Raw genomic sequence first — 72,089 nt, forward strand, 5'->3', positions numbered from 1 at the left:
CCAGCCTCCTCCTTCTCCGCCTCGTCAGCAAGGGCGGAAGAGACCCGCCGCTGCTCCGGCGCGTCGTAGTCCTTCTCCTCCGCCTCGTAAGCAAGGAAAGAAGACAGCCGCAGCCGCTCCGTCTGCTCTGCCGGCGTCTAGCAATACAGCTGCCAGAGGCGGGAGGCAATACAGATTCGGTCCTTCTCTGAAGACTCCAGAGAAGTTACCATACAAGAGGACCGAGGAGGAAACCACGAAGATCATGTGAGCCGAAGTGACGAACTTCTTTGAAGGGGTGAAAGCAAAGAAACATCCACCTCCGGAGGAGAAGGTAGATCCGGTGAAAGCGAAGCGCACTCTGGCTGCCCTGACAAAACCACCAAAGTCTCCGCCGAGAGGCAACTATGAGCGCATTCTTGCAAAGACATTTGCCGAAGCGGAGCGGTCGGGAAGTACTATCAGTGATCAAAGGTTAAAAGAACGACGAGCTGGGAAAAAATTGCCCAGCTCGGCGAACAAGCGAACCAATCGGGCCCCCCGCTCAAGGTGTCTAGCGACATCGTCGCTAATGATCCGAGGATGATGCCCGGTTATAGCAATCTTGGAGATTACCTGCCCGACGATGTACATTATGAAATCATGGAGGTGGACGAACACAAATACCATTACGGGAAGCCTCTCGTCAAAGATGAAAGATCTCTAACAACGATGATGCGAAGATTACATGATTGGTACATGAAAACCTGCAGAGAGTCTCGGGGGAGGAATACTTTGACACTGAGAGTTAAACCGGAGCATGACCTCGTTGGAATTGAACTGTTGAATGTTCCATTTGAGGAGTTCTTCCAGTTTTTCAATCAAAAGGTCCTCGATAAATCAACGATCACTTGCTACTGTCTGTAAGTAGTACTACTTCTGTCATTAAGTCTCTCTATATAGGTCAGCCCTTTCATTGCATGTATTTATAATTATCCTCACTATATTATGCAGATTGAAGATCGCCAAATTGAAGAAAAGACAAATCGGTGATATTGGGTTCATTAACACAAATCTCATAGATGCAACTCAGGTTAAATATCATGCCGAAGATACCGAGGCCAACTTGCTACGATCGTTGGTAATAAATGAAAACAAAGATATAATACTCTTTCCTTACAACTTCAAGTGAGTGTTACTGTCTTGTGCATATTCGGTTTCCCTTATTAGTCCAGGTTATGAAAATGTAATTGATGACTTATGCATGCGTGCGCAGCTTCCACTATATTCTCCTAGAGATTAAGCTTGAGCAGGGAGTAGTAACCATCTTAGACTCGAGAGGAAAAGGTCCCCAGGACTATGCGGACATGACTCAAATGCTCGAGAAGTAAGTTAAATCGATCATTATCCACCATATCAGCAACTTTGTTCATTTCCTGATATCAAGTAATTGTTTTCTTTGTCTGTCAGGGTTTGGATAAAATTCACCAAAAAAGCTCCGGGACTGCCGAAGAAGCTACAATTTAGACACCCGAAAGTAAGTACTATAGTTTCATCAATACCATTTAGCATGCTTGCTTATCAGTTTGATTGACCTCTATTTCTTGTAAAGTGGTTGTGGCAGGAACAAGGGAATGATTTATGTGGATACTACGTATGCGAGTCCATCCGCCACACGACCTGTGAGCGGGGCTACTCTGACGAACAATATGAAGTGCGTAAGCAATAATATTCATAATTTTATTTTATTACCATCATTTGTGTCGAGTTTCATTTATTCATATATATATGTATTGACCCCCTTCTTCAAATTAGATCTTTCGGATGCGGGATGAACTCCTAGCACCAGATCGTATGCGAGCAATTCAAGAGGAATTGGCGGCATTCTTCCTTGACCATGTGATCGCTGAAAACGGAGAATACTATGTGGACCCTGTGTTCCTACAATTTAATTAGGAGATTGTATTGTAAAAGATAATTATTGTATATATGTAGCCGGTAGTGTCGGATAGATATACGAGAACTTGTTGTTCGACCAATCTCTCGAAGAAGGAGAGGTGGTCGATATCACTTCTCTCTGTATGCATATGTTCATGACGATCTTCTGTTTCCTTCATTTGCTTACTAGCTAGCGTGTCTAGTCCTCTCCATACGTATATAGTACGTAGCGTCGACCAAGCACGGAGATAAGAGAGGACACTTATCTCTATTAATTAGCAAGCTAACACAATATATGAAACACCTAAATTAACCCCCCAAAACCCCCCAACCCCCCCCCCTTCAAAAAAAACAAAAACCCCAGCCCCTGAAATGCTGACGCGTGGATGCCTATTGGTCCCGGTTAGTGCCACCAACCGGGACCAAAGGCCCTCCTGCCTGGGCTCGCCGCACCGGCCACGTGGAGGCTATTGGTCCCGGTTGGTGCCACCAACCGGGACCAAAGGCCATCCTGCCTGGGCTCGCCGCGCCGGCCACGTGGAGGCCCATCTGTCCCGGTTCGTGTAAGAACCGGGACTAAAGGGTTAGGGCATTAGTAACGACCCTTTAGTCCCGGTTCGAAAACCGGGACAAAAGGCCCTTACCAACTGGGACAATAGGCCCTTTTTCTACTAGTGGGGGTATCTTGGGACCCGAGGTCCACTGACGATCTAGTGGCCATTCTAGAGTAGGTCCAGGGGAGCGGAAAACGCGTGTTGTGGAGCTGTGTTGGGGCACTGTTATGGATGCTTTGGTTGACTAGGAACAAACTAGCTAATGAGGGGATCTTCCCGACCCACCCGGCTAATGTTATCTACAAATGCAATATGTTTTTGCAGCAGTGGAGTCCGTTGGCGAGGCGCAAGGATGCTGAGAGGATGCAGCACGCTCAAGACCGTCTCCGCCAGGTGTACATGATGGCTAGGGAGCCAGCTTCCACTCCTTAAAGGAGGGGCCCTTTTGTTCGTTTGCGAGCCTGCGTGCCCAGTGTTTGGCCCTCGAGCCATGTAACTCTTGCTCGCGGTCTTTTGCCCTTGAACCCTATGACTGTCCTCGTGCGTGGCCCGAGGACGTTGATGTGTGTGTAAGGTTTGGATCTGTCAATACGCTGCCTATGTTGTGGGCTTCATTAATTTAAAGCCGGACGCACCTAGCGTCTTTGTTCTGAATTTTTTTAACTTGCACAAGTACACACACAATAATTCCTAAAAATAGTAATCAATGCAAGAAATTCTAATCATACAATATTCCCTGAAAAGCAAATAGTACCATGTAGCAGAGCAACTGACACCACTTCCTCTGTGATGTCTTAAGGGTTCAGGCATCACCACGACATTTCAATGAAGCCATCATGCACTTGCGTTTAACAGAAGATTCACTGAATAGACGAAGGAAAAACATGTCACATATGGGCGTCAGATAGTGTTATACGAAATTGATAATTGTGATTAATACCTCTTGCATTGGTAGTGAAATGTCAGTTCCCTGACAGCTAGCTCTCTTCATCGTCAATGCAGCTTTCTTCCAACTCGGTCCCGGATAGATAACTTGGGACGATTGGGATGGCAATTTGCCTCGTTCCTTATAGCAGTAGCTGCAGCAGAGTAGCTTACGGAAGATGTGCCTACATAATTGCAGAGAGTAAATATGGCATCTCTCAGACATGGGAGGTGGCCAAGACCCAAGTAGAACCCATACGCTTCTGCCGCTGAAACAAAAAACGGCACCACAAGCTTCTCCAGCTTTAGCAGTGCTCCTTCTTCAAACGTCAAGTAAATTGCACTTTCCCAGCAGATAAGGTATAATTCCTTCAAACACGGAAATGCAATGCCTTGTACGGTAAGCCTTTCTTTTTGGAAGGTATTGAATGTTATATTCAGACAAAGTAAGGCCGGCATCTCTCCCAGCAACCGCAGATCCTCCTCTGTTGCTTCAATCAAATTAATGTTCAGGTATGAGAGACTGGTGAGTGCTGGTACAATCCACTTTGGCATCTTTGGTAAATAGTAGCTACTGGTCATCCAAAATGTTTGGAGGCTATATGGAAGAGGGGACCAAGAATCTAAGAACTGGATGGGTGTTGAATCCGGAGAGTATATCCATAAAGACTGGAGTTTGCAAGTGACAAGCTTGCACAGTGAAGAGAATAACATCTCTTCATGTCTCTTGTATTCCTGAGATCCTCCACCGTCCAACAGTAGATGGAGTTCTTTCAAACGATTCAGTTTCCCCAATTCCTCGACTGCACGTAATGGACTCTTGATAATATTAAATCCCGAGATCGCCTGTAAATTCCTCATATTTTCAATCCCATTTGGTAACTTCATTTCACCGTGAGGACCGGGATATCTTGCAGTGAGTAGATGTTGGAGAGCGGTTTTTCCTAGCGCGGGCTACACGGTACCTCCTATCATTGTCGTCCAATCTGGGCTCTACTGCATGTGGATATGTGCCAGGTACAGCAGCTTCCACAAGGATTGCAGGCCTACTTAAACAGTAACCACCACAGTCGATTAGAAAATGAATGGGCGGAGTAGCTCGGGTTGGTTCTGACACATTGGCAGCAGTTGCATGGCTACAGTACATCCAGATTAAAATATCCAATACATATCTCTTGCACAACGTTTTTTCTTTTTGTCTTTATGCTGTTGTCCTTGATTGAATGCAAAGTATGTCCAGAATAAATCGACATGAGCATCCTATTACATATATACTGCAGGATACTGTTCCGCTGCGTAAAAAACAAGGTTAAAAATAACAATAATATATATCATGTGTTAGCTTAGTTGCATCTATTTCGTCAAAAAAGCTTACTTGCATCTTTGCTGCCATTTGTTTTCATGGATTTAGAAAACGTTGGGCTACTACTGTTTATGACATGAGGTTGCAATGCATCCGATTCTCTCTCTCCAAGACTATTCCCGTGCATGCATCTCTCTCTTAATCTTCTGAAAAAACTTTGCACAACGGCGCTCTCTCTCTGCTTCGCTTCCTGGCAAACTCAGGTGACTACAGTACCTGCATGTAGACAGTAGAGATATGACAGGTTAGTACCTGCATGTGGACAGCAGAGATGCATGCAAGCAGCACCTGCTAATGACGCTGCAGCGAACAGCTGCGCTCCTTTTCTGCACAAATCTCGAAGCAAACCAATGGGCCAGATAAGAGGTACCATAGAGCTCGAGCTAGGAAGAAACTTTGCGTAGATGTTGTAGCTTAACAAGCTGAATAATTCCAGTGGGCAATTCTTCTATCTATGTATCTCTAATATCTAGCGTTTCTAGACCATATAGCTTCACAATTCCTGATGGTAGCTTTGACATGTCAGTGGCCCTGAAGCTCAGATAATTCAGCTGGAACAGTTTATCTATACCATTCATATCATACTTGTTCAGACTCTCACAATTTTGAAATTCTAGTACACGCAAAGCTTCAAACCGAACAAGCATAGGCAAGTGTTTGATGCAAGTTGATGCGGTCACTGTTAGAGATCGCACATGACTCAGATCTTCATTCGCCAATATAGATGCAAGCTCTTGGTCAATGTGTTGGACTGATAGTCGCCGAATAAGACCATGATGATTTACCAAATCAGTTTGACTATGGCCTGCCAAAGAGATGAAATTATCTTCGACTGATTTTGAAATAATGAGCTCAAGCATCATGTCATGGACTTGACAAGCACAAGCTTTTCCATCATAGCCAATTTCTACAGGTTGGACCATGCTTTTGTTAATTAGCTCATAGAAGTGGTTCTCGGCAACCTCCTGTTTGCTTTGTCCACGCTCTTCTGAGATAAAGGCTTCTGCTATCCATCGCCTCACTAGAATATCTCTCACAATGACATAATCCTCAGGGTATATACTTAAATATAACAAACATGACTTAAGATTAGGTGAAAGATCATTGTAGCTAAGTGATAGTATGCTATTCATTCCATCTAAGCTTCGGCCTTTGTCCAATGCAGAACAAATAGACCTTCTGACCCTCTCCCACTCATCTTTGACCACTGGCTTCGTTGCCAATAAACTTGATATAGTGATAATTGCCAATGGGAGGCCTCCACATTTTTTCAGTATTTTGTTTGAAATTTGTTTTAGCACATCAGGGCAACGGTCCTCCAAACCAAATATTCTTTTGAAAAACAATATTTTAGAGTGCAGATCACTTAGGGCTTCTATTTCATACATGCGACCATTACCATCTAGGCAACATGATCTTGCTACATCAACAATGCGTGTAGTAGCTACAATTCTGCTAGAAAAATCATTCTCTGGGAAAGCATACTTGATAGCGTTCCATGCTGATATTGACCATATATCATCAATAACGATGAGATACCTAATAGATATAAGTAGTTAATGTTAATCAACTACGAAAAATATTTCAAGTGCAGAACAAGAAGATACCAATGTCATGTCAAAAGAATTCAACCATATACAAAAAAAAACTATGAACTCCAAGAGGATGGTAATAAAAATACTCAAAAATAAATAGCAAGTAAACCATGATAATCTAAGCATCATATAAGGCGCAAGTACTCAACAAGTTAAGCTCTACCATCTGCCTATTGCTTATGTTGCCATCTGTAGTTTGCTTACTTAACTAAGACTTTAGCCATAGTTGGAACTCAAAACTAACCAACTTAAGTTCAAAAAAGATTTCACTCTAAGAAATGTTTGCCCATGATCATACAAGCATCATTTTACAATACTTGTGTGAGTAAAAACAAAATCGTCTAGAACACTTGTTTGAATATCCAGTGTGTGGTGTAGCATATTTCGAGTCCTTTGAGTACAACACTGATCTTTAACCTCTATACACATTTTTTTACAGTTTGATTCTTTTTCATTGCAGTATATCAGGCTAGTATTAAGAAATCCTAAATATATTTGTTAGAAAAGGGGACTGAAAATTACCTCTTATCTTGTAGGAGTTCTTTTATCTTCACAATACATTTCGCTTCATCCCAAGTGTCGATTCCTTTCGCAAAATCTTCCTTGCAAGGCAATTGGGAGATTAAATCCTTCATAATTTTCTTTACATTAGGTTTTTGCGAGACAGAGACAAAAGCTTGACAATGAAAATGCCCTTGGATCTTGCGGTAGACCTCCCTTGCCAGTGTTGTTTTTCCCAACCCACCAAAGCCAACAATGGACAGCACCTTGCGATGCTTGGCCAAGCTACTTTCATCTTCCAGCATCCAACTAGCAAGATCATCTCTTGGACCATCAATGCCCACAAGATGCGCTTCGTCAGCAAGAAGAGCAGACAAGCGGGGATCCACGGCTGAATGTTCAAAGGGGCAGCAGGGAATTTCATCCAGCTTGTAACTAATTTTCAACTCTGCCACAGTCTAATTAGAATGTTCAAAGGAGCTATTCTCCGCCGCCACCGGAGGAGGCCGGCGAGCGAAGCTCGCCCGGTGGACGGCGGACGGCGGACCTTCCTCCTCTCCTCGCGAGGGGATCCTCTGGCCGAAACGTGATGGCGAACCTGCTCGACTGGCGTGGAGGCGGAGTGGGCGTGATGCGGCGGCGGCCCGATCGGATTCCAGCGGCGGTTGTGCCTCCACGGCTGCGGGGGCAGCGTGGGGCCAGCCATGGCGGCTGGCGGCGGCAGATCTGGGGCCCCCACCCCAGATCGATTCCCCTCCAGATGGTGTGGGCTCGGGCACCGGCCTGGCGGCCATGAGCGGTGGTGGGTGCGCGCCAAGGTTGCCCCCACTCACCGGCATGGTTGGGGGTGGCCAGAGGTGTGTGCGTGAGGCCGGCATCGTTCGGAGTCGGCTCTGACGTGCGCGGCGGTGGGAATCTGGCAGGCGGCGGACGGCTGTGAATCCCGGTAGTGTCATCTCCGACTCGATCAGCTCCGGTTCGTGCTAGTTCCAATACCTACCCGGTGCAGGCTTGACGGATCTGGTGGGTGGGCATGGATCCGTGGGAAACTCCAGGCCGGTGTGGCGGCTGCGCCAAAGTCGATGCCCTCGGCGCCGATTCCCTTCCTGGAGGCTTCGGTGTGGATCCTACGCCCCCACCTCTGCCATGAGCGCAGGCGAAAGCCTCTGTTCCTCTGTTTGGGCGATGATGGCACTTTGGTGTCGTGTTCCTTCCTGAAGGCGTCGGCCGAGGACTGCTCAGGGTGGTGGAGTTGCTGGTAGTTCAGAGTCTACGCGAGATGGCATGTAGGTGGAGCGTGTGGCATCAACAGTATCATCGATGGTGGGTATCGGCGGCATGGCGCAGTGGAGACTCGACGTCTGATCCGCGAAGATGGACTCGCGCAGGAGGAGGAAGTTGTCTGGCGTCGTGGTGGCGTCGACGACAGCTAGACCGTGCAAGGTAGATGCAGCAGTATAGCTCTGAAGATGGATTGGTGGCAGGTGGCTGCGGCGGCCTCATACCCGGCAGGCGTCCTGGTTGAGGAGTGCGCCGGACCGGTGGGTGCCCCATACCCGGCAGGCGTCCTGGATGGGACCTCTGGTCTTAGATGTTAGGTTTGGCTGCGAGGTCTGTTTGGTATTAGGCCCAGACTATCAGCATCCCTTCATCATTTGGATAGGATTAGCGACAGATGTTGCCTAGACGGTGGCTTTAGTCTTGCTGTTGTATTACTTTGTAATGTCTTGTGTGAACAATTAATAAGGTGGTTGCATGCATCGTCCAGATGCAGAGGCCGGGGGTCCTCCTCCATTTCTAAAAAAAATGCAAGTAACACTCAAAAAATGAACGGTATGTCTCCAAAACAAATATGCTCCACTCACACATTATCCCACCTTTTGTCATATAATAACTTTATTAGAAGCAGAGAAATGCAAGTGGAGTAATTAAGCGAGTTGTGCTACTGCTTGATGATTTATCACTCGAGGCGAAGAAAAGAATTGACTACTTGAGGCAATAATCCGGCCACGTTCATGGGTACCTGTATTTGGATCCACCGGACATCAAACCTCTGTCTGCACTGGCACTGCACCCCCATGTATTTGGATCCACCGTTCATGGGGGAACTGATCTCAGCCATTTATTCTAGATCCAACGCATGAAATGTGGCTAAGTTAGGCTCCTAACTTCACAGTAGCTAAGTTAGAGGAGCCGGTTCCGTTCATGGGTTCCTGTCACAATTCACCCACGTTCACTTCTTTCAACAAACAAGACATTCAAAGTCGACTATAAGGCTCCAGCAGCGACACGCTCTCACCGAATCATATCAACCCTGAATTAACCATGTGCTGCAACCGCCAACAGGACCCGCCGTGTTGCTTCAGGTACGAGGTTCACGAGGTCAGATCTGTTCATTCTCACATGCTTGAACCCCTGTTTCTGGCTTCCATGCGAGCAGAGCAACTCTGTTTCCTTCTTCATAACAAATAGAAACAGAGGCCACTTGGCTATAGTTTCTTCTCTTTATTTTTTCGAGGAAAGGGCTAGCCCGGCAATTTCGGCTTCTACTGTACAGCCCATAATGTGTAGAAACTCAACAACAATCACTGGTGTGAGCCAGTGGGATGAATGGTGTGGGCACCGTCAGGCTGCTGCAGAGTCTTGGACTGTTCCTGCTGGAGAAGGTGAGCAACCTTGCCGAGTAACACAGTTTCGGTTCAAATAGCATAGCAACAGACTTATTACAGTACGAGTACTAGGTGATGAACGGCATTGCTGGTCTGAACTTCTGTGGTTGCCGAAGCATCAAGTAACAACTATCCTCCGATCTATGCAATTAATTAGTACGAAATATGCTTAGTGGAGTGGATTACTGGAGTTCCCTGTCCTCTGCTGCTGCTGGCAAAAGTTCGTGTAGCTTCACTTGAATCTGGGGATCTGTTTCGGTGTGAAATTAACGACATATTTTCGTGTGAATTTCGTGGCTCACGAAAATTTTCTATTCACGAATTTTTGTTCCCTGGTTCAGAGTATAGCAGTTGACGCCACAGTAGTGTTCAGAGTATAGCAGTCCACAAAACAACGTTACAACTCTGTCTGAATAGGATGCAAAAAAAGAAAGTTACAACTCTGAAACCTAACATCATATCTCTCAATTTAACTTTTTTTTTGCGGGGATCTCTCAATTTAAATTAACTTAACTGTCTCAACTTAACTGAATGCATGGTCCATCAAAATATAAGTTACACACAAGTGCTTGAGCACGTACACAACAGAGAAACTTCACCTAGAGTGGTGAACTTAGTTCTTAACAATAGTACAAGATCCCCTCAAAACCAAATATTACCATGTAGCAGAGCAACAAACTAACACAGCTTCTTCTGGGACACCTTTCTTTGAGCTTTAGGGTTCAGGCATCACCACAACATTCCAATCAAGGCAGCAGCACAACATCACACGCTTTCATTCAATAGAAGATCCCCTGAACAGATGAAGGGAGAACATGTCAACATCTAAGCGTGAGAAAGATTGCCTCGGAAACTGCTGTACGGAATCAAAATGTTAATTATGATTAATACCTCTTGCATTACTAGTGGAATGTCATGATATAACAATTCCCTGACAACTACATCTCCTCCTCTTTGCTCCAGCTCTCTCCCATTTCGTCCCGGATAGATAACCTGGGATGATTGGGATGATTATTTGCCTCGTTCCTTATAGCGGCGGCTGCAACAAAGTATTTTTCTCTAATACGAGCTGCATTAGAGTTGCCTCCGTAATATGTGTCATAACTGTTGCAGAGAGTAACTTCGGCATCTCTGAGACATGGGAGGTGGCCAAGACCCAAGCAGAACCCATAGGCTTCTGCCACTGAAACATAGAACGGCAGCTTAAGCTTCTCCAGCTTTGGCAGTGTCCCTTCTTCAAACGTCAAGTAAATTGCACATTCCCAATGGTACGCAAAAATAATGTAGAATTCCTTCAAACACGAGAATGCAAAGTCTTTTATGGTAAGCCTTTCTTTCTGGACAGTCTTGAATGCTATACTCAGATAAAGTAAGGCTGGCATCTCTCCGAGTATCCGCAGACCCTCTTCTGTTACTTCAATCAAATTAAGGTCCAGGTATGCAAGACCGGTGAGTGCTGGTACAATCCACTTTGGCATCGGGAAATAGTAGTCAGTGGTCATCTGAAACATTTGGAGGTTATATGGCAGAGGGGACCAGGAATCTAAGAACTGGAGTGATGTTGAATCATTAGAGTACATCCATACAGACTGAAGTTTGCAGGTGCCAAGTTTGCATAGTGACGACAGTAACATCTCTTCATGCCTCTTGTATTCCAGAGATCCTCCACTGTCCAACTGTAGAATGAGGTCTTTCAAAACGGTCAGATTCCCCAGTTCCTCGACTGCACACAATGAACTCTTGATAATATTAAAGCCCGAGATCGCCTGTAAATTCTTCATAGTTCCAATCCCATTTGGTATCTTTGTTTTACCGTGAGCAGTACCGGAATATGGATATCTTCCAGTGAGTAGATGTTGTAGCTTAACAAGCTGAATAATTCCAGTGGGCAATCCTTCTATATGTGTATTTCTAAGATCCAACGTCTCTAGATCATAAAGCCTCAAAACTCCTGATGGTAGCTTCAACATGTCAGTGCCCCTAAAGCTCAGGTACTTCAACAGGAATAGTTTATCTATGCCATTCATATCATACTCATGCAGATTTTGACAATCTTGAAATTCTAGGACACGCAAAGCTTCAAAACGAACAAGCCCAGGCAAGTGTTTGATGCAAGTTGAAGCCATCACTGTTAGAGATCGTACATGGCTTAGTTCTTCATTTGCCAATATAGATGCAAGCTCTAGGTCAATATGTTGTACTGATAGTCGTCGAATAAAACCATCACACTTTGCCAAATCAGTTTGACTATGGCTTGCCAAAGAGATGAAATTATTTTCAACGGATTTTGAAATAAGGAGCTCAAGCATCATATCATGGACTTTACAAGCACGAGCCTTTCCATCATAGCCAACTTCCACCGGTTGGACCATACTTTTGTTTATTAGCTCATAGAAATGGTTCTCAGCAACCTCTTGTTTGCTTTGTCCACGCTCTTCGGAGATAAAGCCTTCTCCTATCCATCGCCTCACTAAAATATCTCGCTCAATCACATAATCCTCAGGATATATACATAGATATAGCAAGCAGGTCTTCAGATTAGGTGGAAGGTCATTGTAGCTAAGGGATAGTATACTATTCATTCCTTCTAAGGGATAGTAAACTTGATATGCTGATAATTGCCAATGGGAGGCCTCCACATTTCTCAGTATTTTATTTGAAATTTGTTTTAGCACATTAGGGCAACAGTCCTCGGAACCAAATATTCTTTTGAAAAACAATCTTTTGGAGTGGAGATCACTCAGGGCTTCCATTTCATACATGCGACCATTACCACCTTGACAACATGATCTTGCTACATCAACATTGTGTGTAGTTGCAATAATTCTGCTACAAAAATCATTCTCTGGGAAAGCATACTTAATAGCATCCCATGCTGATATGGACCATATATCATCAATAACGATGAGATACCTAATGGATATAAGTACATGTTGTTAACCACTATGAAAAGGAGCTCAGATGTAGAACATAAAGATACCAATATCATGTATAAGGAATTCAAGCATAATACACACAGAAAAAACACTACAGACTCCAAGGGGATGGTAATAACAAAAAACAAAAATCAAAATAAAGCAAGATACTCTAAGCATCATGTAAATTGCAAGTACTCAACGAGTTATTTAAGGTCCACCATGTACTTATTACATATGTTGCCATGCGTACTTTGCTTACTTAACCAAGACTTCGGACATAGATGCAACACCAAACTAACCAACTTAAGTTGAAAAAAAATCTCACTTTAACAATGTTTGCCCATGTTCATACACACGTCATTTCAAATACTTGTTTGAGTATTTCTGTCCATAACACTTGTTTGAATATCTAATGTATGTGGTGCCATACTTAGAAGTCAATTTTGATATCGTATACTCATGTGTCAACAACCTATATGTATGTTATTCATGCTTTAAAGGTTGAGGATAAATATTTTGAATCGTTTGAGTACATCACTAATCTTTAACCCCTATACATGTTTGTTTACAATTTGATTCTATTTCACTACAGTATAGTCAATCTTGTATTAAGAAACTAAAAATATGTGGGGGGAGGGGGGGTGAAATTACGTACCTCTTATCTTTTAAGAGCTCTCTTAGCTTCGCAATACATATCGTTTCATCCCAGGTGTCGATACCTTCTATAAAATCTTTCTTGCAAGGCATCTGGGAGATCAAATCCTTCATAATTTTCTTCACATTAGGCTTTTGTGAGATAGAGACAACAGCCCAACAATGGAAATGCCCTTGGACCTTGCGGTAGACCTCTCTCGCCAGTGTCGTTTTTCCCAAACCACCAAAGCCAACAATGGACAAAACCTTGCGATGCTTTGTGAAGCTATTTTCATCTTTCAGCATCCAACTGGCAAGGTCATCTCTTGGACCATCAATGCCCACGAGGTGTGCTTCCTCAACAAAAAGAGCAGACAAGCGGGGATCCACAACCAAATGTTCAAAGTGAATATCATCCAGCTTGTAACTACTCTTCAACTCTTTTACCTCCTTGAGACGAATTTTCAGATCGTCGATCTGGTTGGCGATTCCATGACGAGAACCTAACGTCTTGAGCCGGCGAGCAGTCTTGCGGAAGAACTCCTTGAAGCCACCCTGGTGCTGGCCATCATTACCGAGCTGGTGGATGAACTTGTCAATGACATCCTCGATGTCATAGGCCAGCTCCCTCACGAGTGATATCCAATCCTTCACCTGGACATCGGGATCTTGTAGCATCATGTACTTGCGGACAACGCCATGCATGCCAGTCAGCTCAGCTTTGAGCGAGCGGATCTCGCGGCGGACGCCTTTGAGGCGGGCACACTCACCTTCAAGCAAACCAGCGAGCTTCCCCAGCAGGGGACCTAGCACACCCTGCGAAGCACTCACCACCTCCATTGATTTCTCTATTCCTCTCGGTTTGTGCTTGGTGTGTGCTCAGAGTGGATAGAAGTGTAGGAACAGGACCGACTAATGGGGTTCGCACTAGCTGCAAGATTCTTATAGAGTTTTTGCTTTAGTTCGGCCTGACCATGACGATAGCTGAGGGTAAACAGTTGACAGCGTCCTGTCTGGGACACAGCTCCGTAGGCCTTGTTGGGTAAACAGGAAAAAGATTAAGCATAATGGCCTTTATCACAAAAATAAATATATGCTTCTCTCACACATTCTCACCTGCTGTCATATCATAACTTTTCGAGAAAGCAGGCAAAGGGAATTGGAGTAATTAAGCAAGCTCTCCTATTGATCATATTTGTTCATACTTAAAACGTGCACTGGTGATTTTCCTTTTCAAAAAGGAGGGTTTAACTCTGGTTTCTGCATCCGCAGATTTGAGAACTAGATACCTTCACTTACATGGTAAGAGCAACTTTAGCCAATCTCCTAAAAATTTAGAGGAGTAAACGATCGAGTATCCTTTAGAGGACTATCCCCAATACTTAGAGGAGTAAACTTTTTTTTATCAAATTCATTAAATTTTCGGCCACCGAAATAAACTTCACTACTTCATTACTTTATTAAACGACATATCGGTTACATACTTCATGAATTCTTCGCTAAGAGAACCAATCCAATGAAACCACAAGAAAAACACACTTTAATAGAAATCCAACTTCCATAATTGCTTTCACTAGTTGAATTAATAATTTCTCTACGTCTTCATTGCCTACATTGTTGTTTTTCTCTATTGGCTTCTCAAGCTTGCACACTTCTTTTTTCTCCGTCTTCACACAAGAGTGAAGGCATTTTTTTTACTTGGGCAAGTGAGCAGCCGGGTAAATATAGGAGTTCGCGGTGCAGACGAGTATAATTTTTTTCTCCTCTGCATGGTGGAGCTAAGAATCTCGATGAGGACTATCCGAGCTGATAAAGACACAAGCAGCACGAAGCATCAAGAAAAGTCAGAAATATTAGAGCAATGGAAAGTGATACGTCGCCTACCCCTTTGCTAAAGTTATTCCGATCGAGAGCATTATGCATGTATGCGTTGGCAAGTGGGAAAATGATGTATTGATGGGTGGAACTCGTGATTTTTATTGAAGACATGCACGGTCATGGCAATTATTGGCAAGCTGCTCTTTGGTCTATAGGAAACAATATACTTTCTCCAATGCTTTTTACTTCGCATATAAAATTTGTTTGAAGTCAAACTTTGTAAAGTTTGACTAACTTTATTCAAAAATATATCAACATACAAAATATGTAATCAATATCATTAGATGCATCATGAATTTAATTTTCATATTCTATAATATTAGTATTATAGATGTTGATATTTTTTAATTTAAATATGCTAAAACTTCACAAAGTTTAACTTCAGACAAATCTTATATGTGAAGTAAAAAAGGCCGGCAGAAGTACAAGATGTGCCAGATGTCTCATTCGCCCCCTTACATGCCCCGCGTAGAGGGTACCATCAAGGTTGTGCCCTACCTGAAGAATGAGCACGCGTCGGGGGCACGCTGATTAGGAAGGGCATCTTGCAGTCATGGAAATGCCCGATGCAAGGTTCATTGCACCCGACCGTGTTGCGTCACCCGACAAAGAGTAGTCGACGGAGGATATTGTGGTAGGATAAATCTTGCCAAAGAGTATTCTTTTAGGGTTCTTCTAAAGAGAAAGAGTACAATACCCCTTATGGTATCTTGTAGACCAAGGGGGCAAATATGTAATCTGACACCTGCATCCACTTTTCTTTATGGCCTACCCTTGTGAGGGCAACATCTTTATTGGGAGAATATCATACGGAAATCAGCGAAACTCATGCGGTTGTTCCCAAATGCATGTGGGTTCATTATCCAGGAAGAGCCCATCAAAACACCACATTATAAAAAATAAAATATACACCATCATCTCCCTCACACACCAAATCAAATATATTTTTTATGAAATCCCAACAACACAAACAGCGCAACAAAGCGCCCACAACGCTTCTAGTTTCTAACAACCGTGAAGGATAAACTCTAATGCACAGAATAATTATTTGTTTACATGCATGAATTGATGATGTGGCAACATTACATGCATAGAGTAATGCAAAAAATGTAATTTATGGCTTGCATGCATGACTTGCTTATGTGACATGGTTGCATGGCTACAAAAATAGATAGTGTGTTGTAGCTATTTAGGAATAGAGGATGTCAATCATGTACTTGAAATAGTTCAATGTGTATTAAAAAATATCATCGTGTATTTGAAAAATGTTCACCTTGAATTTTAAAAATGTTCCATGTGTTTACAAAATGATCGTTGTTTATTTAAAAAATGTTCACCATGTATTAAAAAAATCAACGTATTTAGAAAAATTCTTCACCATGTATTTAAAAAAAATGTATGGCATGTATTTCAAAAAGATTCAACATGTATTTGAAAAATATTCAACATGTATTTTTAAATCATTCATTGTGTATTTCAAAAAAATTAACGTTCATTAAAAAATATTCAACATATATTTGAAAAATATTCAAGAGGTATCTGCAAAATGTTTATCTTGTATTCAAAAAGTTCAGCATGCAGTTGTAAAAATATTCCTTTTTCTTTCATCTTCCCGGAGGTCTGTATCCTGAAAGCGAGAGTTCAAGGAAGCAAATAGAAGATTCAAGCTTAACATAGTAAGCCAGGTCCTAGGTCGTCTTGCAACCGTCCGGTTCCCACACGCATGAATCACATCTAAACATTTCTAGAATTTAAACATGTCTGAGAGACAGAATTTGGTTCACCGAAGGTTACCAAAAAACTTAACTGTTTCCCCCAAAACAAAAGTTAACTTCGCTTTTCTCTGTTTGATGTCAGCTTGAGATTCGATCGACTGCACAGGGTCCACCACCAGACAACACACACACGCGTCCACCACCAGGACCCGCTATGTTCCTTCCCGCACGAGGTCGCTCTGTTCATTCTCACTTGCTCGATCCCCTGTCTCTGGCAGCCAGGGAGCAGAGCAACTCTGTTTCGCTCTTCGTAACGACACCAAACACAGGCCCACTTGGGCCATAGTTTTTTTAAGGAAAGGGAGAACCCAGGAATTTCTGCTTCTCTTGTAGTACAACCCATACTATGTAGAAACCCAACAGCACTAACTGGGGTGAGTCAGTCATATAGTTAACTGTTTTCCGCTCAAACAAAAAAGTTAACTGTTTCTCAAAAAACAAAAGTTAACCTTCATTTCTTTTGTTTGATATTGAAGGTTGGGATTCAATTGACCGGATGACTCATTTGTCGATATTTCTTTCTGTGCTCTTGGACGCCTGATGTTCGCAAGGTTTCATTCATGGAACCACCAACTAGAAGCTTTAAATATGACAAAGATATCCCTCGTGGTTTCTCTCTTGCAGCCGTCCAGGACTTTTTCAAGCATGAAGCGTGTATAAAATCCAAACATTGTGCGAGGTATACATATACATTTTTCATTATCATTCAAAATTTTCAAATAAATGATTAATTGGTTTAAAAATACACGTTTTTGAACCGATTTCAAAACATCTCAAACATTTGTCAAATAAATGTTTAAACATTTTTTTGAATAATACAAGACATTTTTTTAAATATGCAAACTTATTTTTACATCATTAAGAAATTTTCTAAAGTGTCAAAGACATATATTTGAAATGCTCGAACATTTTCTAAAAATGTAACGTACATCTGTTTTTAATGGTTCAGATATTTTTTTGAATATTGTTTTTATTTACATTGTATAAAGTTTTCAAAAAAATCAGCGTTTTTTTTTTGAAATGCATGAATATTTCTTAAATGCCCCGAATATTTGTTTGAATGCTATCAACATTCTTAAAATTATACCGTGTTAGTTTTCAAATTTCTGTTTTTTAATTAAATATAGTTTTAGAATATATGTGTTTCGAATTGTTTCAAAAATATGAGCAAAAGAAAAGAAACACAAAAGACATAGAAAATCGAACTGACCTGGAGGAAGGTAATTTGGCCGGCCCAACTTGACGCTCGCTGTAGGTCGCCCCTTCGCCCGTGTGGCTTGGTGCCGTCGGTCCCGGTTCAGGTGACTTCTCCTAGTCTCCGTTTCAAGAAAATCCTGCGGCGGCGGCGCGGCGGTGGCACAGCCTCGGACCTTCGATTCCGGTAACGGCACAAGACGGCTGGGACGAGCACAAAGTCGCCCGTCGGCGCGGCAGCTGGTGCCGGCGGCGACGCTGCTTGCCTGTTAGAGCCAGTGGGTTGAATGGTGCGGGCGCCGTCAGAGAAGAAGCGACAGCGGCTGCGGCTGGTGCGAAGTCTCGGCCTGCTCCTTGTGGAGAAGAGAAGGTGAGCAACCTTGCCGCCACTAGCACACAATCTATTCAAATACTAGCATAGTTACAGATTTACAGTACTACGTACTACGTACTACGTACAGTACTTAGTTGCTGGTAGCAAGCTGTTCATGAGGTGCAGACGATTGACATTGCTGGTCTGAACCTCTCTGTAGTAGCCGAAGCATCAAGGAGCAACTGTCATCTGCTTTATGTTCAGTAAATTACTTGAGTTCACTATCCTCTGCTGCCAGCAAAAAAAATTCGGTGAAATTGCAGTAATATTTCATTTAAATTTGTGGACCTGTTTCGGTGTGAGATTAATGAAATGTTTCCTGAGATGTCCAAAATTTCGTGGGTCACGAATAATTTCCCATCACGGATCCTTTTCCCCTGGTTCAGAGTATAGTTGTTCACGCTACAGTCGAAGGGTTTAGAGTACAGAAGTGGGGAAACGACGTTACAACTCTGAAACCTGACAGCATAACTCTGAACCCAGTTGTTTCAACTTAACTGAATGCATGATCAATCAAACTAAGTTACACACACAAGTACGTACTTGAGTACATGCACAACAGCTAAACTTCACCTAGAGGTGAACTTATTGTTCTTAAAAATAGCACTCGATGCAAGAGATTATGATAATGCATGATCCCCTGAAAACCAAATAGTAGCATGTAGCTCCCTCAACACCCTGCATCTTCCTCTTGTGCTCCCTGTGCACCCTCAACTTTGTACTAGCTATAATCAAACTGCAACGAACTTGATTATAAACATTCAGTTTTCTCGTTGATTGTGTCACACCTTGCGATGGTGGTTATTCAACATAATCAGCCCACTCGATCGATGGAGGTACTCGATTGATTCCACTAGGCACTCAGGCAGGCAGCAGAGGAAGGAAACAGAGCGACCGGCAGCAGCAGAGCACGAGAATAACTGGCTGTTGCCAAGTGCCAAGTTGATGCAGCTGGCCAGAAGTTCAGTGCTGGATACATTCTGCTGAATCATTACCCTACTGTGAATCCCAAATCTCACGCCCCGCTTACACCTCCGAGATTGAAACCAGATGAAGCAGTTTACAGTAGAGCAGTTCAAGCTACATAGAAGAGTTCCGAGTATTGGAGTGACAGAACAACGTTTCAACTCTGAAACCTGAGATCAAACTTGTAGCCAACCGTTTCAACTTAACTTTATGAATGGCCCATTAGACTAAGTTACACACAAGTACATACACAATAGGGAAAATTCACCTAGGTGAGCTTAATAATTCTTACAATAGCAATCAATGCAAGAAATTCTGATACAAGATTCCCTGAAAACTAAATAGTACTAACACCACTTCTTCTGGGACATCTTCAGGGTTCAGGCATCACCACGAGATTCCAATCAATCCAACAGCACACCATCACGCACTTACGTTTAACAGCAGATCCCCTGAATAGATGAAAGAACATGTCACATCTATGCATAAGAAAGGTTGCGTACAGAAAGTGTTGTACAAAATTATTGATTATGATTCATACCTCTTGTGTTGGTACTGAAATGTCATGATCTAAAAATTCTCTGACAGCTAGCTCTCTTCATTGTCGGTGTAGCTCTCTTCCTTGTAGTTGTAGCGCTCTTCCATTTCACCCCGGATGGATAGCCTGGGATGATTGGGATGGCTATTTGCCTCGTTCCTTATGGCAGCAGCTGCAGCAGAGTTGCTTTTGTAAGATGTGTCATCATCGTTGCGAAGAGTAATTTCGGCTTCTCTCAGGCATGGGAGGTGGCCAAGACCCAAGTAGAATCCATAGGCTTCTGCCACTGAAACAAAGAACGGCGGCACAAGCTTCTCCAGCTTTGACATTGCCCCTTCTTCAAATGTCAAGTAAACTGCAGTTGCACTAAATGAGGAATAAACAAGGTAGAATTCCTTCAAACATGGGAATGCAACGCCTTGTACGCTAAGCCTTTCTTTTTGGATAGTTTTGAATGCTAACTTCAGACAAAGTAAGGCAGGCATCTCTCCGAGTATCCGCAGATCCTCCTGTGTTGCTTCAATCAGATTAATGTTCAGGTATGCAAGACTGGTGAGTGCTGGTACAATCCACTTTGGCATCTTTGGTAAATAGTAGTCAGTGGTCATCCGAAACATTTGGAGGTTATATGGCAGAGGGGACCATGAATCTAAGAACCAGAGGGGTGTTGAATCAGGAGAGTATATCCATAAAGACTGAAGTTTGCAGGTGCCGAGCTTGCATAGTGAGGAGAGAAACATCTCTTCATGCCTCTTGTATTCCTGAGATCCTCGACCGTCCAACTGTATATGGAGTTCTTTCAAACCAGTCAGATTCCTTAGTTCCTCGACTGCACCTAATGAACTCATGATAATATTAAAGCCCGAGATCGCCTGTAAATTCCTCATATTTCCAATCCCATCAGGTATCTTTGTTTTACCGTAAGGACTGCCGGCAGGGGAATATCTTACAAAGAGTAGATGCTGCAACTTAACAAGCTGAATAATCCCAGTGGGAAATTCTTCTATATGTGTATTTCTAAGATCCAACGTCTCTAGACCATAAAGCCTCACAACTCCTGATGGTAGCTTCAACATGTCAGTGCCCCTAAAGCTCAGGTACTTCAACAGGAATAGTTTATCTATGCCATTCATATCATACTCATGCAGATTCTGACAATCTTGAAATTCTAGGACACGCAAAGCTTCAAAACGAACAAGCCCGGGCAAGTGTTTGATGCAAGTTGAAGCCATCACTGTTAGAGATCGTACATGGCTTAGTTCTTCATTTGCCAATATAGATGCAAGCTCTAGGTCAATATTCTGGACTGATAGTCGTCGAATAAAACCATCACACTTTTCCAAATCAGTTTCACTGTGGCCTGCCAAAGAGATGAAATTATTTTCAACAGATTTTGAAATAAGGAACTCAAGCATCATATCATGGACTTTACAAGCACGAGCCTTTCCATCATAGCCAACTTCCACCGGTTGGACCATACTTTTGTTTATTAGCTCATAGAGATGGTTCTCGGCAACCTCTTGTTTGCTTTGTCCACGCTCTTCGGAGATAAAGCCTTCTGCTATCCATCGCCTCACTAAAATATCTCTCTCAATCACATAATCCTCAGGATATATACATAGATATAACAAGCAGGTCTTCAGATTAGGTGGAAGGTTATTGTAGCTAAGGGATAGTATACTATTCATTCCTTCTAAGCTTCCGTTTTTGTCCAATGCAGAACCAATGGACCTTCCAACTCTCTCCCACTCATCTTTCACCACAGGTCTGTTTGCCAGTAAACTTGATATGCTGATAATTGCCAATGGGAGGCCTCCACATTTCTTCAGTATTTTATTTGAAAATTCTTTTAGCACATTAGGGCAACAGTCCTCGGAACCAAATATTCTTTTGAAAAACAATGTTTTGGACTGCAAATCACTTAGGGCTTCCATTTCATACATGCGACCATTACCATGTAGCGAACACGATCTTGCTACATCAACAATGCGTGTAGTAGCTATAATTCTGCTAGAAAATTCATTCTCCGGGAATGCATACTTGATAGCGTTCCATGCTGGTATCGACCGTATATCATCAATAACAATGAGATACCTAATAGATATAAGTAGATACTGTTAATCAACTACGAAAAAGAGTTCAAGTACAAAACATGAAGATACCAGTGTCATGTCAAAAGAATTTAACCATATACAAAAAAATACCACAGATTCTAAGAGGATGGCAATAAAAATACTCAAAAAGAAACAATAAGTTTACCTTTATAACCTATGCATCATATAAGGTGCAAGTACTCAACAAGTTAAGGTCTACCATGTGCCTATTGCTTATGTTGCCATCTATAGTTTGCTTACTTAACGAAGACTTTAGCCATAGTTGGAACTCAAACCTAACCAACTTAAGTTCAAAAAAGATCTCGGTTTAAAATGTTTGCCAAATGATCATACAAGCATCATTTTACTATAATTGTGTGAGTAAAAAAAAAGAATAGAACACTTGTTTGCACACTTAGAAGTCTTTTTTAATATAGTATACTCATGTTCGACAACATATGCGAATGTTATTCATGCGTTAAAGGATCACGAGAAATATTCCGAGTCCTTGAGTACAACACTGATCTTTAACCTCTACATATTTGTTTGCAGTTGATTCGTTTTCACTGCAGTATAGTCAGGCTTGTTAAGGAATTATCCTAAATATATTTGTTAAAAAGGGGGGTTTGAAATTACCTCCTATGTTGTAAGAGTTCTTTTAGTTTCCCAATGCATATCGTTTCGTCCCAAGTGTCGATGCCTTCTTTAAAATCTTGCTTGCAAGGCAGCTGGAAGATTAAATCCTTCATAATTTTTTTTTTTACATTTGGCTTTTGCGAGACTGAGACAAAAGCATGACAATGAAAATCTTCCCAGATCTTGCGGTAGACCTCCTTCGCCAGTGTTGTTTTTCCCAACCCACCGAAGCCAACAATGGACAACACCTTGCGATCCTTGGTCGAGCCATTTTTATCTTCCAGCATCCAATTGGCAAGATCATCCCTTGGACCATCAATGCCCACAAGGTGTGCTTCGTCAACAAAAAGAGCAGACAAGCGAGGATCCACAGCTGAATGTCCAAAGGTAATAATATCATCCAGCTTGTTACTACTTTTCAACTCTTTTACCTGCTCGAGACGAATCTTCAGATCATTGATTTGGTTGGCGATTCCACGGCGAGAGCCCAGAGTCTTGAGCCGGCGAGCAGTCTTGCGGAAGAACTCCTTAAAGCCACTCTGGTGCTGGTGGCCCTCATTACTGAGCTGGTGGATGAACTTGTCGATGACATCCTCAATGTCATAGGTCAGCTCCCTCACCAGCGGCATCCACTTCTTAACCTGAACATCGGGATCTTGCATCATTGTGTACTTCTCGCGCCATGCATGCAGGTCAGCTCGGATTTGAGCGAGTGGATCTCACGCCGGACGCCTTTGAGGCGGGCACACTCACCGGTGAGCTTCCCCCTTACTTCCGTTTTCTTTGTTGCGAACTTCTTCCCTCCTTACTCTGCTTTTTGCAGCTTGTGATGCGGCTGTCACACAAGGACCTCATGACTCGTCTGTCAAAGTTCCTACCTGCGGTCTTGGATGCCTTCGAAACCCAGAGTCCATATGTTCGCAAGGTTCATTAATTCCCCCTTACTTCTATCACTTCTGCTTTGGTAGACCCTCCTTAAACACATCGATGGCTTAGATTATTCCATACCTCTTCATAATAAAGGGCAGGATGGTCTTTTCTTCAAAATACGTCGAGAGGCGGTCCATGTGCGTTCTGTACTAGCCACTTTGACTACCAATCTGTTGTGTTAGATTTCCAGTGCTAATCTTAAATAAAAAGAACTTAAATGTCGCGGCACTGGGAGAAAAAAAGGATGGCAACGAGAATCGAACCTGCAATTTCCAGTTTACGGTGCGTGCTGTGCAGCCTGTGCTAGCGACTGTGACTACCAATCAACAACGTTATATTTCCAGCGCGAACCATTAAGAAACTAAAAAGGTCGCAGCAAATTTTAAAACATGAGTTTGCAAAATTAAGATGTACTCCCTCTGTAAATTAATATAAAAGCGTTTAGATTACTAAAATAGTGTTTTAAACACTCTTACATTAGTTTACGGAGGAAGTACCAAAGTGTCCAATAGGTATCGAACAAGGGACATAGCACCAGCCAACCACGTCACTAGCCACTATACTAACTAACATTAAGTGTCCAAAAAGATAGCCCGATCTATATGAACCATAAGCGGCGACATATTTTCTTTAATTTCGGACCTCATTTTTATTGGAAAACGTAAATATTTTTAGAAACGCAGTCATTAAGAAATGTGTGATATTTTTAAGAAAACTACAACAATTTGTGAAAATGTGAACGTTTTTTTGGGAATCATAAAAGAAACAAAATTGCAAATGATAACATTTTTTAAAATTGCTTACAATTTTTTGGAAAAGGCGAACATTTACAATTTTGAGATTTTAAAAACTAATTTTTTTTGTGAAAATGCGATTTTTGGGAATCTCAACCATTTGTTTTACAAAGGAAAAGCATTGAAAAGGAGAACATTTTCTGAAAAACAGGAAATAAACTGAAAACACGAACATTTTTCAAAATTACAAATAATTGTTTCAAGGTGTGAACTTTTTTTTGAAATTCCCCAAACATATATTGAATTTGCGAACAACTATTAAATCAAGAATATTTTCTGAATTTGGGAACAAATTTAGTAACCTCATCGTCCTGATTACACTGCTTGCCATCCGACTACACGGCCATGATATTTAAGAGCAAGAAATTTATAAGGGTCAACTACTGTATCGATGCAAGAAAACTTGTGTTCGTTTACAATGCCTACAGTATACACACACATGCATGTTATCAAGAAACATATTTTCTCAAACATGATAAAAATAAACATATTTTCTTAATCTTTTTCAACGAGAACTTTTACTGAATTTGTGAAACAATGAAAAAATTGTGAAAAAGAAAAGAGTAAAAAGGAACAAGAAAACAAAAAATAAATAAGATAAATAAGATAAATAAAAAACAGAAATAAAACACTAGAAGAAAAAATAGTAAGAAAACCGATTCAGGATCCTTTTGGAACATTCCCAAAAAATGGCTAGGAACCTTCCAAAAGGTTCTCAAAACCAAAGCTTGTGCACGTTAGCTATTCGTAAAATGGTTCAGAGGCTTGCCCTTCCGGCCTACCCGAGCGTACCAAGTTGTACACGGTGGAGTGGCGAAGCCAGCTTAGAGGCAGTGTAGTCAGTTGACTACACAGGTCTTTGGTAATACAAGCAAGAGTTATGCAAAAAAAAATTTAGAAAATATTACAAATACGTGTATTTGAGTACACAATTTTGTATTGACTACAAAGTGTTTAAATCATGGCTCTGTCACTGACACAGTGTGTTTGGTTGCAAGCATGAAACCTGGCATACATGCTGGCCATGGTGATGCCAAGGTGTGAAAATTTTTTGGTGCTTTTCGGGGGAGGTGAAAACAAAAGTGGTTCGAGACTTGCTCTTCCCGAACGTATCAGATTGTACACGGTGTGTTTGGCTGCAAGCATGAAATGACACCAATTTTTGCCAGTGGTTGGGCATGCCCAGGGTTGTACCTCACGTAAAATTTGAATAAATTCGGACACCGAACGTACGATGTGTCACGTCCAACCTGTGTTTTAGGGTTTTTTTTCAATGGGAAACATAGAAAATGCATAAAATGTCGAAAACCAACGAAACTTGGCCGGCATGATGGCCATGTTGATGCCAAGGGGAGGGAAAAAATTGGGCGCTTTCGGAGTAGGTGAAAAAAAATGGTTCGAGACTTGACCTTCCGGTCTACCCAAACGTAGCCGGTCGTACACGGTTTGTTTGGTTGCTAGCACGAAATCACTGAAAAAAGTTCCATCTGCTGATGAACTGAAAAAATCACAAATTTAAAATAAAATCACAAACACAAAAAAGTTCATGAAATTGAAATAAAACCACATACTAAAAAAAATCATGAATTTGGAAAGAGTTCATTTAAAAAACAAATCATAAATTTGAAATAGTTAACAAATTTTAAAAGTTCTATGAATTAAGAAAGAAAACAAAAAATAGAAACAAATAAGGAAAAATGAAAAAAAATCCAAAGAAAAAGGCCAAACTGAAAAAAAGGAAACGCATGCTTTTTTTTTTATTAGCGTTATATTTAGATAAGAAGGAGGGTATTATGACACAGCAATTAAACTATCCCCATGGTTAGGTGCTTCACTAGAACAGGTCAATCGTGTGGGTTCGAATCACACAACGCATAGCTACTTTTTGTAGTTTAATAAAAGAAAGAAAAAAACATAATTGGGCCAGGTCCGCCCAAGGTGCAAACGTTAAATGTCCATATTACCCTTTATACGTTTTGTAGGGGGGGTCTACCGAAGCGGGTCTCTACTTCTATTTATAGGTTGTGTATATTTTAAATCATCTTCAATTTTTTTGGCAACACCGCTCCCTTTTCTTTCATCTTCCCGGAGGTCTGAATCCTGAAAGCAAGAGTTCAGGGAACCAAATAGTTGTAGAAGATTAAAGCTTCACATGACAAGCCAGGTCCTAGGTCATCTTGCAACTGTCCTGTCCTCGCACGCATGAACCACGTCTAAACATTTTTCTAGAATTTAAACCTGTCTCAAGCTCAGAATTTGGTTCACTGGAAGTTCAACAATGGACAAAGCTCATGAAAGCAAAATTTCATGGAACCATCCGAAGCTGAAAACTTAACACGATAATCCAGGTTGTCTTGCAACTGTTCAGGCCTTGCACGCACGAATCACAGCATGTATACATTGTGCTGGTCTGCAAGAATTTAAACTTGTCCGAAACTCTGAATTTGTTCACGGGAAGTTTAACAACACTAGTTTGTGCATACTGTACTGCACCCCATGTGTCTATCCTGAACCCTGAGCCGACTCTGCATCTTCCATGCCCGTCTTCTCAGCACACAGATTATCAAACAGATGCCCGTCTTCCTATTAGTTGTAAAACCAAAAACAAGAGCACTGAAAGCCGACCATAAAAATTCCTGCAGCACGTTCTTGCTGAATCATATCAAATCTTGAATAAACCAGTGCTGCATTGCAGGCTATTTTGCTTTGTCTGGTGGACACGTACCTGAAGTTGGGGGCGGCGCTGGCGCCGCACCTGGAATGGCTGGGCGGCGCGCAGGTGCTGCAGCTCGTCGTGGCCACGTCGGCGAGCAGACTGTCCAGGGCGAACATCTGACGGTTCAAGGCATGGCGGAAGGCGAGGCGGCATCTTGTAGGCGTGTACGTGCAGCTACATCTCTTGTGATTCACTCAATGTAAACATCAATAATACAATGCTGCCTCAACGGTTTCAGAAAAAGAAATGAACAGAGAACTCTGACCTGTTCATGGCAAGGAGCAGAGAAACTCTGTTTCTGGAAGCCAGGGAGCAGAGCAACTCTGTTTCGCTCTTCATGTAACAAAACCAAACAGAGGCCACTTGGGCCATAGCTTCTTTTTTTCTTTTGAGCGAAGGGCTAACCCTGCAATTTTCGCTTCTCTTGTACAACACTCACCGGTGTAGATCATTCACTTGCTAAGAGAGCTTTCTGCTGTAGATCCACTTCTAGATGCAACTTTCTATGCAGCAAAGTCTCTGGATGTAATTCTAGATTGGCCTTGGAGGCCATCTCGTTCCCCAAAGGGAAATTAGGCAAATTTGACAATTTTGACCTCGAAACGAAATAAATTCACAGAATGAACTGGGTGCGAAACTATTTCACACCCCTAACCCTTTTGTGTAGCGCCCGCCACACCGGCGCCACACCCTACGGTGCAGCGCCTAGCTCCGGGGCGTTACACCACTGTCCACCGTGGCAGCCCACGGGCCCGCACCCAGCAGCGCAACGCCTCCAAGCTAGGCGCTGCACCTGTAATGTGCAGCGCCTAGCCGCTAGGCGTTGCACGTGTAATGTGCAGCGCCTAGCGGCTAGGCGCTGCACTGTGACTTATCCAGCCACTTGGCTGGGCCCCCCTCCCCCACCCCCCCACCACACACTCTCTCACTCTCTCCCCGAGCTTTGCCCCCTCTCCCACTCTCCCCCCTCTCAAATCTTCTTCCAAATCTTGCAAATTTGAAGAATTTGTTCGTGGATTTCGAAGTCAAACCCTCCCTCAAGGTAATAATCTCCGATCCTTGTTTTGATCGAAGTAAAGTTCTCCCATTGCTCATTTGTTGGTAGTTTGGGGAAACCCTAGTTTAGTTTGGATCTAGAGATTTGCATGGAGATGTGAGATGTTTGTTTGCCAATTTCTATGATTAGGCTTTGTTAGTATGCTAGGGTTATTCTTATGGGTGTTCTTATGTTGGTGCTAGGGTTAGGTTTAGGGCTAGGGTTATGGTTAGGGTTAGGTTTAGGGTTAGGGTTATGGTTAGGGTTAGGGTTGTTGTTTCATATATATATTAGGGTTTGTATTCGGTGTTAATCCATGGATTAGTACTCATGGAAGCAATGTTACCTTGTGTTCATTGCTTATAGGGATGGGAAGAACATGTGTGTTTTTTCATCATGGGGACAAAGACGCCTTTTTGAAAGGCAATAAAGAACCGGACCCGGATGAGCTTGACATTGTGTTTGATAGTAGTCCTAGCTATGCGGAGCTCTTGCAACAAGTTAGGAAAGATTTGAATTGGATGGACCCTAGTGATATCATTGAGTTGGAGGGAAGGCATAATGTTGGTTTTGGAATGCACATCCGTTGGAAGACAATGCGTGTAAACTCGGAGCAACGTTGGGTTGCATACAAGGAGACGGTGGCCGAATCACTAGACAAGGCTCTTGAGTTATTTGCAACGAAGAAGGTTGAGTCAAGTTTGCATTTGGACTTGAACCGGCACCCCTCCCCTTTGGTTGCTAGTAGCCCCCCACCCTTGAAGCAAGATGAAATTGTTGAACCTCTTTTGACCCAAGAAGTGAGGCCAACATTGAGCCCGTGTAGAAACAACCAAGATGAATCTTTGCAAGAGGACAACGATGAGTATGCGGACGATGACAATGAAGTTGATCTCCATGACAACAATGTGGGTGATCTCGACAAATATCATTTGCAAGAGACAATGGACCATTCCATCCCTTTTTCCCGTGCATATGCATCGGACTCGGATGACGATGGTCCCGATGAACAAGTTGATGCGGAGGGGTTCACGGTGAAGGAGGCCGAAGCTTTCGAGAAGGTATTTGGTCGGGATCATCGGACTACATTGTTCAAGGATGTTAGTCTCGCGGATGAAGCCGTGGTAGATGGTGGCCAATGTGTAGCTCTTGGGGTTAGGCCAAGCTCTCACCGTGATTTGGTAGACGACAAGAACCGGATTGCTAAAGGTTCTAAGTTCGACAGTTTGTTGGATTTGAAGATGTGGCTCGACAACTACTCGGTTACGCATTATCGTCCACACAAGGTGGTGCACTCGGACGTCAATGTGCGCTACACGGTTGCATGTGCATGTGAAGATGAAAAGGAGGTCCAACTTGGACTTACAAGAGGCCGTGGTGGTGGTAGAGGTCGTGGAAAGGAGGTCCAACAAGGAGTGGCAAGACGCCGTGGCGGTTGTCCGTGGATTGTGCGTGCAAGACCATGGAAAGGAGGTCCTACTTGGCATGTAGTGAGTTGTGTGCCAACTCACATGTGCCAAGGCAAAAGGGTGGATGGCAAGATTGTGTCCCAAGACCACAAACAACTCACGTCCGAGTTCATCGCTTACAGGCTCTCGAACTCAATATCCACACTTCCAACAATGAGCGTCCAACATGTCATTGACCTTGTGAAAGCCATCTTTCATTACAAGGTGAAATACGGCAAGGCATGGAAGGCGAAGCAAGCCGCATTTAAGATGTTGTATGGTACATGGGAGGAAGCATACAACCGAATCCCTAGGTTGTTGTTAGCCATGGCCGCGACAAACCCGGGCATGGTTCATGTGGTCGAGCCTCATGGGCACCAAACAACGGTTCATGAAGGAAGGAAAGTCAGAGTATTTGGCCGTGCTTTTTGGGCGTTCGAGCAATGTGTGAGGGCTTTCGAACATTGTAGGCCGGTCATCGCAATTGATGGCACGTTCTTGACCGGACAATACAAAGGCACCTTGTTGGTTGCGATAGCAAGTGATGCCAATAACCGGGTGTTGCCATTGGCATTTGCTTTGGTTGAGGTGGAAAACAATGACAACTGGGAATGTTTTCTGCATCTTTTGAGGACGAAGGTGTTACCTGCTCAAAGGGAAATTTGTGTCATATCGGATCGGAATCAAGGAATTCTTAACGCCGTGGAGATTGACATTCCCGGGCATGCTCCGTTGCACCATCGATGGTGCATGAGGCACTTTTGTTCGAACTTCTATAGGGCATGTGGCCTTAAGGAGTTGGCCGATGATCTTCAAGATTGTTGTCTCGCTTTCTCCGATAAGCGCTTCGCCACTTTGTACAACAAATTGCTCGCACACAAAAAACTTGATCCCGGGGGTCAAGAGTTTCTCAATAGGCACATTCAATACCGGAACAAGTGGGCACGTGCTTTTGATGAAGATGGCCGGAGATACGGTCAAATGACAAGCAATATGGCCGAATGCTTCAATAGGGTGCTCAAAGGTGCACGTGGATTACCCGTGACGGCAATAGTTCAATACACATTTGACAAGATGAATGCGTACTTTGTAAAGTACTCAATGGAAACCGATGCACAGATAGCGGGTGAGAACCCACGGAAGTACAAGTACAAGTTCCCACCCAAAGTTGATGAATGGTTGCTATTTCAATCACGGAAGGCGGACTCAGAAGAAGCTATATTATATGACAATGAGGAGTGGAAGTACGAAGTGAAAGAGCCAGGAGGAACCACAAACGATGGCCGGCAACATGGAGGTCGGGCTTTCAAGGTGTCGTTAACACAATGTGATTGCACTTGCGGGAGGCCATTATTGCTTCATCTCCCATGCTCACATTTGTATGCCGCCGGCCGCGTTAGGAATGTGGACATCAATCACCCACGCACCATGAGGGAGTCCCAGTTCTCAATCATGACGGTCAAGAAAACATGGGCTCCCCGCTTTCACCCATACTTTGACCAATCACAATGGCCGGAGTATCATGGAGTTCAACTATGGCCGGATTCGGAGTTGAAGGTTGTTAAACGGGGTAGACGTAAGACAAAGCGTCTTAGAGGCGACATGGACGGATGGGGCCATGGTGGGCGCCGCGAAGCGGGCAACGACCAATTCCAAGAGCCTCGTGAGAGCTCCCGTTGTGGGGAGTGCAAAGGTCATGGCCACAACAAAAGAAAATGTACGAAACCAAGGAAAAGGTCCAAGAAAAATGATGCAAGCACAAGCCAACATGGAGCTACACAAGGGAGCCAACCAAGTGGTAGCCAACCAAGTGGTAGCCAACCTAGTGGCCGCCAACCTAGTGGTAGCCAACCAAGTGGTAGCCAACAAGTGCGAAGCCAACCAAGTGGTAGCCAACCTAGTGGTAGCCAACAAGTGCCAAGGCAACCAAGTGGTACCCAACAAGTGCCTAGCCAACCAAGTGTTAGCCAACCTAGTGGTAGCCAACAAGTGCCAAGGCAACCAAGTGGTAGCCAACAAGTGCCTAGCCAACCAAGAGGTCGGCAACTTGGAGTTACAAGAGGCCGTGGTGGTGGTAGAGGTGGTGGTGGTGGTCTCGGCCGTGGTGGTGGAAGAGCTCGACGTGGTGGTAATGGTCGTGGTGATGGTCTCGGCCTTGGTGATGGTCTTGGCCTTGGTGGTGGACTTGGCCGTGGTGATGGACAAGCGCAAGTTCGTTATAGAGGAATGTTTGGATACCTAGATGGACCGTTTCCGTATGTTCCTCACTTACTATAATGTATCATATGTTCTTGTTTTTCCATATGTTCTTCTTTTTCATATTTGCTTCCATTTGTTCTTATTGTCCTTACTAACCATTATGTTCCACTCATTGTAGGTATGGCGGCTTCCCAACCCAACAAACCAACGATGAAGGAGGATGGCGAAGATGAGATGGCCGGATGGTGGGAGAAGGCGGCGAAGAAGCTTAGAGAGGAGGATGCAGCCAAGCTAAAGAAGAAGAAGGAAGAGGAGCTTGAGAAGGAGAGGAAGCGAAAACAGAGTGCGGCAAATGCGATGCGCGCTAGGGAGCAAGCGTTGATGAGGAAAGTTGAGGAGGCACAGAAGAAGCGTCAACAGGATTTTGAAGAAAGAACCATGAAGCTTTGGGCAATTGCAGCTGAAAAAGAAGAGAGGGACAAGCAGATATTCATGAAGAGGGTGGTTAATGAGGCTCACCTCATAAGAAAAAGGGAGGAGGAAGAGGAAGAAGAGAGGAAGAAGAAGAAGGGAAAGGGGCCTTCCTCTACGCAATAGAGCTATGTCTCCTCTTCAATTTGCTTGTGAACTACTATGTCTCCTCTTCGATTTGGTTGTGAACTACTATGTGCCGTGAACTACTATGTCTCCTCCTTGATTTGGTTGTAAGAACTACTATGTGCGGTGAACTACTATGTGTCCTCCTTGATTTGGTTGTACGAACTACCATGTGTCGTGAAGTAGTATGTGTTATGAACTACTATGTGTCGTGAAGTACTTGGACGCTGCAATCTACCATGTGGCGCCTAGCTGCTGTTGCTCTCTGGATAGCTAAAAAATTCACTAAGTCCAAGTCCAAGTGCCTCAAACTGTAAAGTACCTTCTATTCTGGCTGCATAGCTACAGACCAGTGCAGCGCCTAGCCAGGAGGCGCCACACTGTACAGTGCAGCGCCTGCGGGCTAGGCGCTGCACTCTATAGTGTGGCGCCTCCTAGCTAGGCGCTGCACAAACACTTAGCGAAATTTTTGCCTGAAACTGGAGGCATACCTTCTGTTGGTTGCTGGATACCTACAGACATGTGCAGCGCCTAGCACGGAGGCGCCACACTCTATCGTGCAGCGCCTGAGCGCTAGGCGTTGCACTATACAGTGCGGCGCCTCCAAGCTAGGCGCTGCACATGTCTGTAGCTATCCAGAAAAGCAACAGAAGTTTGGCTAGTTACAGACATATGCAGCGCCTAGCACGGAGGCGCCACACTCTATAGTGCAGCGCCTGCGAGCGAGGCGTTGCACTGTACAGTGCGGCGCCTCCAAGCTAGGCGCTGCATATGTCTGTACCTATCCAGAAAAGCAACAGAAGTTTGGCTAGTTACAGACATATGCAGCGCCTAGCTCGGAGGCGCCACACTCTATAGTGCAGCGCCTGCGAGCTAGGCGTTGCACTGTAGAGTGCGGCGCCTCCAAGCTAGGCGCTGCATATGTCTGTACCTATCTAGAAAAGCAACAGAACTTTGGCTAGTTACAGACATATGCAGCGCCTAGCTTGGAGGCGCCACACTCTATAGTGCAGCGCCTGCGAGCTAGGCGTTGCACTGTAGAGTGCGGCGCCTCCGTGCTAGGCGTTGCATATGTCTGTAGCTATCCAGAAAGCAACAGAAGTTTGGCTGGTTACAGACATATGCAGCGCCTAGCACGGAGGCGCCACACACTATAGTGCAGCGCCTGCGAGCTAGGCGTTGCACTGTAGAGTGCAGCGCCTCCGTGCTAGGCGCTGCATAAACACTTAGCAATTTTTTTGCCTGAAACTAGAGGCCTACCTACTGTGCCTCCAGCCCCCCTCTACTGGGTCTTTTTCAGCCACAGTTCAACAACTAGTATAACAAACATTCAGGTACGACATCATTTCTCCAAGTATAACAATTAGTACAAGAAACAAAGGGTTCACAAAAGACTTCATTTCATAGAAATGACCATCACAATAAGTTCCAGTTTACCATAGAGCTACCATCACTCCAAGTTCAACGACATAAAAGGTACGACCACTCCAAGTTCAACGACATAACAAATCGCACTCGAAGTTCAACATTATAAAAAAAACTAAGATGACTAGTGCTTTCCACGCTTGCTGGGTCCTCCCCCCTCTTGACGCTTATCTTCTTCACCTTCCTAGGAAGAGGAACCCGCTCCGGCTCCGGCTCCGCCTCCGGTTCGACATCGTCATCCAAAGCCGCCATCCGCGAGGTGCCGACCGTCCTTTTGCCTCTTTGGGTGAAGTCTTCAGGCGTGTACTTGTTGATTCCCCTCCTAGGCTTCAACTCGTATGCAGACCGAGCCCGGTACGTCCCCAAGGTCATATCATCAGCAACCTATGCATCAACAAAAGATATGGAAAGACCGTGTGTGAGGATATAGTTAGCAATGCATCAACAAATGGATATATATCGTCATGCCATACCTCTTGGGTGACCCCACCCACATCCTCATCCGTGAAAGGTTCACCATGGCTCTGCCCCGAAGCGGGATCTGATGGTGTCGCCGACCTAGACCGTTCTGGTGATACATACTCGGGGTCACGACAACCGAAAAGGTTTGATAGCCGCCTTAACTTTTGGCCCTGGCGCTGCAACATGTACAAGTGAATGAGACATGGAACGTACCAACAAATGTTAAGTGCTAGTTTGAAGGAGATGTGAACCTTAATGAATTCTCGAAGTGCACCTTCCCCATCGCTTTTGCCAGCCGGGGTTGTTTCCAGAATAGTCTCGGTCTCGTTAGCTGCTTTCTTGATCTGGGCACGCTATGAACAGAAACGGTATCAAAGTGTTAGGCAAGCGAAGATGTGAAAAGTGCGAATGGAAAAGCAAAAAGGGCTAACCACAAAGTTCATCATTGGAGCTGAAGGGATCACCGAGTTGCCTTTCCTGACTAATGCGTTGTACTGGTGCTGGGCTACCTCATCAAAAACGGTGGGTTCTTCCAGAATCTCCTCAGCATACGCCGGCTGGCATACCTCCACGCGGGTACTTGCAAGAAACCATGCGAGATAGTTGTTGAACGCGATCGGGCAGTGCTCACGAAGCTGGGCTCGTTTTCCAGCCCTTGCTTGCTCCACACTAAGAGCGAACTGCACGACATACTTCCTGTGATGGCTGGCCCAATCCTTGATCTTCCGCTGCTTTTTCCTATCCAACCTGCAAGTTAGAAACAAGATATTAGCATCATCGAAACCGTCGAGAAGCTGCTAAGTGCTCAAGGTTAATTATATCTTACGCGTGTAGCAACTTGTCCGTGTCCCCCCACTCCGGCGGGTGTGGCTGGAACAAACCAAACTGGCGGAACACCCGATGTGGCAGGTGAAGCTCAACCGCCCAGTTGCATATCAGTGGGCACCGCATATGCCAGAGATCCCTATCCCTAATGCACATCGGATTAAGCCTGAACTCTATAGGGTTACCAAAACTCTCTCCTTTTCCATACGGCTCCCATTCCACCTGCAAAATGGGATTGAATGCAAAATTGATATCGAGTGAAGATACAAGCATGATAATCACTTATGCAAGGTCGGTTCACCTGCTCAGGCGTGATCGCGTCCAGCTCGCTCTTGTACAACTTGTACATTACAGAGGGATCATCCGTCGTCTCATTTAACACATCCCACTTGTAAGCCCAAGTGGGGAGCCGTAGTGGGTCGTCTTTATCGTCCCAATCCTCGTACTTCACGGTCTTAGGTCGTCCAACCGGCAAACGCTCCCAGCTCCATATGGAAAGTGCGAGCAGACAACCACCAATACCTCCAGTGTGCCTACAACTGGCATCGTCCAACTGCACATAAAAAAGAACATGGTCAAATTTGCCGCAAGAGCGCATTGATAATGTATCAATGAAGTGAAAAGGAAACAACTTCATACCTGTCGATACAAGTAAGCTAGTGTCGCCGAACCCCAACTCCATTTGCTATCGAAGACGGTCAACGCCTTCAGCCACATCCATGGAGCATTCTTGCCTGTGCCATCAGCAAACATTGTCCTCGATACCACGTACCACATGTAGACACGAGCATAAGTCTTCACCATGTCCTCATTAGCATCATCGGGGCAATGAGCGAAGTGCGATGATATCCACGTGAAAGTAGCGCCCGCTGCGACTCTTTCCTTCTTCTTATCTTCCCTTTCTGGCTCCCGAGGCTCCGGAGGAACCATACCGATAAGGGCTTGCATCTGCGCGCGCCACCCTTCAGAATCGGTGTTCATACATAAAGGATTGCCATCGATAGGAAGACCGATGATCATAGCGATATCCTACAGCGTCACGGTCATCTCCCCGGTCCGAAGATGGAAAGTGTGTGTCTCCGGCCTCTAATGATCAATAAGCGCGGTGAGTGCTGCAGCATTGTTGGGTGGCGTCGACCGGCGGACCAACTCAATGAAAGGGAGAAGTCCTGCCTCCCTAACATAAGGTGTGTACCGCTCATCATAGCTCATCCCTCCAAGGCTGATCCCGTGAGACCGAAGCTTCAGAGGTGCAAGCTCCTACAAACAAACAAATCATAACATTACATATGGGGCATTTGTGTTTGAACAAACATACGAAATTCATAACACCGACCACTTTCAGTATTACCCGCTGCTGCACCGACATAGCATACGACCGGTGTTGATGGTCCCAGTGATCATCGAGAAGCCAAACCATCCTAACAATTTCAACAAAGCATTCTTGTCAACACGATTATCTTTTCAATTCAAAAAAACTAAAGTAGGCCTACTACATGCAAGATCCAAAGCATATGGTGCTTCCCCCTACTTGGGCCTACTTCATACAAATAACATGTCAATCTATGTATCCAAACTATAACATGTCAATCTACTTCTCCATACAAATAACATGTCAATCTACTTCTCCATACAAAAAACATGTCAATCTATGTATCCAAACTATATAAATAACATGTCAACCTATCTATCCAAACCACATTCTAATCTAACAAAGGTTCCCCAAATCTAATATACGCAAGATTCAAACAAAAGTTGTCCAAATCTAATACATGCAAGATTCAAACAAGGGTTCCCCAAATCTTCAAAATATAATATTTTCTATGGATAAAAAGAAGGGGATCGGAGGAGAGTACCTTCTACGATGGATTGGTGAACAAATGCACGGACCAAATCGTCGGATTGGAAGGATTTGGGAGAGGGGATTGAGAGGGGGAGTGCAGATGGCCGCCGCCCTTTTTTCTGTAACTGCCAATGGGGAGGGTGGGGGAGGAGAGGGCTGGCGTGTTTGCATATAAGTCACAGTGCAGCGCCTAGCCGCTAGGCGCTGCACATTACACGTGCAACGCCTAGCGGCTAGGCTAGCTCGGAGGCGTTGCACTGCTGGGTGCGGGCCCGTGGGCTGCCACGGTGGACAGTGGTGCAACGCCCCGGAGCTAGGCGCTGCACCGTAGGGTGTGGCGCCGGCGTGGCGGGCGCTACACAAAAGGGTCAGGGCTGTGAAATAGTTTCGCAACCAGTTCATTCTGTGATTTGCTTTCGATTATAGGTCAAAATTGTCAAATTTGCCGGGAAATTACTGTCTGTACATTGCCTTGGATGCTAAATAATAAAATTTAGCCCTCCTTGAGGGCTCATGTTTGCAAAAAAAAAAAACACTCACAGGTGTGAGTCAGTCAAACAGTTAACTGTCCCTTCCATTTCTCAAAAAATTAAATCAATTGTTTCTCAAAAAACAAAAGTTATTTCCTTTTTTTTTCTGTTTTGATCTTGCCGCTTGAGATTCGATCGACTGTAACAGGGGCGACCTGATGACTCATTTGTCGACATTTCTACCTGTGGTCTTGGACGCCTTTGAAAATCTTAAGTAGTCCATATGTTCGCAAGGGTTCTTTCATTCTCAGTTACTTCCATAGATTATGTTTAAGACGAACTAATCCTCTTCCATTTTCCGTCAACACAGCTGCTTCTCTTTGATCTCCCCAGAGTTCCTGAACCCCAAACGTAATAGCTCATAGAAGCTTAAAATCTGGCAAAGATATCCCTCTCAGTTCTATCTTGCAACCGTCCAGGACTTGCAAAGCATGAACCATATATAACATCCAAACGTTGTGCTAGAATATAAAAGATGTCTGAAACTCAAGAACCTGTTCTGAAACTGACGTGTTCACGGCAAGTTCAGTAGTGGGTGAGCCTTATGTTGGCTAAGATTTGCATGTGAACATTTTGTTTTGCAAGACCATGAAAAATACCTGGGATTGATGTTGAGCATCTCCCAGTAGCACAACTCGACATGTCCGCCCTATGCGTCCACCCTTCGCATCTCGCCTCGGACCGTTGACTGTACTGTACTGCATCCCCGACTCCTGAACTGACCCTGCATCTTCTTCTGTGGTACACCTCTGAACTCTGAAGCACACACATGATGAAATACTCGTACTGTACAGCCGGGGCGGTGCAGGGTGATGTGAAATCACTGCCAAGTGCCGAACACTCTAGATGCCCTGGTCGATACTGGATAGGATACTACCCGCTGAATCATTTTTCCTACTGTACATCTCAAATCTCACACTCCGTTTACATCTCTGAGACTGCAAACAGGTGGGTGCAGCAGTTCACGCCACAGCGAAAGTTCAGAATTATGTACATAGGATTGACAAAACAATACTACAACTCTGAAACCTGACATCATGCATCTCTCAACCCGGCTGTCTCAAAACTGAATGCATGATCCATCAAATTAAATTCGTGCACACAAAGTGCTTGAGTGCATACACAACAGTGGGAACTTAATTGACTCTTAACAATAGTAATCAACGCAAAAAAAATGGATACAAGATTCACTGAGAACCAAATAGTACTATGCAGCAAAGCAACTAACACAACTTCTTCTTGGACACCTTTATTTTTGAGCTTCCACACGCGTGTTCCCGTCTGAAAGGCGAGAGGAGAACGTGCATGATCACCACAGCATTCCAATCACGTGATTGCATTCAATAGAAGATCCCCTGAATAGATGAAAGGAGAATGTGTCACACCTGGGCGTGAGAAAGGTTGCCTAAAGAAAGTGTTGTAAGAAATTGTTGGTTATGATTAAATACCTCTTGCATTCGTAGTCGAATGTCATGATATAACAGTTCCTTGACAGCTAGCTCTCTTCCTCGTCAGTGTAGTTCTCCTCATCGTCGGAGTTATAATATCCTTCCGCCGTTCGGTGGTAGATAGATAACCTGGGATGATTGGGATGGCTATTTGCCTCCTTCCATATAGCGGCACCTGCAGCAGACCTGCTTTCGGGAGATCTTCTTGGGCATCTCTCAGACATGGAAGGTGGCCAAGACCCAAGTAGAACCCATGGGCTTCTGCCACCGAAACAAACAACGGCAGCTCAAGCTTCTTTAGCTTTGGCATTGCCCCTTCTTCAAACGTCAAGTAAACTGCACTTGCACTATAAGAAATAAGGTCGAATTCTTTCAAACACGGGAATACAACGCCTTGTACGGAAAGCCTTTCTTTTTGGACAGTGCTGAATGTTATATTCAGATAAAGTAAGGCAGGCAACTCTCCAAGTACTCTCAGATCCCCCTGTGTTGCTTTAATCAGATTAATGTTCAGGTATGCAAGACTGCTGAGTGCTGGTACAATCCACTTTGGCCTCTTTGGTAGGAAGTAGCTAGTGGTCATCCGAAACATTTGGAGGTTATATGGCAGCGGGGACCATGAATCTAAGAACTCGATAGGTGTTGAATCAGGAGAGAATATCCAGAAAGACTGAAGTTTGCAGATGCCAAGCTTGCATAGTGAGGAGAGTAACATCTCTTCATGCCTCTTGTATTCCTGACATCCTCTACCTTCCAATTGTAGATGGAGGTCTTTTAAACTGGTCAGATTCCCCAGTTCCCCGACTGCACATAATGAACTGTTCGTAATATTAAAGCCCGAGATCACCTGTAAATTCCTCAAGTTTCCAATCCCATCTGGTATCTTCGTGTTGCCAGAGCTGAAATATGCAGTGAGCAGATGTTGCAGCTTAACAAGCTGATTAATTCCAGTGGGCAATTCTTCTATATATGTATTTCTAAGATCAAACGTCTCTAGACCATATAGCCTCACAACTCCTCGCGGTAGCTTTGACAATTTAGTACCCCTAAAGCTCAGGTACTTCAACTGGAATAGTTTATCTATACCATTCATATCATACTCATGCAGACTCTCACAATCTTTAAATTCTAGTACACGCAAAGCTTCAAACCCAACAAGCCCAGGCAAGTGTTTGGTGCAAGTTGATGCTATCACTGTCAGTGATCGTACATGGGTTAGATCTTCATTTGCCAATACAGATGCAAGCTCCTGGTCAATATGCTGGATTGATAGTCGCCGAATGAGACCATGACAATTTGCCAAATCATTTTGACTGTGGCCTATCAAAGAGATGAAATTATCTTCAACAGATTTTGAAATAATGAGCTCAAGCATCATGTCATGGACTTGACAAGCACGAGCCTTTCCATCATAGCCAACTTCAACCGGTTGGACCATACTTTTGTTTATTAGCTCATAGAAGTGGTTCTCGGCAACCTATTGCTTGCTTTGTCCGCTCTCTTCAGAGATGCTATCCATCGCATCACTAAAATATCTCTCTCAATCACATAATCCTCAGGATATATACATAAATATAACAAGCAGGTCTTGAGGTTGGGTGAAACATCATTGTGACTAAGGGATAATATGTTATTCATTCCATTGGTAGTCAAATGTCATGATATAACAGTTCCTTGACAGCTACTCCCTCCGTTCCAAATTACGTGTCGCAGAAATGAATGTATCTAGACGTATTTTAGTTCTAGATATATCCATTTCCGAGAAAATAATTCCGAACGGAGGGAGTAGCTCTCTTCGTCGTCAGTGTAGTCATCTACCTCATCGATGGTATAATAGTGCCAATCAGACATTACGTCTATGATAGATAACCTGGGATGATTGGGATGGCTATTTGCCTCCTTCCTTATAGCAGCACCTGCAGCAGACTTGATTTCGGAAGATGTGTCAGCATCATTGTAAAGAGTAACTTCGGCATCTCTGAGAAATGGGAGGTGGCCAAGACCCAAGTAGAACCCATACGCTTCTGCCACCAAAACAAACAACAGCAGCTCAAGCTTCTCCACCTTTGGCATTGCCCCTTCTTCAAACGTCAAGTAAACTGCACTTGCACGACAGGTTGCACGAATAAGGCAGAATTCCTTCAAACACGGGAAGCCAACGCCTTGTACGGTAAGCCTTTCTTTTTGGACAGTGTTGATTGTTATACTGAGGCAAAGTAAGGCAGGCATCTCTCCAAGTATCCGTAGATCCTCCTCTGTTGCTTCAATCAAATTAATTTTTAGGTATGCAAGACTGGTGAGTGCTGGTACAGTCCACTTTGGCATCTTTGGTAAATAGGAGAAGCTTGTGGTCATCTGAAATATTTTGAGATTACCTGGCAGAGGGGACCAAGAATCTAAGAACTGGAGGGGTCTTGAATCACAAGAGTATGTATGTAAAGACTGAAGTTTGCAGGTGCCGAGCTTGCATAGTGAGGAGAGTAACATGTCTTCATGCCTCTTGTATTCCTGAGATCCTCCACCGTCCAACTGTAGATGGAGTTCTTTCAAACCGGTCAGATTCCCCAGTTCCTCGACTGCACATAATGAACTCTTGATAATATTAAAGCCTGAGATCGCCTGTAAATTCCTCATATTTCCAATCCCATCTGGTATCTTCGTATTACCGACTGGACCGACGAAACGGTTATATCTTACAATGAGTAGATGTTGCAGCTTAACAAGCTTAATAATTCCAGCGGGCAACTCTTTTATATCTGTATTTCTAAGATCTAGCGTCTCTAGACCATATAGCCTCACAATTCCTGATGGTAGCTTTGACATGTAAGTACCCCTAAAGCTCAGGTACTTCAGCTGGAATAGTTTATCTATGCCATTCATATCATACTCATGCAGACTCTCACAATCTTGAAAATCTAGGACCCGCAAAGCTTCAAACCGAACAATCCGAGGCAAGTGTCTGATGCAAGTTGATGCTATCATTATTAGAGATCGTACATGGCTTAGTTCTTCATTCGCCAATATAGATGCAAGCTCTTGGTCAATATGCTGGACTGATAGTCGCCGAATAAGACCATCACACTTTGCCAAATCAGTTTGACTGTGGACTGCCAAAGAGATGAAATTATCTTCAACCGATCTTGAAATAAGGAGCTCAAGCATCATATCATGGACTTTACAAGTACGAGCCTTTCCATCATAGCCAACTTCCACCGGTTGAACCATACTTCTGTTTATTAGCTCATAGAAATGGTTCTCTGCAACCTCTTGTTTGCTTTGTCCACGCTCTTCAGAGATAAAGCCTTCTGATATCCATCGCCTCACTAAAATATCTCTCTCAATCACATAATCCTCAGGATATATACATAAATATAACAAGCAGGTCTTGAGATTGGGTGAAAGATCATTGTAACTAAGGGATAATATGTTATTCATTCCATCTAAGCTTCGGTTTTTGTCCAACGCAGAACCAATAGACCTTCTGACCCTCTCCCACTCATCTTTGACCAGCGGTCTGTTTGCCAATAAACTTGCTATACTGATAATTGCCAATGGGAGGCCTCCACATTTCTTCAGTATTTTATTTGAAACTTGTTTTAGCACATCAGGGCAGCATCACTCAGAACCAAATATTCTTTTGAAGAACAATCGTTTGGAGTGGAGATCATTTAGGGCTTCCATTTCATACATGCGACCATTACCACCATGAGAACATGATCTTGCTACATCAACAACTCGTGTGGTAGCTACAATCCTGCTAGAAAATTCATTCTCCGGGAAAGCATACTTAATAGCGTCCCATGCTGATGTGGACCATATGTCATCAATAACAATGAGATACCTAATAGATATAAGTACATATTGTTAACCAACTACGAAAAAGAGTTCAAATACAAAACATAAAGATACCTATGTCATATATAAGGAATCCAACCATAATACAAGAAAATAGCACTACAAACTCCAAGAGAATGGTAATAAAAAATTCAAAAATAAAAATAGACCATGATAATCTAAGCATCATATAAGCTGCAATTACTCAACAAGTTATTCAAGGTCTATCATGTCCTTATTGCTTATGTTGCCATGTGTGCTTTACTTACTTAACCGAGACTTGGGAGTTCAGACATAGATGTAACGCACCCAACACAAGCTAAAAAAATATCTCACTTTAACAATGTTTGCCTCATGTACACGCATCATTTCACAATACATGTTTGAGTATTTTCGCCCATAACACTTGTTTGAATATGTAATGTGAGGTACCATACTTAGAGGTCTATTTTAATATCCTAGTGTCGTGTTTCAACAACCTATCTGTATGTTATTCTTGCTTTAAAGTTTCAAGGGAAATATTTTCAATTGTTTGAGTACATCACTAATCTTTAACCTCTATACACATTTCTTTACAGTTTTGATTTATTTCGCTGCAGTACTAAGAAACTGTTCTAAATATATCTGTTGAAAAAGAGAAAGGGGGGAGGGGGGTTGAAATTACCTCTTGTCTTGTAAGAGTTCTTTTAGCTTTGCAATACATTTCGCTGCATCCCAAGTGTCGATGCCTTCTTTAAAATCTTGCTTGCAAGGCAGCTGGAAGATAAAATCCTTCATAATTTTCTTTACATTTGGTTTTTGCGAGACTGAGACAAAAGCATGACAATGATGAAATTGCCCCTGGATCTTGCGGTAGACCTCCTTGGCCAGTGTTGTTTTTCCCAACCCACCAAAGCCAACAATGGACAGCACCTTGCGATGCTTGGTCGAGCTATTTTCATCTTCCAGCATCCACTTGACAAGGTCATCTCTTGGACCATCAATTCCCACAAGCTGTGCTTCCTCAACAAAAAGAGCAGACAAGCGGGGATCCACGGCTGAATGCTCAAAGGATCCAGCTTGTAACTACTCTTCAAATCTTTTACCTCCTTGAGACGAATCTTCAGATCGTCGATCTTGTTGGCGATTCCACGACGAGAGCCCAACGTCTTGAGCCGGCGAACAGTCTTGCGGAAGAACTCCTTGAAGCCACCCTGGTGCTGGCCGTCATTACCTAGCTGGTAGATGAACTTGTCGATGACATCCTTGATGTCATAGGTTAGCTCCCTCAGCAGCGATATCCATGCCTTCACCTGGACATCGGGATCTTGCAGCAATGTATATTTGTGGACCGCGGCATGCATGCTGGTCAGCTCGGCTTTGAGAGAGCGGATCTCGCGGCGGACGCCTTTTAGCCGGGAACACTCACCGGCAAGCAAACCAGTGAGCTTCCCCAGCAGGGGACCCAACACACCGTGCGAAGCACTCACCCCCTCCATCGACCTCTAGCTCTATTCCTCTCGTTTGTTCCTGGTGTGCTCAGATTGGAAACTGGAAAGAAGTGCAGGAAGATGACTCCTACTACTCCGGCTAGCCTGATGAGATAAGGATTCACTGGCCAGGAGATGAGATATGGGGAAGAAAATTCTGACGACTGAGGCCCCAAGTCGGTGCAGGTCTCGTTTTCTTGGACTCGGGTGTAGATATTTTCTTAACCTCTCGCCACGCTGCTCTATCCATGGCTGTAGTAGCTGTGGACAGTGGACAGCGTCCTGTCTGCTTCACAGCTATCGGGTAAACAGGGGAACGATTAAAGCACTGTGGCCAATATGCAAGCGACTCTTCAAAAAAATGAACGGTACATCTCAAAAACAAATATGCTCCACTCACACATTATCTCACCTTTTGTCATATCATAACTTTATTAGAAGCAGAGAAATGCAAGTGGGGTTTTCTGAACGATCATTGGCCTGATGATTTATCACTCGAGGCCAAGAAAAATAATTGAACGAGCACTGGCCAAGGGAGCATCCAATGCTAGGACTTCCTTGGTGACTAGGTGTGGTGTAACCGTATGAACTGTAAAAGGTGTTTTTTTTAGCCCAAAAAGCTGTAAAATGTTTTTTTAGCCAAAAAAACTGTAAAAAGGAAACTTCTGTTTTTTTCAAGGTCATCAGGGTGCTTTTACAGACCACCTAAATATTTCACTAAGCTGTGAAGGCGGATTAATACGGTTCGGGCGTCCACAGCAGGAGACAATGTTGTGGATAAGCTCGTGCTTAATCTAGCCAGTTTTACTAGCATCACATTCCTTTACTCGTTACTTCCTTCATCTCTCTATTAGTTAAGTGAGTCATGCGGTTAATTAACTTCCGTTTTTCTTACCGAGAACTTCTTCCTTCCTTCTCACTGTGGTATTGGACGCCTTCGAAAATCTTAAGTAGTCCATATCTTCGCAAGGTTTCGTTCCTTCTCACTTACTTCCGTAGATTCTGTTTAAGACTTGATAACCTTCCATTTTCCTGTCAACACAGCTACTGAATCCCAAAAGCAATAGCTCATAGAAGCTTAAAATCTGGCAAGATATCCCTCCCAGTTCTGTCTTGCAACCGTCCAGGACTTGCAAACCATGAACGAACAATAGCATCCAGACATTGTGCTAGAATTTTCAAAGGAGTCTGAAACTCAAGAACCTGTTCTGAAGCACGCCACTCACTCACACATGATGAAATACCAGGAATGGCGGCCAGAGCATGGGAATGGCTGACTGTTGCGATGTTTCTCATGCTATCACTCACTCAGTTCCATCAGAAGTGAAACCACTGCCAGGTGCCGAATAGATGACGTGGTGGATAGGATCGGATACTTCCCGCTGAATCATTTTTCCTACTCCTACTGTACATCCCAAATCCCACACCCCGTTTACATCTCTCACTCTCAGACTGAAACCAGGTGGGTGCAGCAGTTCAACGCTACAGTAGAAAGTTACATAGGATTGCAAAACAATAATACTGTACAACAACTCTGAAACCTGACGGCACATATCTCTCAACCCGGCTGTCTCCACTTAACCGAAGTACTTGAGTACACACACAACAGCGAGAACTTAATCGATCCTTAATAAAAAATAGTAATCAACGCAAAAAAAAAAACTGGATACAAGATTCACTGAAAACCAAATAGTACCATGCAGGAAAGCAACGAATACCACTTCTTCTGTGACACCTTTATTTTTTAGCTAACACACGCGTATGTGTTCCCGCCTGAAAGTCGAAAGGAGAACGTGCATCACCACAGCATTCCAATCACGCGATTGCATTCAATAGAAGATCCCCTGAATAGATGAAGGGAGAACGTGTCACATCTGGGCGTGAGAAAGGTTGCCTACAGAAAGTGTTGTACGAAATTGTTGGTTATGATTAAATACCTCTTGCATTGGTAGTCGAATGTCATGATATAACAGTTCCCTGTCATCTAGCTCTCTTCCTCGTCGGTTTAGTTCTCTTCCTCGTCAGAGTTATAATACTGCCAACCAGCCGTTCGGTCCCTGATAGATAACCTGGGATGATTGGGATGGCTATTTGCCTCCTTCCTTATAGCAGCAGCTGCAGCGGACTTGATTTCGAAAGATGTGTCAGCATAACTGCAAAGAGTAACTTTGGCATCTCTGAGAAATGGGAGGTGGCCAAGACCCAAGTAGAACCCATACTCTTCTGCCACTGAAGCAAACAGCGGCAGCGCAAGCTTCTCCAGCTTTGGCATTGCCCCTTCTTCAAACGTCAAGTAAATTGCACTTGTACAATGGGTTGCACGAATAAGGCAGAATTCCTTCAAACACGGGAAGCCAACGCCTTGTAAGGCAAGCCTTTCTTTTTGGACAGTGCTGAATGCTAGACTCAGGCAGAGTAAGGCAGGCATCTCTCCAAGTATCCGCAGATCCTCCTCTATTGCTTCAATCAAATTAATATCTAGGTATGTAAGACTGGCAAGGGCTGGAACAATCCACTTTGGCAGTTTTGGTAAATAGTAGTCACCGCCCATTATAAATATTTGGAGGTTATGTGGCAGAGGGGACCAGGAATCTAAGAAGTGGATGGGTGTTGAATCAGGAGTGTGTATCCATAAAGACTGAAGTTTGCATGTGCAAAGCTTGCATAGTGAGGAGAGTAATATATCTTCATGCCTCTTGTATTCCTGAGATCCTCCACCGTCCAACTGTAGATGGAGTTCTTTCAAACTGGTCAGATTCCCTAGTTCCTCAACTGCACATAATGAACTCTTGATAATATTAAAGCCTGAGATCACCTCTAAATTTCTCATATTTCCAATCCCATTTGGTATCTTTGTTCCACCTTCACGAACAATGTAATATGAATCTGTTTCAGTGAGTAGATGTTGTAGCTTACCGAGCAAAATAATTCTAGCGGGCAATTCTTTTATATGTGTATTTCTAAGATCTAGCGTCTCTAGATCATATAGCCTCACAATTTTTGATGGTAGCTTTGACATGCGAGTGCCCCTAAAGCTCAGGTACTTCAGCTGGAATAGCTTATCTATACCATTCATATCATACTCATGCAGACTCTTACAATCTTGAAAGTCTAGTACACGCAAAGCTTCAAACCTGACAAGCCTAGGCAAGTGTTTGATGCAAGTTGATGCTATCACTGTCAGAGATCGTACATGGCTTAGATCTTCATTTGCCAATATGGATGCAAGCTCTTGGTCAATATGCTGGACTGATAGTCGCCGAATAAGACCATCACGCTTTGCCAAATCAGTTTGACCATGGCCTGCCAAAGAGATGAAATTATCTTCAACCGATTTTGAAATAATGAGCTCGAGCATCATGTCATGGACTTGACAAGCACGAGCCTTTCCATCATAGCCAATTTCAACCGGTTGGACCATACTTTTGTTTATTAGCTCGTAGAAGTGGTTCTCGGCAACCTCTTGCTTGCCTTGTCCGCGCTCTTCAGAGATGAAGCCTTCTGCTATCCATCGCCTCACTAAAACATTTCTCTCAATCACATAATCCTCAGGATATATACATAAATATAACAAGCAGGTCTTGAGATTGGGTGAAAGATCATTGTAACTAAGGGATAATATGTTATTCATTCCATCTAAGCTTCGGTTTTTATCCAATGCAGAACCAATAGACCTTCTGACCCTCTCCCACTCATCTTTGACCACCGGTCTGTTTGCCAATAAACTTGCTATACTGATAATTGCCAATGGGAGGCCTCCACATTTCTTCAGTATTTTATTCGAAACCTGTTTTAGCATATCAGGGCAGCAGTCCTCAGAACCAAATATTCTTTTGAAGAACAATCGTTTGGAGTGGAGATCATTTAGGGCTTCCATTTCATACATGCGGCCATTACCACCATGAGAACATGATCTTGCTACATCAACATTGCGTGTAGTAGCAATAATTCTGCTAGAAAAATCATTCTCCGGGAAAGCATATTTAATAGCGTCCCATGCTGATATGGACCATATATCATCAATAATGATGAGATACCTAATAGATGTAAGTACATATTGTTAATCAACTATGAAAAAGAGTTCAAATATAAAACGTAAAGTTAGCCATGTCATGTATAAGGAATCCAACCATAATACAAGAAAAACAACACTACGAACTCCAAGAGGATGGTAATAAAAAAAATCAAATATCAAAATAAACCATGATAATCTAAGCATCATATAAGCTGCAAGTACTCAAAAAATTATTCAAGGTCTACCATGTGATTATTGCTTATGTCGCCATGTGTGCTTTGCTTACTTAATCGAGACTTCAGACATAGATGTAACACAAAATTAACCAACTTAAGTTCAAAAAAATCTCACTTTAACAATGTTTGCCTCATGTTCATACACACATCATTTATTTGCTACTGTATTAAGAAATTATGATAAACATATTTGTTAAAAAAGAGAGCGGGGGGGGGGGGGGGGGGGGGATTACCTCTTATCTTGTAAGAGTTCTTTCAGGTTCTCAATACATTTGTTTTCATCCCAAGTGTCGATGCCTTCTATAAATTCTTTCTTGCAAGGCATCTGGGAGATCAAATCCTTCATAATTTTCTTTACATTAGGCTTTTGTGAGACCGAGACAAAAGCCTGACAATCAAAATGCCCTCGGATCTTACGGTAGACCTCCCTTGCAAGTGTTGTTTTTCCCAATCCACCGAAGCCAACAATGGACAACACCTTGCAATCCTTGATCGAGCCATTTTTATCTTCCAACATCCAATTGGCAAGATCATCTCTTGGACCATCAATGCCCACGAGGTGTGCTTCCTCAACAAAAAGAGCAGACAAGCGAGGATCCACAGTTGAATGTTCGAAGGGAATATCATCCAACTTGTAACTACTTTTTAACTCTTTTACCTCCTTGAGACGAATCTTCAGATCTTCGATTTGGCTGGCGATTCCACGGCGGGAGCCCATGGTCTTGAGCCGGCGAGCAGTCTTGCGAAAGAACTCCTTGAAGCCACCCTGGTGCTGGTGGCCCTCATTACCGAGCTGGTGGATGAACTTGTCAATGACATCCTCAATGTCATAGGCCAGCTCCCTCAGCAACGATATCCATGCCTTCACCTGGACATCGGGATCTTGCAGTGTCGTGTATTTCTGGACCGCGCCATGCATGCAGGTCAGCTCGGATCTGAGCGAGCGGATCTCGCGACGGACGCCTTTCAGGCGGGCACACTCATTGGCAAGCAAACCAGTGAGCTTCCCCACCAAGGGACCCAACACGCCCAGCGAAGAACTCACCACCGCCATTGATCTCTCTATTCCTCTCTCGAACCCATCTCTCGGTTTGTGCTTGGTGTGGTCAGAGTGAAGAGAAGAGCAGGGAAGAGGACTGACTAATGGGGTTCGTACTAGCTGCAAGATTCCTTGAGTTTTTGCTTTAGCTCGGCCTAACCATGGCTGTAGCTGTGGACAGTGCGCAGCGTTACTCATGTCTGCTTCACGGCTCTGTAAGCCTTGTCGGACAAACATGGCGTGCAGTGCAGCATATGGAGCCCGCATTGACTGGTAGTCTCCTACCACAGTTTAACCTATGGCAGCAGATGGGTGCACAGAATTAAGCACAATGGCCCATATGCAAGTGACTCTTGAAGAAAATTAAGTGTACGTACATCTCAAAGGTATATGTCCTTCTCTCACCTCTTGTCATGTCATAACTTTGTGTGAAGCAGAGAAAGACAGTGCAGTAAGTGAGCGTGCTGTCCTACAGCCAGTGCAGCCAGTGATTTATCACTGGAGGCCAAGATTTGAACGATCATTGAGCAAGGGAGTATCCAATGCTAGACTTCCTGGGTGACTGGTTCTGGTGTAGCCGTGTAAGTTGTAAAAGTTGCAATTCTGAAAGTCTGAATATTATTAGGATGCACATAACCAAGTGTTAGCATAAAAAAAAGCATTAGCATCAATTTAGTTACTCGTTATGTTGTGGATAAGCTCGTGCTTAATCTAGCCAATTTGACTAGCAGCATATTCTTTTACTTGTTACTTCTTTTTCTCATGTCTCTATTAGTTAAGTGAGTCATGCAGTTAACTTCCGTTTTTCCTTACTGCAAACTTGTTCCTTCCTTACTGTGCCTTCGAAACCCACGGTGCATTTATGCACTTATACTTTTATACTTCGCAAGGTTCGCAAGATCCATATGTCAAGGCGTCGAGCTCCCCCCAGTAGCACAACCCAAACTGCGGGCTATTTTGCTGTGCCTGGTGGACAAGTACCTGAACTTGGGGCCGGCGGTGGCGCCGCACCTGGGCGGCGCACAGCTGCTGCAGCTCGTCGTGGCCACGTCGGCGAGCAGACTGTCCAGGGCAAACGTCTGATGGTTCAAGGCATGAGGGAAGGCGGCATCTGGTAGGCGTGTACGTGCAGCTGCATCTCTTTGTGATTCACTCAGTGTAAGCATCAATAATACAATGCTTCCTGAACGGTTTCAGAAAATGAAATGAATGGAAACTCTGACCCTGTCTCTTCCCAGCCTGCACCAGCATAGCGGCACGCACACGCGTTCACCATCAGGGCTGGCCGTGTCCATTCCTGCACGAGGTCACTCTGTTCATTCTCACTTGCTGGATCCCCTGTTTCTTGCTGCCATGGGAGCAGAGCAACTCTGTTTATTTCTTCATAACGAAACCGAACAGAGGCCATTGCTTCTTCTTTTACTTTCTATGATGAAAGGGCTAACCCTGCAATTTCCGCCTCTCTTGTACCGCCCATACTTTGTGTAGAAAGAAGCCCAACAAAACTCATGGTGTGAGTCAGTCAGACATACAGTCTAAACAAAATGTTCCTTCCATTTTTCAAAAAATAAATTAACTGTTTCTCAATCTTGCCGTTTGAGATTCGATTGGCTGTAACAGGGACGATCTGATGACTCATTTGCACTGAAAAGAATAGCGCGCTATACCGTCGCTAATAGCACGCTATAGCATATTGAGAATTGCCTCGCTAAATATATCAGCGTACAACCAGTGGCGAATCTAGCACAGAAATGAAGGGGAAGCTCAAAGCAAGTTCCTAGGTCTAATTAGCAATGCATTGCAATTATTGGATGTGAAACACCTCAGTATAATTGGCAAGTAGTATATTTAGTTGAAATAGGATTTTTGGAGGGTAGGCTTCAGCCTATTGAAGCCCCACTAGTAGAATCGCCACTGCGTACAACGTCTCGCTAATAGCGTATTTTGAGGTCGGCTATTTTGTTGTAGCGCGCTATTTTTTTCTTTGCTCATTTGTCGACATTTCTACCTTTCGTCGATTCTGTTTAAGACTAATCATCTTCCATTTTCCTGACAACACAGCTACTTCTTTTTTTATCTCCCCAGAGTTCCTGAATCCCACGAGATATTCCTCCTCACGTCCAGGACTTGCAAGCATGAATGGACCGTAGCATCCAAACATTGTGGTAGGATTTTAAACTAGCCTGAAACTCCGAATCTGGTCTGAACCTCACGTTTTCACTGCAAGTTCAGTAGCGGGTGCATGTTAAAAAAGGCTTCTGTAGAGGGTCTGAACCAAAGTTGTACATATGAAGTGATGAACGACATTGCTGGTCTGAACTTCTGTCATTCTGTGGTAGCCGAAGCATCAAGCAACAACTGTCTTCTGTTTTATCCAATTACTTACGAGATATGTTCAGCAGATTACTGGAGCTCACTATCCAAAATTTCATTTTAATTTGGGGATCTGAAATTAACGAAATATTTCACGAGATGTCCAAAATTTCACGGGTCATGGAAATTTCTCCATCACGTGTTTTCCCCTGGTTCAGAGTATAGCAGTTCACTCCACAGTAGAGTTCAGGTTATAGGAGTGACAAAATCTTACAGCTCTGAAACCTAACAGCATATATCTCTCAAACCAGCTGTTTTGACATCACCGAATAGATGATTATTATTTTTTGAAATACATGTTTTTGAACAGTTTTCCAAAAACATCTCAAACATTTTTCAAAAACATATTGAAATAATTGTTCAACATATATTAACCTTGTATTTTAAAAAATCATTTTTTACAAAATGATCATCGTTTATAAAAAATCACTATCTATTTGTATATTTGTTCAACATATTTTTTCCAAAAAATCACTGTGTATTTATAAAGACGTTCGACATGAATTAAAAAATTGTTCAACATGTATTTTGAAACTGTTCACCATGTATTTTAAAAATATTATGTGCATTGGAATAACTAGATGATGTCACGCGCGTTGCTGCGGGAATTGGTTGCAATATATTTCAATAAGATTAGATTGTGTGGAATATAAATTTTTAGATTAACAACACATGAACCAAAATTAAAAACTCGCTGCTGCTAAGTATTGCACCTAATTTAGCTATAGCGCGTTTCCTAAAGTGCGCTACTGCTAGTTCGACTTAACCACCCGCGGGCTCAAAATTTCACTAAGTCCTGCTTCCCCCCCCCCCCCTCTCTCCCCCCGTTCCCCTAACTCCTCTGTCGCCGCCGCCCGAGCCCGAGCCTGCCCTCACCGCCGCCGCCCGAGGCCTCCCTCAACCTCACCGCCGCCGCTCTCGACCTCACCGTCGCCGCCCTCGACCTCACCGCCGCTACCCGAGCCTGCCCAGGACCGCCGCCTCCCGATCCCGAGCCCGCCCTCGCCGCCCCTACCTCTCTGTCACCGAGCACCTCCCCGCCACTATCTCTCCCCTCTCTGTAAGCCCCCCACCCCCTCTCTCTGCTTAGTTAGTAGATGTTTTTTAGCAGTAGTAGATGTTAATTTAGGGTTCATAGATAATGATTTTTAGTAGTAGTAGATGTTAATTAGTAGTAGTGATGGTACTAGTTAACTAGGGCAGTATGGTTAATACTAGATGTTTTTTACTATTGTATAATGTAGTTTTTTTTTACTGTTTTTAGTATGTGTTTAAAATAATTAGTAAGTAAATTAATAAACTAGTTGAACTAGTTTAGTTTTAGTTGAACTAGTTTAGTTTTAGTTGAACTAGTTTAGTAAGTAAATTAATAAACTAGTTGAATTAATAAAACTAATGTATTTTTAGTAAGAAAATTAATATAACTAGTTGAACTACTTTATTTTTAGAAAGAACTAGTTTTTTTTATTTATAGTAAGTTTATATTTAGTAAGAACTAGTTGAATTAATAGAACTAGTTGAACATGTCATATTTGTTGTTATTTTTTTAGTTTAAGCAATTATTCGGGATGTATTAGTGATAACTTATAGGGTTTTTGCTTTTGCAGAAATCAAGGAGCCCCTCCATCATCCCCGCCGTCGTCCCCGTCACCGACCCCCTCCGACCTCAAGGTGAGACCAGCCAAATCTCCATGTCAATATGAGTCCTATAAGATATATATGATGTAGATAAAAACGTGTATATCTTGTGTTGCTCAAATAGGATATGTGGTTGCCCAAGTGGCCGGTCATGTTCAGGTTACACCTTCGAGTGGCCTATGTTTTGCCGGAGTGTTGATTAACTTCCGTTCCGGCAAATTTCAGGCGCTTGATATGTCCTTTTTTAGCAAAGGTCATGCCGGATTTTTCCGTGAATTCTGGCACGACTTGTGCTAGAATATGTAGGAAATATCGAGTGGCCTGAATTTTCTTGAAAAATAATGATCTAATTTAGGTTTTTTAGTACATATATTTAATTGTACAAATTTAATCTTTGAATTATGAACGTAGGAAATGTCGTACTCGGACGATGAAAGTCTCCCGGGGGAGTGCAGCTGGTGCCACGACGATCGAGGTCTGTGCGACAGGTGCCCTCACCTAGACGAAGATCGGCGCTTCAGCATTAAGCTCGAGGAGACCTTCGATGTTGGAACGGTACACAACGACGACAAGTGTTTTTTTCGTAATTAAGCACGACTTCAACTATTTCAACGTCTAATTTTCATCTTTTATAATTCGACTAGCTTATCCCATGCCATGCAAGACCCTATGTCTTGGAGAGGATGGGTTTTGAAGACCACGAAAATTTTGAAACAAAGAAAATACACCTAACACTACTGGAATCAGCTAATTTGCCATCTGCCAGCTCTTTGTCGTCTGCTAGCTGACGGTAAAGAAGCTCTTTGCCATCAGCTACCCAAAAGCAGACGACAAAGAAATGGCAGACGGCAAAGAAGCTCTTTGCCATCTGCCAGCTCTTTGCCGTCCGCTGGCAGACGGCAAAGAGAGAGGTGGCCCCCACCCCCCCTCCCGTTTGGAAAAAACTTAACGCCCCACCTCTTTGCCGTCTGCTAGCACACGGCAAAGAGGCAAAAAGGCGGACGGCAAAGAGGAGCGTACCTAACGGCCCGTACCCCCCCCCCCCCCGCCCGTTACTCTCTGTTCTCTCCCTCTCTCTCCTCCCGACGCGCCCCACCACCACATCCCACCCCACCGCCGCCGCCGCCGCCCCCGCCCCCCGTCGCCCCGCCACCCGCCGCCCCCCACCCCTCCGCCCCGTCGCCCCCTCCGCCCCGTCGCCCCACCACCCGCCGCCCGGCGCCGCCCCGTCGCCCCCTCCGCCCCGTCGCCCCCCACCCCTCCGCCCCGTCGCCCCCCTCCCCTCCGCCTCGTCGCCCCCACCCCTCCGCCCGGCCAGCGCCACCCCCGCCGCCCCTCCGTCGGCGAGCGCCACCCCGCCGCCCCTCCGTCGGCGAGCGCCCCGCCGCCCCTCCGTCGGTGAGCGCCCCACCCCTGCCGCAGGTGAGCCCCACCCCTCTTCTCCTTTTTTTCTTCTGTTTTTTCTGTTTTTTAGTTTAGATTACTTTTAGTTTAGTTTTAGATTTAGTTTAGTTTAGTTTTTTAGTTTTAGATTTTTTTTCCTGTTTTTTAGTTTAGATTACTTTTAGTTTAGTTTTAGTTTTGTTTTAGGTTACTTAGTGCTAGGTTTAAGAAGAGGAAAAAGGAGGAGGAGGAGAAGAAGAAGAAGAAGAAGAAGAAGAAGAGGAGGAGGAGGAGGAGAAGAAAGAAGAAGAAGAAGAAGAAGAAGAAGAAGAATAAGAAGAAGAAAGAGGAGAGGAGGAGGAGGAGGAGGAGGAGAAAGCTAGAGGAGAGGAGGAGAAGAGAGAAGAAGAAGAAGAAGAAGAAGAAGAAGAAGAAGAAGAAGAAGAAGAAGAAGAGGAGGAGGAGGAGAAGAAAGAAGAAGAAGAAGAAGAAGAAGAAGAAGAAGAAAGAGGAGAGGAGGAGGAAGAGGAGGAGGAGAAAGCTAGAGGAGAGGAGGAGAAGAAGAAGACCACCGACACCCCGACCCCGACCACCGACACCCCGACACCTGACACCCCGACCACCGACACCCCGACCTCGACGACCGACACCCCCACCCCGACGCGACACCCCGACACGACACCCCGACCCCGACACGACACCCCGGCACGACACGACACCCCGACACGACACGACACCCCGACACGACACGACACCCCGACCCCGACACGGCACCCCGACACCGACACCCTGACACCACACCCACCCTTACCCCGACCCCGACCCCGACCCGGCACCCCGACCCGACACCCCGACCCCGAGACCCCGACCCCGAGCCTGACCCGACACCCCGACCCCGACACCGACACGGCACCCCGACCCCGACCCCGAGACCCCGACCCCGACCCCGACCCCGAGACCCCGACCCCGACCCTGACCCGACACCCCGACCCCGACACCGACACGGCACCCCGACCCCGACCCGGCACCCCGACCCGACACCCCGACCCCGAGACCCCGACCCCGACCCCGAGCCTGACCCGACACCCCGACCCCAACACCGACACGGCACCCCGACCCCGACCCGACACCCCGACCCCGAGACCCCGACCCCGACCCCGACCCCGACACCCCGACCCCGACCCCGACACCCCGACCCCGACCCCGACACCCCGACCCCGAGCCTGACCCGACACCCCGACCCCGAGACCCCGACCCCGACCCCGACACGGCACCCCGACACCGACACGACACCCCGACCCCCGACACCTCCCGAAAAGGTGTTCTTTGGCCTTCGAGAAGCCGACGGGGTCATATATTTGTGAATTATTAGTTAGGTCATATATTTTTCGATTTTGTTATGGAAAACATCATATATAATTGTGTTGATCGGGTAGTTTTAAATGTGCAGTTGTTTCATCGCTGCGAGGTTTGGTGTTCGACGACCTCGCCGTGCGTTTGACGAGCTCTGCCCCTTCGTTCGTGGGTGAGCACAAATGACATGTCCTCCTCCCCCATTAATTATTTGATCTATTCCGATGATTCTTGATAGCTAGCTATATATGTGTCTTGAATCATCAGTATGCGTAACCAATATGTGTCTCCCGTTCGAAAGCGTCATAGTTATAAATATGCATGCATTTGCATATTTATAACCTTGATTCTTTCGAATTGTCCAACGCTATCCATGGACAGCCCGAGTATGTTTAGATTGGGTTCGTTTTCCCATATGCTTTGCTCCGGATCCGACGCATAAATTTCGTCAGTGCCTCCCTTGTTGTTCTTCGGGTACACATCCTCTCTGTTTATTGCAGAGACGTGTATCAGGAGAACAGCGAGGAGGTGCTGCCGAAATTTTGCGTAGGATCCGGAGCATAGCATGGGAAAATGAACCCAATCTAAACATACTCGGGTGGGATTAGGACCTATCATTACTTATTAGAGTGTAGGTTGCATGGACGTAATAAAATTGACAAAGTAGATCAACTGATGAATATATACATGGTGAATTATATATATATATATTTGTTGTGTGTCTAGTACCTCTGAAAGTCAAGATGAGTGATCGTGCGTGGATGTACACCGGTCACACTGGTCAGAACAAATGGAGCACTGAATGGTTCACAAAAACCAAGGGGTTTGTGCGAGCCGCATTTGCAAATGGCCAGAGGAAAACCTGGTGCCCCTATTTACGGTGCGGCAATTGGGAAAAGAGGACAGAGGCTGAAATGGGCAAACACCTGCAGAAGAGTGGTTTTACGCCCGATTATACGGTGTGGACATTTCATGGTGAGTCTGCCCAACGTGACCGAGCTGAGGTGGATCGTCGTCGCACCGACGAGCATGGTACCAGGATGGAAAACATGGTGCAAGACTTCGATGATGCTCGGGATTCGGACGAGGAGATGGAGGAATCTGCAAAGGCCTTCAATGAAATGTTGGAGTCTTCAAAACGTCCGCTCCATGAGCACACTGAGCTTTGTCAGTTGGATGCCATCTCACAAGTAATGGCTCTGAAGGCTCAGTTCAACTTGGGCAGAGAATGCTACGATGCAATGATGACAGTATTTGGACGCTTTCTACCCAAAGGCCATGTAATGCCTGCAAACCTGTACCAGTCGGACAAAATCCTCCGTGCACTGAAGATGCCCTATGATAAGATACATGCCTGTGAGAAAAGATGTGTCTTGTTTAGGCTTGACTATGCGGACTTGAACTATTGTCCCATTTGCAAGTCTTCCAGGTATGTTGTCGTAGACAACGGTATGGGTGAGAAGACACAGACCAAAATCCCCGTTAGTGTTCTTCGGTATATGCCAATCATACCAAGACTTCAACGTCTTTTCATGGTCGAAGAGACGGCCAGACAGATGACATGGCACAAAACGGGCAAAAGAACCGAACTAGATGCAGATGGGAATCTGATGATTGTACACACATCGGATGGTGTTGCGTGGAAAAAGTTTGATGAATTACATGGTGACAAAGCGGCAGATCCGAGGCATCCTCGAGTCGGCATCAGCACGGATGGGTTCAGTGTGTTTGGTATGACGGCAGCCCAATACAGTTGTTGGCCCGTATTTGTCTTTCCACTCAATCTCCCCCCGGACAAATTATGCAAAGAAAGAACATTTTCCTGACGTTGATAATTCCAGGGCCCAACTATCCAGGGAAAAATATGAATGTGTACATGCAGCCGCTTAAGGACGAATTGCAAGAAGCCTGGGATAATGGGTTCAAGACATACGACGCCTATAGCAAACGGAACTTCATAATGCGTGTCTGGTACATGTACTCGACGCATGACTTGCCGGCGTATGCGCTATTCGTTGGCTGGTGTGTGCATGGAAGGTTCCCGTGCCCCACATGCAAGGGAGCTCTTGAGTTTCGTTGGCTTCAGGCCGGTCGCAAGTTTTCTTGCTTCGACATGCATAGACAGTTCCTGAATCCTCGCCATAAGTTCAGGAAAGACAAGAAGAACTTCATCAGAGGTAGAGTTGTCAAAAACTCTGCACCACCTGCATTGACAGGCCAACAGACCCTGGATCAGTTAAACGCTCTCGAGCCAGATCCAGAGCGTCCAGGGTACTTCAAGGGGTATAATTCTAAGCACGCCTGGACTCACAAAACATGCTTATGGGATCTGCCTTACTTCAAAGACCTCCTTTGCCCACACAACATCGACGTGATGCACACTGAGAAGAATATCGCCGAGGCACTTTTTGGTACATTGTTCGGCATAGATGGGAAGTCAAAGGATAATACTAAGGCTAGAGTCGATCTGGAGGCGCTATGTGATAGGCCATTACAAAACATGAAAGAACCGAAAGGAAAGCAGAACTCGACGAAGCCAAAGGCATGGTTCAATCTTGGAAGGCCAGCTATGAGGGAAATTATCTTGTGGGTGAAAATGCAGTTGATGTTCCCCGATGGGTATGCAGCGAATCTACAGAGGGGAGCCAGTCTTGATAAATTGAAGATATTTGGTCTCAAGAGTCATGATTGGCACATATGGATTGAGCGGGTAATGCCGGTGATGTTGCGTGGCTTCATCCCTGAGGATGAATGGCTAGTACTGGCAGAACTCAGCTATTTCTTCCGTGTTCTTTGTGCGAAAGAACTATCGCCTGGCGTGCTAGAAGAAATGGAAGAGTTGGCGCCGGAGTTGATCTGCAAGTTAGAGAAGATCTTTCCACCGGGCTTCTTTAATCCAATGCAACATTTGATTTTGCATCTCCCGACCGAGGCAAGATTGGGGGGGGGGGCGTGCAAAATCGTTGGTGCTACCCAACTGAGAGGATGCAGAAGACGCTTCGACAAAAACATAAAAATAAACGTAGAATTGAAGCATCGATGGCTGAGGCATTCATCACTGAGGAGGCGGCAAACTTCTTGACAACACACTACGAAGCCAAAAATCGTCATTTGCATAATCCGAAGCCTCGGTACAATGCTGACGACCCTAAAAAGGGTGGATCCAACCTCAGCCTATTCAAAGGGAATCTCGCACCAGCCAGTGTTTCAAATCCAGTATCTTTGGATAACGAACAATGGCGGACCATTTCGTTGTATATCTTCAACAACCTGATAGAAGTGCGGCCGTACATTGAGTAAGTTCTCGGTACATAGTTTCGCAACTTCTATTTCCTTTGAACTGCTCTTATTCCTGGATATTTCATACAGTCGATACGTCGCCTTATTCTCGTATGGAGCGGTGATCCAAAAGGATTCTATCGAAGAGTATGAGCTTCTCGCAAAGCAAGGAGGCGGCTATCCCGGTTTCATCTCTTGGTTCAAACAAACGGTAATTTCTATTAGACTTGTAGGCTAATTTGTAGGCGGCTATCCCGGTTTCATTCGCTAATTTGTGCGTAATGCAACAATCCTTTCATATTAAACTTGTAGGCTAATTCAGAGTCTATGGACGCCGAATTGAGACAAGTCGCTAATGGCTTTGACTATAAGGTCCGTTCATTTGACAAATACGACATCAACGGGTATCGCTTTCGTACCTATGGCAAAGAGCTATCTATGGCCGACCGAAAGTCTACAAATTGTTGTGTATCTGCTATCGGCGAAGGAGGTACCGAGTATTATGGGAGAGTTGAAGCAACTTATGAACTTCTATTCTATGGTGAAAACCCACCGAATGTCGTAGTCTTCAAATGTTATTGGTTTCAGCCGAAGGAGACTAGAAGGACTCATGAACATATAGGGCTAGTTGAAATCAACCAAAGCACCCATTTAGATGTTCCTGATGTCTATATTACGGCTCAACAGGCGACCCAAGTATTCTATCTACCGTGGGCCTGCCAAACTAATCCAAATTTGAAAGGTTGGGATGTCGTTTATGAAGTGCCGCCACGTGCTTGACTATCTCCCCCAAAGGAAGAGGATTATGAACCTCACATTAACCCAGACACATATGAAGGAGAATTCTTCCAAGAGACACGTCTTTCCAAAAAGCGTTTCAAGAACCGCTATACTTCACCCCAAAACATTGAAGTAGACAGCGACAGTGAATCCGACATCACCCCAGAGGAGGAACAAGAAGAGCCGGAACAAGAAGAGGTTACTGCTGCGGATGACCTGTCATTGCTTGACCGATTACGTCAAGGTGGCCTTCCACATGTTGATGCCACTGAACCCTATGAGCCCGTCATTGATTATAGTGATGATGATGATTATGCATTTATTGATGATACTGATCGAGATTATTAGTAGTGTCAGGTATTAAATTTTTTTATGTTGTACTTGATGATGATACACTTAAGTGATACACATATTATTATTCATGTCTGTCTTTTTTTATGTTGTACTAATTTCGTTTACTGTTTGTCATGGCAGGTGTTGAAATATGGTGGGCGCTGGTCGGGAGCGCGCCAAGGCCCCTTCTTCGTCGGCGCGTGGTCTGAGGTCTTCCATTCCAGACGCACCTCTCCGCCGAGCGTTGCTGGACAGTATGGCCACACCGCCGGGCCCTTCTTCGTCGACCGCGGTGCCCAGCAGGGGACGAGGTAGGAAGAGAGGAGGTGGGGCACGTGGTCGCGAGAGAGGAGGTAGGGTGACTGCTACGGCGCCTTCCTCGCCGCCATCCCCAGCCGTTTCACCCGAGCACGTGACTGCTAGGGTGGACTCGTCCGAGGAGGAGGCTACACGGACTCCGGTCCACGAGCCTCCGGTCCACGGGTCTTGGGCCCACGAGCCTCGGGTCGACTGGCCTTTGGCCCACGAGAGTTCGGCCCACGAGACCCCGGAGGAGCACACGTCCGGATGGGGTACCTGGCCGGATCAGCCTGAGGAGCCGAGTGGCCATGCTGATGATGGCGGGGAGCCGACTGATCTTGAGGAGGAGGGGGGCACCGTCTACCAGCGTGGTGCTACACGGCTCCCGTCCGTGCCGGCGACCCGCGAGCAGAGGTGGTTGATTTTCCCTGATGGGGAGAGGTACGTAAGTGCATTTAATATTTTTGTACCTTCTGCATTCACGTTTCTTCAAATAACTAATGCGTTGGCCTTGTCATGCTGCAGGGGTTGGGACCACCATCATAGTGTCCGCCGGCCCAACTCCGTCCTTGGAGTTCTTTGCCGGCAAAACTTCCCGGGGTTTGTCACGTTGCCTGGTGAGGGTCGGCTTCCAGAGCTTGGATTGAGCTGGGAGCACTACGTGGCTGCCCCGGCCCCGCCGGATGAGATTATCGACGGTGTCGTGTGCGACACGAGGGCAGACATGGTGATCAGAAAGTTCTGGGTAATTTCTCCTTTACACATTTAAAAATCTTCAACCAGCTAGTTATTAATTGTACTAATCAATATTGTCTCATTTGATTGCAGACATTCTACAGGTGTGAGGAGGGATACGAGGAGGACGCGGCACATGTTATCGAGAACGTCTGCAAGCGCCTACGCCAGAACTTACGGCACGAGGCTCGGGTGCAGGCTGTTCGAGACTACTACGCCTTGCGTGGTATCAAGAAGACCAAGCCGGCGTGCCGCGATAAGTTCCTGAGTAAGGAGCAGTACATGAAGGTAATTCTTAAGGCCTTCTACTTAAGTTCCTTCATTTAGTAATTCTTAGCCATAGCGCTCAAGTTTCTATTTGCTAACTTAGGCGCCTCCGAGATGGTGTGCGGATCGGATGGATTGTTGGGAGGTGTTGGTCGATGAGTGGTGCTCAAAAGAATGGCTAGCCCTCCACAACGAGGCCAAGGACAAACGTGCCCAAATGGAAGGTGTGCCACACCATCAAGGCAGCTCCAACTTATATCAGTTCGGGCGCAACTGGGTATGTGGTTTGCTTCATGATTCATGCAATTCATTCATCATGCTAGCTTGAGCCCTTTAATTACTAATTTACATTGTTTCTATCTTTCAGGCACGCCACAATAAGGTGGATAAGGTGCCAGAGGTGTACGACCTGTATGCCATGGCCCACACTGCCTCTTTCAAGAAAGTCAAGGCTTTCTCTCAGTCTGAACTCGATGATGCAAACAACTTCACCAACATCTCCTCCCACAACAAGCTCGTGAGATATAGAGATGAGGGGAAGGCGAGGAAAGGGGAGGACTTTAACCCGAGCCAGGGTCCCATTGATCCAGAGCTGGTGATGATATCTGGTGGCGGGAGGTCCCATGGCTCCATAGCCATTGGAGATGGACTTATCCGTTGTCCTAGCACTCTCCCGGAGATCAAGGCGCGCCAGTCGAGCTCCGCTCCTGAGATAAGGCCTCGTGAACGGCCAGTGCAACTCGCCATCAAGGTTAGTGATACGTACTCAGTTATCTTTCTCCATTACATTGTGTGCACTTCCATCAATGATTACAAATGGTCATGTGAGTGGTGTTGCAGGCTGCTATACAGAGTGAGAGAGATAGAACGGAGAAACTTCTGGCGGAGGCGGCGGAGAGGCAGCGGGAGTTGGAGGAGAGGACGACAAAGATGATGGAGGAGGAGAGGGCACGGAATGACATGCAGGCAAGGGCCATGTACGAGCTCCTTGTGGTAAATTTCTTCTGCAGATTAGCCAAAACATTCATGTAGTGTTTCTCATTACTAACTAGTATGACTGAGTCGTCAAAACCAAATGTGCAGTCTGTGTGCGAGAAGACCGGTCAGACCGCTCCGCCGATGCCAGTGATTGCTCCTGGGACCACGGTGAGTTTAATTTGAATGGACATTACTTGCTAGTCTTAACATTTGAGTGTCATCATGCTAACAAGACATTGGAAATGATCTTTGGTGCAGCGTAACTCCAGACAAGCATCGCACGATCCTTCTCCAGCTACCCACACGAGCCAGCCCGCTCCTACACCTCCTGGATCTTGGTAAGTTTATCTAGTGTTTTGCTTAACACATGCATAAAGACCTAGACTTAGCTTTATTTCCTCCAATGCTTACCATAATGACCTAGACTTAGCTTCTTCTCCTCCAAAATGACTTAATAAGCTTACTGACCTCCAAAACCATCCATTTTACCTAAGTTAGCTCTAAAACGATCTGTACTTAGCTTACTTATGTCAAAAATTGCATAATTAGCTTAGTTAGCTCATAAACGATCCATTTTACCTAAGTTAGCTCTAAAATGACCCATTTTACCTAGGTTAGCTTATAAATGATCCAGTTCATCCAAGTTAGCTCAAAAATGACCCATTTTACCTAGATTAGCTCCTAAATGATCCATTTTACGTACGTTAGCTTTAAAATGACCCATTTCACCTAGGTTAACTCCAAAATGACCCATCTTACCTAGGTTATCTCATAAATGATCCATTTCAACTAATTTAGCTCATAAACGATCCATTTCACCTAAATTAGCTCTTAAATGATCCATTTCACCTAAGTTAGCTCAAAAAGATCCATTTCAACTAAATTAGCTCATAAATGATCCATTTCACCTAAGTTAGCTCAAAAACGATCCATTTCAACTAAGTTAGCTCATAAATGATCCATTTCACCTAAGTGAGCTAAAAAACGATCCATTTCACCTTAGTTACCTCAAAAACGATCCATTTGACCTTAGTTAGCTCATAAACGACCCATTTCAACTAAGTTAGCTCATAAATGATCCATTTCACCTTAGCTAGCTCATAAACGACCCATTTCAACTTAGTTAGCTCATATATGATCCATTTCACGTAAGTTAGCTCATAAATGACATACTATTCTTGTTCTAGTCTTCTTCTTGTTCTACTCTTCTTGTTCTAGTCTTCTTCTTGTTCTACTCTTCTTGTTCTAGTCTTCTTATTCTAGTCACCTATTTCTAACTTTCTTATTTTTCATTTTGCAGATTTCATTCACTTGACGGAAGCTTGCATAGATGGAGTGCTCCTTATCCTTTCTCTGTTTCTTTTGTATCGTTGAACTATGCATGTATCGTTGGATGAAACTATTGTAATATATATGGTTGGATGCCTCTATGTTGAACTTGCTATGTATGATGGAACTATGCATGGAACTTGGTAGTTGGATGGAACTATGCATGTATGATGAAGTTATGTGTTGGATATCTTATATGTTTGCTCTGTAATTGCCTTGTGAAATATATCTATATATGTCATATATATTTGCTGTGAAAATTGTTGGATTTAATAAAAAACAGAAAAAAGAGCCAATATGCAGGCTCTTTGCCGTCTGCCACCGACGGCAACGGGCTCTTTGCCGTCTGCCGCGGACGGCAAAGAAGCCACGTGGCATCCAGCTGTGCTTCCTGGGAGCTGACCCATTTGGTCAGTTTGCCTACAGTGGCAGACGGCAAAGAGTAAACGATTTTGCCGTCAGCGGCGGACGGCAAAGGCCTGCCATGTAGTGACGTGTAGATGACATCATACGGCGGACGGCAAAGACACTAGAAAGTTTGCCGTCAGCGGAGGAAGGCAAAGACACTAGAAAGTTTGCCGTCAGCGGCGGACGGCAAAGGCCTGCCGTTAGCCACTTAACGGACTGACAGCGCAATTATTGCCATCCGCTCTCTTTGCCGTCCGCGGCGGACGGCAAAGGGCCTTTGCCGTCAGCCGCCAGGAAGCAGACGGCAAAGTAGCTGTTTACCGTAGCCTACTTTGCCGGAGCCTTTTGCCGTCCGCGGCTGACGGCAAAGCCCTTTGCCGTCCGCCGTTCATGCCTTTGCCGTCCGCCGTGGCAGACGGCAAAATAGCTGATTCCTGTAGTGTAAGGACCCATCATGATATGAATTTTGAAGTAAATCTGTACAATTCTCAGAGCGTAACCCGTTTTGGTTGCCAAAATTCGGAAGCACTTTGCAAAATGTATGGTTTTTATGAGGGTATGATTGTCACCATGGATCTTGGTGATCCTGACATCGAGCAAAACAATATGGACATTTGGGTCCTTGTTGATACGCTTCCAATTCTACCGCTATGTGAGTTTCTCAAACATAGTTATTAACTAATTTATATTGTTTATTTCAAAATAGTTGACAACTTATTTCCATTGACAGCTTATTTTCATTCTTCAAAGAATGTGCGAAAGATGGTAGACAAAACCCACTACACCGATGGCTCCGAATTAACTTATAAGGAGAAAAATCATCTGATTGCATTTTGTACTTATCTTGAGAATTACAATACCTATTATCGAACTCCTCCAAATTATGGTGAATACGTGCCACTAGTGCACATGTTGAACCACGATAACTTCTATGGAGATACCCTGGTAAGATTTTTTACTATTACGACATTCGTGCATCTTTTGCATACTTCTAAAACTAGTACATCATTGCTAACTACGAAGTTATTACTATGTTTTTCAACAGAAAATCCCGATGGATTGTGTCCTCATCTGATGTATTAGAATGGTCGCCTTGAAGTTCTGAACATACAGCCAGGTCATCCTACGGATCTCACATGTGCATATCGGATTTCTAAAACCGGTGAACACATGCTAATCAAAGAATGGAAAAAATGTTTGGACATTCGTAAGGAGGTTCTTGGAAGCAACATTAAGTGAAAGGCAAGAATTGGAGACAGAATAATCTCCATTCTCCATAATGGAGAGTCAGGGGCTATCTTGTTTTTTGCTATTTTACCTTAGAGAATATAGTAGGTCCTAAGAGAATGTAGTAGGTCCTATGAGGTACAATATGTTTATTATGTGGTACAATGTGTTAGGGTTGATGATGAGGAGTAGTTGTGATTATGACTAGTGACCAATTTGCTATGTGATGTCTCATTGATGAAAACGATGATCATGATGAGGTGTTATATGACAATGATGTATTATGATGATAAGTTATTAATGATATGATGATGATGATATTTATTTTATCATTGGGTGAAAGAACCGCGGATTAGTTTCAAGTGGATGTCCATCCACTTGAAACTAGTCCACGGTTCTTTCACCCCGTGATGTAATAACTAATTATGATGTAAAAACAATCTCTAAATTCCTGTTGTATGAAAACTTGTATAAAGGTGTATGAATACAACATGAAATAAAAAAGAAATAAAATACGAAATAATAGTAGTAGCGCGGGCAGGGAGAAGCGCTATTAGTAATTACCAGTAGCGCTCTTCTGAGAAAGCGCTACTACAAAGTCGATATAGCAGTAGCGTGGGTCAACGCACGCTATTGCTAACCTTTAGCTGTAGCGTCGTACTAGTAGCGCTGCTGCCCGCGCTACTGATAGGCCTAAAACCCGCGCTGTTGCTAGGCTTTTCCCTAGTAGTGCAGGGAGGATAGAAATTCAGCTAACAATACAGACATAATTACTTCCCGATGTCAAGACGTTTCACCATGGGCTCCCATCCTCTGCTCTTGTTGAAGAACCCGTTCGCAACATCAACCAGCAGTGCTGCGACGGCCCGCAACATCGGTTGCCCTTCTTTTCTCTGTAGACCAGCCCAGTAAGACATCCAATAAGAGATTTGAAAGAACAACATACTAGGGTCATGCGGGTAACATGATGAAATGTAGCAGCATTTCTGGCTTTCCACAAAGTCCAAAACACCGCAGAAACACCCACTGCTATTGTTTACCTAATATTCTTAGGAAATTTTTCTACCCAGGCAGTAAACTCTTCTATCTTGCATGGAATGTCATGAATTCCAGTTACATTCCTAACCACACCCCACACAAAATTAGCCACCACACATGTACAGAAAAGATGATCAACCGTTTCTGGGTAATCACATAAACTACAGTTTTTGTCCTTTCCTTTCCAGTTTCTTTTCGCCAAATTATCTCTAGTTAGGACACTATTCTTAAACATCAACCACAGGAAAACTTTAACTTTCAGCGGTATCCTCGCCTTCCACAGTTTCCTATGAGGCCAGGCAGCATGATCTATTTTTAAAGCAAGGTACAAAGATCTAATAGTGAATCTACCAGATTTAGTTAGCAGCCAGCTACATCTATCCTCTTGATCGTTTAAAACTACTTTACTGCATAGATTTTTGAGCTCATACCACATATCAGCCGTGTCTCCCCATAAAACTCTTCTAAATCTAATCAAACTCATTATTAGATAGAGCTTTGGCGACAGTGAAATCTGAACTAAAGGTTAGCAGATAAAGTCTAGGGAACTACACGCTAAGAGGTTTGTCTCCTAGCCATACATCACTCCAAAACATAGTCCTCTCCCCATTACCCACCATCTTCCTACAATATTGCAGGAAAATTGGTTTAACCTTCATTAGACCCTGCCAGAAACGAGAATGACCAGGTTTTTTCTTGCTATCTCTAAGGGTACATCTACTTAAGTATTTCTTTCTCACTAGATCTTGCCACACGCCACTACCATGTTCAAGTTTCCAGATCCATTTGCACAGTAAGCAGATGTTCATAATGTCAAGATATAAGACGCCTAAACCCCCCATCTCTTTAGGTCTACAAACATCTTCCCATTTCACTAGATGGTACTTTTTAACCCCCTCCTCCTCTTGCCATAACATTCTTTTCATAAAAAAGTTCATCTTCTTACTAGGGCCTTTGGGTAGGTCAAACAGAGAAATCATATACAAAGGAATATTGCTTAAACTAGAGGTAATTAAAGTCAATCTCCCCCCATATGATTTGTACCTCCCTTTCCATACACTTAGCTTCTTCTCCATTTTCTGCTCAACCCAATTCCAGTCACTATTACATAATCTAATTGCATTAATAGGGATACCTAAATATCTAAAAGGAAGTTTTCCTACAGCACAAGTAAATATTGTAGAGTAATTGTCCTGTTTGTCCTTAGCTTCACCAAAACAAAAAACCTCACTCTTGTGAAAATTAACTTTAAGGCCAAACAATTGTTCAAATAAACAAAGAATTAATTTCAAGTTTCTAGCACTTTCCAGATTGTGTCTAAACATGAAAATGGTGTCATCAGCATATTGTAACATATTAATGCCATCTGGGATTAAATCTTGTGCTAATCCTTGGATAAGGTCCAATTTTTGTGCCTTAGCTAAAAGCAAATTAAGTATGTCGATGGCAATATTAAAAAGAATGGGGGAGAAAGGATCTCCCTGTCTCAGTCCTTTTTTCGTCTCAAAAAAGGACCAATTTGATCATTGACCATGACTGCTACTTTACCCCTCTCAACTGTCTGCTTGACCCAACCAATAAATCTAGGTGAAAAGCCTTTTTTCTTCATGACAAAATACAAGAACTCCCAGTTAATCTTGTCATAAGCTTTCTCAAAATCTACTTTAAACAAAACAACACTCTCTTTTTTCCTATGAACTTCATGCAACACAATAACCCCATCTAGTATATACCTTCCTCTAATAAAAGCTGTTTGCACAGGAGCTATAATCTTATCAGCTACAGTAATAGCTCTATTATTTAAAACTTTTGTAAAAATCTTGAAAATTACATTCAACAAACAGATTGGTCTATATTGTGATTCAAGTAACAACTATCCTCTGATCTATGCAATTAATTAGTACGCAATATGCTTAGTGGATTACTGGAGTTCCTTGTCCTTTGCTGCTGCGGGCAAAAGTTCGTGACCCTCCATTTGAATCTGGTGATCTGTTTTGGTGTGAATTTCGTGGGTCACGAAAATTTTCTATTCACGAAGTGACAAAACAACGTTACAACTCTGAAACCTTTTTTTTCTGCGGGTGACAACTCTAAAACCTGACATCATATCTCTCAACTTAACTTAACTTAATTGGCTGTCTCAACCCAACTGAATGCATAGTCCATCAAATTAAGTTACACACAAGAGCTTGTACACAACAGCGAAAGTTCACCTAGAGTGGTGTACCTAGTTCTTAATAATAGTAATAAATGCAACGAAATCAGATAGTACATGATCCCCCTAAAACCAAATAGTACCATGTAGCAGAGCAATTAACTAACACAGCTTCTTCTGAGATGCCTTTCTTTGAGCTTCAGGGGGTTCAGGCATCACTACAACATTCCGATCAAGGCAGCAGCACAACATCACACACTTTCATTCAGTAGAGGATCCCCTGAACAGATGAAGGGAGAACATGTCAACATCTAAGCGTGAGAAAGATTGCCTCGAAAAGTGTTGTACAAAATCAAATTGTTAATTATGATTAATACCTCTTGCATTAGTAGTGGAATGTCATGATATCACTAGTAGAATGGAACCGGGACTAAAGGGTCGGTACTAAAGCCCCCCCCCCCCTTTAGTCCCGGTTCTTATACGAACCGGGACTAAAGGCCCTCCACGTGGCTGCTGCCTGGAGGTCCACCTTTAGTCCCGGTTGGTAACACCAACCGGTACTAAAGGAAATTTTATGATTTTTTTAAAAAAATTTCCTGATTTTCAAATTTCTGAATTATTTTAACCTCTAATCTCTAATCACCCCTCATCACTACTCAATTTAACCTCTAATCACCCCTCATCATTCCAAATCATCTAACTTCCCGGACAGTCACCCATCCTCTCACTACCCCAGCCTGAGCACGCTTAACCCCAGCCAATTTCTCCCTCGTTTCCAAGTCTGCGCTTGTTGTTTTCCTGACAATAGTAAGATGTCAATCCTATTAACCCTCAGGAGTTTAGCTTGACCATGAAGTCACACATTTCACTGTTTGAGTTTGAAACTATTGTTCTAAAAAACAATAATTATTTAGTAACACTAGTATTTCTTGAATAAGTAGTTTGACCATTGTTTGACCACAGTTTGACCAGATTTGACCAAAATTCAAAAAAACTGAAATAATTATTTAGTAACACTAATATTCTTGAATAATTATTTAGTAACACTAATACTTCTTGAATAGGTAGTTTGACCATAGTTTGACCAGATTTAACGAAAATTAAAAAAAATGAAATTTGAACATAACTTTTTTCCTTTTAGAATGTGAGGATTCTGAAAATTTTGATATATTATACGTTTTTTCTGACATCGTATGCAAAAGTTATAGCCGTTTTACATTTTCCCTACACTTTTGCAAAACATGTCCGAATTTACGTTTTTAAATTTTCCTAACTAGTAGATGTAGTAACATAACTACATCTCGAAGGATTTTAATTTTTGAAGTTTTTATCATTTTCTTTTGCTTTTTACAAAACTGAAAAGGCGATCCACGGGGGGGGGGGGGGGGGTAGAGTTTGAAAATGGGCCCTTTAGTCCCGTTTTGAGACACGAACCATGACTAAAGGGTGCGATGCCCTTTAGTCCCGGTTCGTGTCTCAAACCGGGACTAAAGGTCTAATCTTTAGTCCCGGTTTGAGACACGAACCGGGACTAAAGGGCATCCAATCGGGACTAAAGGGCTCATTTGAACCGGGACTAATGCCTTTAGCCGCATGAACCGGGACCAATGCTCACATTAGTTCCGGTTCGTGACTGAACCGGGACTAATGGGATTATCTGGCCCGAACGAAAGCCCTATTTTCTACTAGTGTATAACAATTCCCTAACAACTACATCTCCTCCTCTTTGCTCCAGCTCTCTCCCATTTCGTCCCGGATAGATAACCTGGGATGATTGGGATGATTATTTGCCTCGTTCCTTATAGCGGTGGCTGCAACAAAGTATTTTCTCTAATACGAGCTGCGTCAGAGTTGCCATCATAATATGTGTCATAACTGTTGGAGAGAGTAATTTCGGCATCTCTGAGAATTGGGAGGTGGCCAAGACCCAAGCAGAACCCATAAGCTTCTGCCACTGAAACATAGAACGGCAGCTTAAGCTTCTCCAGCTTTGGCAGTGCCCCTTCTTCCAACGTCAAGTAAATTGCACATTCCCAACGGTACGCAAAAATAATGTAGAATTCCTTCAAACATGAGAATGCAAACAATGCCTTTATTTCTGGACAGTCTTGAATGTTATACTTAGATAAAGTAAGGTTGGCATCTCCCCAAGTATCCACAGACCCTCTTCTGTTACTTCAATCAAATTAAGGTCCAGGTATGCAAGACTGGTGAGTGCTGGTACAATCCACTTTGGCATCTGAAAGATCGAGGATGTCGCTTGGGGGGGGTGAATAGGCGCTTTAAAATAATTACAGTTTAGGCTTGAACAAATGCGGAATAAACCTAGCGGTTAATTTGACAAGCACAAAACCTACAACAACTAGGCTCACCTATGTGCACCAACAACTTATGCTAAGCAAGATAAACAACTAAGTGATAGCAAGATATATGACAAGAAACAATATGGCTATCACAAAGTAAAGTGCATAAGTAAAGGGCTCGGGTAAGAGATAATCGAGGCACGCGGAGACGATGATGTATCCCGAAGTTCACACCCTTGCGGATGCTAATCTCCGTTTGGAGCGGTGTGGAGGCACAATGCTCCCCAAGAAGCCACTAGGGCCACCGTAATCTCCTCACGCCCTCGCACAATGCAAGATGCCGTGATTCCACTAAGGGACCCTTGAGGGCGGTCACCGAACCCGTACAAATGGCAACCCTTGGGAGCGGTCACTGAACCCGTACACTTTGGCAACCCTTGGGGGCGGTCACCGGTACCCGTCAAATTGCTCGGGGCGATCTCCACAACCGAATTGGAGACCCCGACGCTTGCCCAGAGCTTTACACCACAATGATTGAGCTCCGAACACCACCAACCGTCTAGGGCGCCCAAGCACCGAAGAGGAACAAGCTCAAGGGTACCAAGCACCCAAGAGTAATAAGCTTCTCAACTTGTAACTTCCACGTATCACCGTGGAGAACTCAAACCGATGCACTAAATGCAATGGCAAAGGCACACGGAGTGCCCAAGTCCTTCTCTCTCAAATCCCACCGAAGCAACTAATGCTAGGGAGGAAAATGAGAGGAAGAACAAGAAGGAGAACACCAAGAACTCCAAGATCTAGATCCAATGGGTTCCCCTCACATAGAGGAGAAAGTGATTGGTGGAAATGTGGATC

At 44.1% G+C, this 72,089-nt stretch overlaps 2 protein-coding genes and 4 pseudogenes across 2 annotated transcripts; all 6 read right to left on the reverse strand.

The window, feature by feature from the left end:
* Nucleotides 1-3,443: 3,443 nt before the first annotated feature.
* LOC109783918 (disease resistance protein RGA5-like) lies at nt 3,444-7,539 on the reverse strand. Its single transcript, XM_073502616.1, has 5 exons — nt 7,432-7,539; nt 6,855-7,291; nt 5,523-6,276; nt 4,954-4,989; nt 3,444-4,220 (listed from the first exon to the last, which is right to left on the reverse strand). The coding sequence occupies exons 1-5, from the start codon at nt 7,537-7,539 to the stop codon at nt 3,444-3,446; spliced, it is 2,112 nt and encodes a 703-aa protein (XP_073358717.1).
* Nucleotides 7,540-9,849: 2,310 nt separating this feature from the next.
* LOC109783924 (disease resistance protein Pik-2-like) lies at nt 9,850-13,952 on the reverse strand (annotated as a pseudogene).
* Nucleotides 13,953-19,826: 5,874 nt separating this feature from the next.
* LOC109783927 (disease resistance protein PIK6-NP-like) lies at nt 19,827-23,298 on the reverse strand (annotated as a pseudogene).
* A 15,073-nt stretch (nt 23,299-38,371) lies between these two features.
* On the reverse strand, nt 38,372-49,546 carry LOC109783928 (uncharacterized). Its single transcript, XM_040393079.3, is given in 6 exon segments — nt 38,372-38,666; nt 38,760-42,600; nt 43,258-43,639; nt 43,642-44,077; nt 46,071-48,099; nt 48,547-49,546. Coding segments are annotated over 5 exon segments (5,784 nt in total). The 5' UTR covers nt 49,368-49,546; the 3' UTR covers nt 38,372-38,666; nt 38,760-40,484.
* On the reverse strand, nt 38,807-40,397 carry LOC123493388 (disease resistance protein PIK6-NP-like; annotated as a pseudogene).
* Nucleotides 49,547-70,727: 21,181 nt separating the features above from the next.
* The window catches only part of LOC109783921 (uncharacterized), a 17,125-nt pseudogene continuing 15,763 nt past the window's right edge, over nt 70,728-72,089 (reverse strand).

Source organism: Aegilops tauschii, chromosome 6 (genome assembly GCF_002575655.3).
Source record: "Aegilops tauschii subsp. strangulata cultivar AL8/78 chromosome 6, Aet v6.0, whole genome shotgun sequence".
In the NCBI taxonomy this organism is placed as follows: domain Eukaryota; kingdom Viridiplantae; phylum Streptophyta; class Magnoliopsida; order Poales; family Poaceae; genus Aegilops; species Aegilops tauschii.

Coding starts and splice junctions, on each gene's coding strand:
- LOC109783918 (XM_073502616.1), bottom strand. CDS start 7,539: ATGGCTGGCCCCACGCTGCCCCCGCAGCCGTGGAGGCACAACCGCCGC. Junction 7,292..7,431: donor CCTCCACGCCAGTCGAGCAG/GTTCGCCATCAC, acceptor CATTCTAATTAG/ACTGTGGCAGAGTTGAAAAT. Junction 4,990..5,522: donor GCCATAGTCAAACTGATTTG/GTAAATCATCAT, acceptor GTCCACATGCAG/GTACTAACCTGTCATATCTC.